This window comes from Lonchura striata, chromosome 18, assembly GCF_046129695.1.
Source record: "Lonchura striata isolate bLonStr1 chromosome 18, bLonStr1.mat, whole genome shotgun sequence".
NCBI classification, from domain to species: Eukaryota; Metazoa; Chordata; class Aves; order Passeriformes; family Estrildidae; genus Lonchura; species Lonchura striata.
The window spans coordinates 7162929-7220697 of record NC_134620.1 but is presented as its reverse complement, the minus strand read 5'-3'; the positions used below and the strand labels follow the sequence as shown (position 1 = coordinate 7220697).

Sequence of the window (57769 nt, the reverse complement as noted above, 5' to 3'; positions counted from 1 at the left end):
TAAAATCTATGGGGAGTTACACTGACTACAAAAGCCACCATCACACAGTGCTAGAAACAAACAGGTTTGTTCCACCACTGTGAATTCTTGTCATATTTCAAAACAAGGTTGGGGTGATGGCCATCTGAGTTTACACAGCCCTCCAGCACAAGATTCTGTTACTTAGTTTTCACAGCAGATACACCTTTTACACATCTCTAGATTATTTTGAAAAATTCAAACAAAAGGGAGGCTTTGTTCTGAGAGAAGGACAAAATCAAAACCTTCCCATTCTAAAGGAAAAGGGGATCTCTCACCAACCCTAGAGAAGTATGGAGGTCATCTTCATGTGCAAGCTGTTGCAGACACGAAGAAGGAGCAAAGCGAAGGATTTCTCGCTGCCTATCCCCAAACACCAAGTGATTAACTTAGGACATTTATAGCAGTGTTTGGTGCAAGTGAAAGAGTAGTTTTGGTTGAATGTCTGAATTCTCTGATCTCTGAATTCTGAATTCCCTTCTCCCCCTTGTTTCCCTGTTCATGCACAGACAACTTTACCAAAAGGTAAATTTTCACAGGAAGTTACAGGAAGAAAACTCAACAAACAAACAACTACCAATTTCTTCCCCATCCCTCAAAATTTCACATACACACAAAAAAAAAAAATTAAAAAAAAAAAAGAGGGGGGGAAAGGAAAAAAAAAAAAAAAGAAAAAAGAAAAAAAAGAAAGAAAAAAAGAAAGAAAAAAAAGGAAAAAATAAAGGAAAAAAAAAAGGAAAAAAAAAAGGAAACATCCCCCCCCCCCCACCCCCCCCAGGGATAATTTAATTAGAGGCAGGAGAATCAGGATAATACTTATAATACTTATATCAGGAGTAGCGAAGCCGAACTCTTTTCCACTTGCACCCTGTATTACAGAAGACAGTGGGGTAAGGGGTCTTTAAAGCCTGGACTAGCTGAATGAATGGGTCTCGGCACTACAGCGGGTGGGGCAAAGCCCCAGCCTGCCCTCCCCCTCCGGCGGCGGAGCGGCTCCCCGGGCCGGGGGGAGGCTCTCCCGGGCTCCGCTCCGCGCCCGCTGCCCCGACGGCGCGGCGAGCCCCGTGCGGCCGGCGAGCGGCACGGGCAGCGCCAGGGGCGCTGCCGCCGGCAGAAAGAAAGGGTTTCGGTGCCGGGGGCTCCCTTTCGGTGCTCGGCAAAGGCCAGTGCACCGCAGCCGGCTGAGCCCGACAGCTGCTCCCGGGTGAAACCGGTCCCCGCAATCGGATTGCTTGGGGGTTCCGAGGGCCTCATGAGAGGATCCTGCTGACAGTCGGTCCCGCCGCTTTATTCGCAGGCTCTGATCAAAAGGAAGGCTTCAAGCCTGAGGATCTTTCCCCACCGTGACACAGGGAGGCAGAGGGCGGCCCCCCTTCCGTCGGGGAAGGTGTGCTAGAAGCCACTGCCTTACCCTGTGTGAAAGGCTGACGCGAAAAGCCACCTCCGCCAGTCCCAGCAAAGACGGGGAGGACAGGCTCAGAGCGGGGGCAAAGGGACACTGGCTAAAACCACTTCTCGACATAGACGTCTTGAATTTTTTTTATTAACTTGGGGGCACACAATAAACATCATTTGAGGGGGGACGACACAGCAGGAGCAAGTATTCTTTAGGCTACTCAGTCACACATTTCCAATTATCTCTGCCCAAAACACCTCTGCCCGAAATGCAAGAACATCTTTCCCTGGCTCTTCTCTATTCAATTTAAACCCACGGATGCACATAAATGCCCTAGAGACAGCCCGCTGCTGCCCCGACCGTGCCGGGGGCGAGCTGCCGCACTGTGTTCTGCCGCATTTTCCACAAAGAAGTGAGTGAGAGTCTCGCACCTGCAGTCGGTCATTCCCGGCGGCAAAAGCAGCGGGCGGAGAAGGGCTGCGAGGCGTGGGGAACCCGTGTCACCCCGCAGGCTCGAGCAGGGGCCACAACACCCCGGACCAAAGAGGGGCTGGCTCCCAGCAGAACACCCAGCCTCCCTCAGCCGGGCGGTAGCGGCCGTGCCCAGGCTCCCATCCGCTCCTGGTCACCCCACAGCCCTGGACCGCGGATAGGGACAGGCAAAAAGTCCCTACCTTCGAGGGACAAGGTGCCCGTCGCCATTTGAACCTGCTCCGAGCAGCCCATGGCAGAGAGGCAGCGGGTGGTCTTCCCCCCTCTGTGGGAGAAGGATATTGGGGAGGGCAGGGGTTCACCTGGGCAGCCCTGGGCTGTAACTCTGTCTTCCTGCTGGCTTCTTGGCCACCTGCCCCAGAACCCAGAGCATTGCTCACAGACAAGGTGAAGAAAACCTATAATTTTCTCTTCCAGATGGGACGAAGAAGCACTAGCGCGTTTTTGGGATCACTCGGTTCTGCAGCTACAAACTGAGTACTGCTCATCAGTACCTTAAGCATAGCTCTGCCTATTAATTCCAGACGATCCCTGGACTTCAGTTAACATTTTATGAGGATGGAATTTTATTTTAGGTTAAATACTAAGGAATTCTTTCAGTATAAACCATAGTGTCTCAGACTGAACAACAACCACTTTTCCTTCGGTTTCTTAAGGCGCCAGATATAAGATAATATGATCTAGTGTCAAGGTGGTTTTCTGACAAGAACTATCTAGACTGGGCAAATTTCCTATGCAGAAGAGCTCAGAAAGCAGGTTGGAAGGGGAAGCAACATTCGGCATTTATTATCTTCCCTTCAAAGCATCTTTTAATGTAGCATCCCACTCAGGAGCAGCCGCCTCGCGCAGCATGTCCTCCCCGGTGGGGCCAGTGCCCTGGCACGCAGCCGGCGCAACCTCCGCTGCCGGAGCTCCGCCGCGGGGTCCCAGCCAGGAGCGTGCTGTGGGCAGAGCAGGAGCCGCCCCGGCGGCAGGTTCGTGCTGAGGATGCTGAACCACCTCCCCTGGCCAGCTCCCATTGTACGTTCGCTCCACGCCTGCGCCCTGCCCCACGCAGCCCCCGCCCTGCACCGCCGGGCTCGGAAACCCTCGCTCTCCCTCACTGACACGCATATTCACTTTGTTCTGATATTCCCCACATTCGGGACCCCACCTCCCCGTCCCTGCAGAACAAGAGTTGCGGGGTTCACTCGCTCCCCGGCTCGGCTTTCGGGTGTCGCTGGGGAAGAAGCCGAAAAACGCTGCTAATGTCAAATTTCCAGTCTTGGGAGGGCTCTCAGGCTTTTCTCTGCCACCCACTCCTGCTCTCCCGGAGGGCGGTGTCCCTTCAACTCCATCTGCCGCTTCCAAAAAAATCACAAGTACCTCTACCTTTCTGAGTAGGGAGGAGGGAAGCTGTGCCCTCCCAATTGCGAATTTACCCCTTAAAGACCGAATCTGTTTCCTCTGGTCGGATCGCCCCGCCCTGCCCTCTGCCGAGCAGCGTCCCTCCTGTTCTCTGGCGCCCGGCTTTAGCCCTGGGAATGGCAGTTTTCCTAAGGGGCGTCACGAAGACTTCTACCACCAGAGCCGAGACCGAGGGGCAGCGAGGCTGCTGGGATTTCTTAAGAAAGATCTCAGTTAATTGCTCACAATAAACAGCCGCCCATATCATGAGGGAAAACAATGCACATTGAGAGAGACAAATATTTTAACATTTTAAACTATTTTGCCCTTGAGACTGAAGTCTTCAAGCTCGACTGAGAGCCAATCTCACCGTGGGCTTGTATTGCTGAGGAAACGCAGCACAACATAAACGTGTTTTGCTGTGCAGCTTTATAGAAAATTGCCTTCAGCTTGACAGTAATCATCTGCACATCCGCACCTAGCAAAGGCAGAGGTAATGTGTTCAAAAGTATAATATTTGCAAGAGAGAGCAGATGGTGCTCCCTTGGGTGCAATTTCAGGAGAAGCCTTGCATTCTGCACTTCTCGAGGTCTGTTTTACCCGCACAGGTTTAATGCTATAAGAGCTCTATATATTTTTTTCTTTGGCAATGGAGTCACAAACACACTCAACACTAGCCCAGCGTAAGATGTTGCTGGCACGCGTCACAACCCTTCCCGCTTTGAACAAGCAGGGAAGATACAAGCGGAGTAGACAGGTGATTAAACAAGTGCGTATGTGATTACTTTCCCGCATCACATTCCGTGTGCCCGCCGAAGGCAGTTACCGAGCTAGATGGGTTTGTACTAGGACAGGAACTGCTGAGAATGCATTACGGCGTGTTTCTCTCGCAGTGTCAGCAGCCGGACAGGGCCGGAAGCCCTCTCACAAGCCATATAAAAGCACGGTAAGAACACCCCTAAGCACGAAGGCCTCCGGGCGTCCTTGATGCGGGATAAGCAATCAGGGCCCCCGTGAGCCTGTCAGCTCCCTCTCCCGGGCAGGTACTGACTGCGTCACCTGTGTATTTTCTCGGCACAAGAAGGCACGATTCGGTTTTGCAGCCTTTTGGGCTCTTGAGCTACTGGGCTTTAAATTTGCCGCCTGGCCAGAGGAAGCCGGGTGAAGGCAGCGGAGGAATCGCCCTCTCCGCCGACCCATCGGACACAGGCGCTGCCCAAAGCAGCCCCGTTCCTGGGCGTCGGCCCTGCGGCCAGCATTGCCGCGCCCGGCCGCGGAGGAGCGCTTCCACGGGAGACGCGCCGCGCCCAGGCTCTGCCCGCAGCCGGGGGCTCCGGCGGGGCCGGCGCACACCGTGGGACCTCCCCGCTCCCTCCACGCCCCGCTGCGGCGGGCGAGGCTGAATAAAGAGACGCCGATCGTGCCCAGCAGAGAGGAGAGGGATGGGGGTAGAGTGAGCCGTGAGAACAATTTCGCTAAGAGAATGAGGGTCTCCTGCCAGCACCCAAGGATCACCGTTAGCAGCGGCTGGCATGCAAATTACTGGTACCCGGAATCCCTGAAGGTTCCTGTGCGAGAGCATCTTTCCGCTAGACATGAAAGAATATCGGCAGGCGGCGGATGCTGAGAAACCCAAATTGCACCGCCAGCCAGACATGCAGGGAAAAAAAAAAAAAAAATCACGTTCTTTTGGCACGTGAACAAAGCCCTCGGCAATAACTGCGCTGGTAGGAAGGGGAGCTGGACCCGCCGCTTGCTGTCCCCACTCAGGACGGCTGGTGGGGCGCGATGTGGGTGATCCACGAAGCCAGTGGGAGCTCCATCCCCGCAGGATGGCTGGGAGAAATCTCGCAGCGGCTCGCAAACCGATACCGTGTCGGTAAGAGATGGCAGCTCGGCTTTCATCCTCATGCCAAAGGGAATCCTCGGCGGATGGCACAGGATCTACTCCAGGGGAAGCGGTCCAGCAAGAGCCGAGGAAAGCCAGGTAAGCTACGTTAGGGATAAGAGGTGTTCCTGTAACTACCACTGACGTGCAGCCTATTATAGTTAGGAACAGATCGTCTTGTTTTAGCTTTTACTATCGAGATCTTGCGAAATGCAATGCGTTTTTTAGTACATGACAGGACAAGGAGAGCTCCCTTTTTAACGATCCTTTTGTGCGTTTTCTTTCCCCACCGAGCAGAAACCGGTATTTAATTTTACAATACAGATAATTGCCTTAAATGTACACTGTAAGCAAACAGACTTCATCCTTGGCCGCACTTCAACAATCCTAAAGAAAAACAGTAAACAGAAACGCCTGAAGCACCGCTTCAGAGCTTATGCTAATGTTTTAAACTTCCCTTCTAATAACCGAGCAGTACATGACTTGGCAGAGCACACCTAAGGAGGCAGGGCCGCACGGGCGGTCTTGCAGCAGCTGATCGCCTTAGCAGTGTAACGCGGGGGAAGCGGATGTTATTTGTTTCCCCCCGAAGAGTATAAATCTGCGGCGATCAAAGCTGCGCTGCTGAAACCCTGCCGGGCTGCCAAAGGCACACGGCTCGCAGGCAGGCAGCGCCGGGGAGCGGCGCGGAAGGCGGAGGAGCAGCGCTGACTAGCGGCCGCGGCTCCCGGCTCCAGCACCGAGAGAACGAACGCGCCCGCCCCTTTCACCTCAGAACGGCCCTGCTCGCATCCACCCCACGCAAGTTATTATACAGCTCATCCACAGGGTTGTCCCCTAGGCAGGACAGAGTAGCCACCAGCATTTAAGCGCACAGAAGAGAAGCTCTCGTGTGGGGGCTGTCTGCGGGCACCGCCAAGCCACGCAGCCGCGGGAAGGCGGCTGAAGTCAGCCCGACCCTTCCAGGCTGCGGCAGCCGGGCACGCACAGACGGGGCTGGGAGAGCGGCAGCAGAAGAAAAATAACATCGGGCACCTACTGCGTCTTAAGTTCAGCTGTGGTTTGAGTCGCACTTAGATTCACCCCACCTACTTTGATTTTCTGCACAGCACACACTTGTACTAATAATGAGTACTCTTAGAGAATGAAGCCGAGGTGGATAAATACATAACCATCATGAAGACCAAGCAAAGAGCCACAGATCTGAGGCAAAGCTCAACAGTCCTCCACACAGCCAAAGCTAGCAGCCACACATTATTTTTACAATTTAAAAAAAGCACATTGAAAGTCATCACACAGCTTTACAGCTTGTACACATTCTGATTAATTTGTAATGTATTTTGTAAGGGTTTGGGACCCTTGAGATGTCATACAGCTTCTAACACTTCTTGTCCTAATGAAGCAGGACACCATTTTCCCAAAGGACAGGAAACAGATGAATCCCTCACAGAACAGCAGCTTGAATCAGTATCAGAGCTATCACAGGATTTCACTGTGAACTTTATGCTAATTTAGAATTAGCACAATACCAAATATAGTAAAGAGGTTTTCATAATCAGTTAAATTTGATGCAATTTAAATAGAAAGAAGCATTGAACAGTGCAGCTGCTGAAGTCTACTTTTCAAGGTGCTCACTATATTCCCTCCTTGCTCACACACACCCAAAATAAACCAGTACTGTCCTCAGAGAAATTGGTTGACCATGTCTCAATCCATTTCCACGCATTACTGCAATTACAGCAAGTTTGATTCAGGAAACAGATGAGAAGAACCTAATGCTGGGTTTCCCTCTTTTGCACAGAAAATAAAAATAAATTCTTATATGTAAATACCGCACACCCTATAAAAGAATTTATAAACATGGGAGCACTAAGGTGGTGCTTCCCTGGAAGGAAGAGGTATGAAATACTTATACCTTTAGGTTCCTAAGGTTTTTCAAAATGCTTAAAGTTCATTAATGTTTGTGACCTGCATGCATTTTAAACCCTAAGGTAATGTTCAAATTGCCTTGTGTTTCCCATGTAACTACAGGTCGGTAAGGCTGAATGTTTTATTCTTCCTTGAGGAAGAAAACCATCCCCTGTGCTTCCTACCCCACAGGATAGAACCAAGCACAGTGAAGAGGAAAACACTTCCTTAGCTTCAAATATTCCTGTTTAACTTATTTTCTTGCTTCTTTAAAAAGCTAAATGATACAACCACAAGTGCTGTCTTGTAACCCCAAACACATGAATTCCTGAAAGGCAGCTGATGAAACAGCCACGTTATGAAGCAATTAATTATCAAAGATAATTGATTGGTGGCCCAGGATTGGATTACAGGAGATGTTTTTAAAGATAAAATTGCAAAACCAAAAGGGCACAGATGCAAACTCAAAACTAGGAAAGAGGGGCAATAGCATTAGACACCCTACAAACACAAATCTCTGATAGGCTCTCTGACAGTTCTCAGCTGCCAGCAGGGAATTTGGCAAAGAGCTAGCAAGGATGCCAAGGGAGTCAGACACCAGCAGGATGCTGCTGCTGAAGAAGACACTGCTACAGTTCAGCCTTTGTCTAGGCCAGGTGTGAAATGTGGTGCATCTGCAGTGCCAGCTACTGCTTCAGTGCTGGGGAAGGCAGGCAGAAGACAAGAGAAGATATAGCAAAACTAACAGGCTTAGAAATACTGCTGAGTGAGAGTCATTGTTACAGGCTTGCTTTGTATTTTTTTCCTCTTTAAAATGATATGATAATTTAACCTAATAAGAACAGATATACCCAATTAGTATTCCTAAACACAATAAATTAAATTATGATTATACCATTTAAATATAATCACTGGTTTATATTTAGCCTCAAGATTCAGAATGAAGAATCAGTAAGCAACACAGCCCTTCCAGAACACTGGAAGAACTAAACCCAGGTTTCATTCATCCTGACTAAAAAGTCAAAATGTGTGGCAAGTGTTCATATGCAGGGCAGTTGTACAGAGCTTTAAAGAATTTCCAGAAACAGAGTAAAAATGTCTGTAGGCACACACCTCCAAAATTAACATATCTAAGAAACTCTGTCATTTCATATTGAACTAGATATAGATATATGTGTAAAATGCACTATTGACAGATTTCAAAGACTGACTAGCAACTATTCCCGCTGAGAACAATTACAAATACAGAGCCTTCTAATTCATTCCCCAAAAGCCTTTCTGGTTTCTTAAAGGAGGAGTACAAAGTAACATTGGTGCAGCTTTTCAGAGTTCTTGTAGTAAAAAAAGTGAGAAACAGGTAAGCAACTGTCAGTTATTTGAAAGAATTATTTCCTGCTAGCATCAGAAGTCAAAACCGATAGGTTTCATTTAACTTTTCAAGGTTAAATACATTTTATACCGCCTATCAAAATTCTCTGTATCACTTTAAAATAAAGAAAAATAAATAAAACAGAATTCCCAATTTTTATAGCTACATTTCATGTTTTACCCTAGAGCCCCAAGAGCTTTAGGCAGATAATAAATTCATATGGAAAACAAACACCACCATACAGCAATACAGAAACAGATTCTCCAAGTGTCTAATCCTTACTCATGGGGGCAAGACTAAAAGTTGAATTATGAGCAGACAAAGTAAATAAAAATACCTGATTCACACTCTGAAATCTCAGTGCTTGCACATGACCACAAGCCATCATTTTTCACAGCTATAATTATTGTACTTGCTACATTAACATGACTTTTGTAGCCAGAATTCAGCATGCTAGGAGTACCAGTAGTTCTTGGAGTACTGTATTACATCTTTCCAAAGTAACATGTATTTCAACCAGCCTTATTTGAGAGTCCTTCAGGCAACCACTTACAGTGATAAAAATTGGGGAAAATATCCCAACTAAACAAAATGCCCCCAACTATTGTGACATATTCCCAAGCGAAATATAAGGGCTAAGTCACTTATGCACTTTGGTCAGAATCAGAAGTGGAAGAAACAGTACACAGGGATATTGTTGAACATGTCTTTAAATAAGGCATTCAAGGGTATATTTGTGTGTGGCAGCTTGGTTTAGGAACAAAAGGTGCAAATATTTTTCAGAACAGAACATAATAAACTAAGCAATAAAGGCTAAAAGTTTTTTCACACCCTCACCAAATGAATTTGGTTCAAATCCAGAACAGAAAGTCAAAGGTCCAGTGAAATCCCACTCAAGCATAATAAATAAGACTGAAAACCACCTTTGCCAAGGACAGAAACATCCAGGCACATACAATCATTGGGTGGGGATTTTACCTGGCACACAGACCAAGATGAGCCCCACAGCTCTACCCCTTCTCAGCCAGTTTAGTATTCCACAGGTGCACAAACACTAAGCCCATATGGTGTAGGCACAAAGCCTTTTAGCTCTTAGTGAACTTAGAGAACTCATTGCCAAAACTATTTCTTCCTCCTGTCAAGTGCCATCACATTTTTTGTGCTTATGTGTAGACCGTTCAAAAGAAAAGCTCTCCTTAAAAAGGGAAAATCTTGTTTATGCAGGTTTGGTTTGTTTTTAAATAATTATCCTTTTATAACTATAACCTCAATACCAATTAGTCAGGAGTATCAGTGAACCTGAAATATTAATCACCGGAAAGTTTACTTCTAATACAAAACAGCAAAAGCCAGTCTATTTAATCTCCAAAATGCCTGCAATCCTTACATTGCCTTGCAATCCCAAATACATACATGCAAGTAAAATTACTAAAAAAATGTTCTTACCTTTTCCTTTGAAGAAAAATAGCAAGGTACACCAGAAATGCTGTCACAGAAGTTCCTTGTTCCATAGGGCTTGGACAGATCTTCCCTAGCAGGATATCCTTAAATAAAGCCTGGAGCCAGCCTGGGCTGGACTCCTGCATGAAGTGCACAGAGCAGCCCGGTGGATTTGTAAAGCTGAACTCAAGTGCCTACTGCACCCTCTCAACATAACACCAACACTGCAGCTCCTGACTGGAGCTGTAAGAGCAGCAAATCAGTTTCCTGCTTCTTTGACTGATTGACTAATGAGCACAGTAATCAGTAAACTATTTACACATGGAAACAAGAACACCTGAATGTTCTGACTTTTCTCGCTCATTCAGTGAGCTTTTCAATTTGATACAGAATCACAAATACATGGTATTTTGAATTTTAATCAATATTTCCAGTAACACTGTGTAAAAAATGCGAAGAATTAATTTATTTTCAGAGAGGAACACAGAAATTCTTAACTTGTTCAGTGAAGATTCCTTGCTAACACTCCAGTGCATACCACTCTGTCAGAAATCCATGACCAAACCATTGTCTCAGATTTTTTTTGCTCTTCTGGATTCACACATAAAAAAGCCCACATAGGTGTATGCCTCACTATTTATTCACTTGGATTGTCATATTGATCTTGTAGAGTGACACAGAAGCCAAATTTAACCGTTCCTTTACACCATAAGAAACTCTGTAGAATTCTAATATTAATTAAGCAAGCAGCAGTTTTCTGCACCTGTTCATAGAGCAGAGCAGCCTTACCAATGGACAATCAGCTGTACCATCACTACTAGAACAACTGAATTTCTTGGACAAAGTACAACTATTAAAATTTTGTCTTCTTACTCCAACATACACTATATTTTCAAGTCTTCTAATACAATACAGAATTAAACTCTCGTAAGACATTGGATGCAATTTTCAAATGGATACTTTTTTAACTCAAAGACTGAATAGCTGAGTAAGTCATTCAAAAAACACCATATTTCAGAACAATTGTTCCATTTCTACTCAATCCATCTCCTCATCAATAACATTCTTTCACTAGGATGTAGAAATCAGTTTCTAAATATTTAATTACAGCTGGAAAAAGATTACAAAATACAAAGATTTATTGTACTTGAGACTAGAGAAAAGTATTACTTTCATTTTTTCATTTTCTTTGAATTCGAGAAAAAGTAACAAGCAAACAAATGACAACAAAACCTAACAGATGTATGAACTAGTTTCACCAATAAAGCTTGGAAATTCAGAAAGGACTTCACCAAATAAATGTCAGTGGCTGAACCTGGCAGAAGCCATTCCCCACAGAAGTGCTGCATTCCTAGAATGAACTAATGCCCTTCAGTAACACAGAAAATCAGTTACTTAGGCAAGGCAGGACTTAGAAGAAACCAAGGATTAGCATCTCCAAACATTGGAGTCAAACGAAGCATTTTGGATCCCGTGTCAATTCAGAGCTCATCATGTTTTGCAGGGTCCAGACTGGGTTTGATGAAGACTCCCTCCATGGCTTTCCAATAGTTGTGGTGGTTGGCAGCAGGCATGCCATGAACTTCCCGCTGGCCTCTAATGGGGTGGCCGTACTGCTCCCCCGTGATGGACAGGAACACCTCAGTCCCCACGTGCTTGAAGCGCACGGCATCCTCCCGCTCCCAGTAAGTCCCACTGCACTGCACAATCCAGAAATCCAGGTCATCTCCTTCGCCATCATCCCCAAAGGCACTTACTTCCTGTTAGAGACACAAGCTTCCTGAAGTGAAAGTGTAAGCAAACACCTCCAGGACACACAGACATCAACCACAGACTCAGCAGAGATCAAAGACAAGGATGGGGAAAGAAATGCTGTTGTTTTGCTTTGTCAACAATTACCTAAGCCAGAAGCAGTAAGGTTCTACCAGACAATCTGAACACAAAGTGCCAACAAACTCCAACCTGTTCTCTGAGCAAAAAGTACTGGAAAAACTCTAAATAAATCAAAACCCCACAATGACAGTTGAATATTCTTACCTTAATGACAAGATACAAAGTGTCTACACTGAAAAATGAAACCCAGACGAAGGTTTCAGAGTAAAATTTCCCTTAAAGAATTCTTTTGAAATGTTATTTTTCCATCACTTTTAATCATCAGATTATCAAGATACCCTACACAGAGCTGAACCTTATTGCTTCAGCCACTTTACTCATGGTGGAAGAAAAATTATTCCACAAAGAGTCACATCGTCCAAGTTTCAATGTAACAACCTATCTACACAGCCTGATGGAAGACTGACATGACTAATAACAAAAATCTTCCAACAACTGCATTATTTACAATAGATCTTCCATCCTGGAGAGGTATTTGTTCTGGGGCTGAATTATGGTTAGAAATTACACTCTTTTAGATAGGTACAAAACTGTATTTAAGTATGATTACAAGAGCAGTTCAGTTTTCCTGTGGAAGGAGGACAGAAAAATACGAACAGTGTAACGAAATAGAGATAGCAAGAAGACAAATGAGATTAACAGACTGGATCACCAAGGAACATGGACATAGGAATGCCTAATGTTATAACACATGACTAGTTGCCTGGCTCTAGAGCAATCTTCACAATGTTGAGAGAGGTACTCAATCACCTGCATCTAAAAAACATCCGACATTTCAGAACAGCCTTCCCAGCAGCAACAGTGCAGAAAAAGAAAAAAAAGCAGATTTGTTAAAAGTACTGTGAAATACCAATGCTGGCACATACTGTACTGCCTCTGTCAAGAACTGAAATACATCATTTTAAGATGCAGAAAAACCTATACTTGAATCTGGATATGCACAGACATACTGCTGCTGGTAGCTGGTACTCAAGTCTGAGTCTCCAAAAACCCAAGTAACTGGAGAGACTATTGTCAATAGCATGCACTACTTGTACAAAAGCTTAAGATTTAAACCAACTCACTTGGTTATTGGAGAGTGGTGATGGGAAGTGATGAGTGTGCAGATTTTTCCCAGTGTTAACGTGGGTAAGTCGTATGGCTTGCCCACATTTCACAGGTGTCCCACGCTGGCAACTGTTGTCACTCTTCCCACGGATCCGCCAGTAGCTGTTGGCATCATCTGAAGCTTCAACTCCTGTCACTGACTGCTGCCCACTTCCTGTTTGAATAGAATTAAATGACACAAGACTTATCCCGCCTCCCCAGTTCAAAAAGACACGAGAAAACTACAGAAGTTTGCTTCAATGTTGTCATGCCTTCATGTTTACGAGTGCTTAATTCTCACAGTCCATTTACTGACTGCAAAAGGAACGCAGGTACCAAATCATCTTTCAGATGGATGCAGTGAAACACAGCATGTGTTAGCAGATGCAAACTGTCAAAGTTCATGGTGAACGCAAGAAAAAAATCCTATCCATGACAGGTACTATTCACACCATCCCACCTTTATCAAAAATACTATCAAGGTCTTCATGTTCCCCAACAGACCAGCACCCTCGTTGTCAGAACAGACACTGGAAGGTACTGCTGAAGGCCTTGACACTGAGCAGGGGACGAGGGCAAAGCAGCCCTGTCACATCCCGACTCCAGGGCCCAGAAAGCAGCTGACACATCTTCCTATCCCACAGGCCTCAGCATCCCTCTGTCTCTGTCGTGTCTCCAGCCCAGCCCTAAACCCCAACCGCGGCCTGCCACTTCCCTCTGCACCAAGGATATCAACCTCGGGAAAACCCAACTTCCTCCACCTTCCCCACAACCCTCACTGCCTGCCCACCCCCGCCATTTCCCTGTCAGGCACCACCTGTCCCCCCCGCTTCCTCGGCCCCTCACAGCCCGTGCCCCGCCATTTTCCAGCTCCGCGGCCAGGCCCTGCTCACCGGAGCCGTACTTGACCTCGTGCGAGTGGAGCCGTACGCTGTGGCGGGTGTTGAGCAGCTTCAGCACCGAGCCGCAAGTCACGGCGCCCGGCGCCGGCTCCCTGCCATGGCACAGCCCGGGCAGCAGCGCCAGGAGCAGCAGCGCCAGGAGCAGCAGCGGGAAGAGGCGGCGGCCACCCCGCATCGCGGCGCACCCGGCCGGCCCCGCCGGCCCCTCAGCCCCGCCGCCACCGCCGCCCTCAGAGCGGCGCTTCCGCTCCCCCGCGCGGGCCCAGCGACCGCCCTGCCCACCGCCGCGCTCAGCCAATCCCCGCCCGCCGCCCGCCCCGCCGCGCGCTCTCATTGGGCTATAGCGAACCGGCAAGGCGGGAACTAGCCAATCAGAGAGCGCGGCGTGGCGCCCCCCCCCCTCCCTCCCTCGGGTGAGGACGCGAAGGAGAACTGCGGGCGCTGCTCCCTCACGGGGCTGTGCTGAGCCTTCGGCCCCGGGCCCCGAGCGGCGCCACCCCCGGCGAGGTGCCAGCCCCGGCGAGGTGCCACCCCCGGCGAGGCGCCACCCCCGGCGAGGTGCCACCCCCGGCGAGGTGTCACCCCCGGAGAGGCGCCACCCCCGGAGAGGTGCCACCCCCGGAGAGGTGCCAGCCCCGGCGAGGTGCCACCCCCGGCGAGGTGTCACCCCCGGCGAGGTGCCACCCCCGGCGAGGTGCCACCCCCGGAGAGGTGTCACCCACGGAGAGGTGTCACCCACGGAGAGGTGTCGCCTCCGGCGAGGTGTCACCCCCGTAGAGGTGTCACCCACGGAGAGGTGTCACCCACGGAGAGGTGTCGCCTCCGGCTGCTGGGCACCCCCGGGACAGCGCTGGCACCACTCTGCAGTTTGCCCTTGCTGAGAACGTAGGAGGAGAGGCCAGGTCTGTCACTGCCACTGTCTGTCACTCGTCTAACGTGGTCTGGGCTGTATGAAAAATTACAGCCAGGTCAGGCTGAGGGGTTGTTAAAGGGCCTAGACGGAAAAGGCGCTGTGGGTAGGACCGTTCAGTTATTATCAGAGGAAGGACAAATGTCCTCACAGCGAGAGCAGTGTCAGAGACAGACCGGCTCAGAGTCACAGCCAGGTACGGGCAGTGTTTAGATCCAGCCTCGGGGAGCCGCAGTTGCACTGTCAGGTCAATCAGCCCCTGCTGTTCCATTCAGGCCACTTCTAGCTCAGAGCTGGCAGGCGGCACATTTAGGTCTGCTCCTCCCTGCAGTTCTGCCTCTTAGAATGGAGTAAATATCTAGCCGTTTGGGGGATTTACAGAGAAAAGTAACACAGTGTTGGAAAACAAAGGGAATTCATGTTTGTGAAGTGACTTGGACGATAATGCATTGCAGCTCCAGTAATTTCTGGATTATATTAGAGCTTCTAATTATAGGACATAATATAGTTTCTAATTATAGGGCATAAACACTACACAAAGAAGAACTAGCAATGGTTGCTGTTACATTAAGCTGTAGCAATAACATAACATCTTTGCTTTTGCATCCCAGAATTCACCTTCTGTGCTTCAATCTCTTGCAAAATTCTTATAACTAAGAAATTATTAAGCTCTATTCTGCAGAAAAAACCTGCATAAATTAACATACATACTGTCCTTTATTGCATAGTTTTGCAAACTGAAGAAATACCCCCCAAAAAAACCTCAATAAGAGGTGGCCATTGACAAAGGACACTTGAACTCCTACACAGTTCTTTTACCTCTGAAACTGCTCAGTGGTTTGACCCGTGTACCACATCCCAGCCTTGCGTGAGTCCCATGCAAAACTGTGAGTAATTCAAAGGAATTCAAAAAAGCAAAAGATTTTGATCTTAGTGACAAGGAAACAGGTAGAAGGGCTCCCACCTCGTGACTTACATCTTTGTAATAATGGCATTTTGTCCTTGCAACAGCAAAAAACTAAAACACTGGACTTGATATTACAAGATGATTTAGAAAGCACATTAGTGTTGCTGGGTAGTGCAAACATCATAAGATGCTCAGCTGACTCTCTCTTCCACAAGTGTTAAAGCTGCAAGGTTTTTTCCTGCCCATGTGATACCACTCAATCAAATGGTTAGTTTTTTGTGCTGGCTTTGGCCTGTTTTCCATAGATATACCTACATTTGAGAAAAATCTCTGACTTAGATGCCAGGCCAGCATTACAACAAGCCCAAGTCTTAAACACAGGTCACATATATGCGTATGCACACACAGAGTGTGCTTTCCTCAGGACTTAAAACTCAATTCCTAGTGCTGGAGGTATAAAGCTTTACTCACAGAGAAGCAAAAACTCCCCCACTGATAGTCAAATACCATATTTTTACATCATTCTAAGCAGCCTTACTGTTCTAAGAGAACAACAATCAGTTTCCTGATGTCAGTTTGCAGGAGATGCTTGGCACTGCCAGGGCAGCCCTGATCCTGGGCGGTGGCAGGTTGGGTCTGGGAGCCATCCTGAGCCATTTGGAATTTTGGGAGGGGCAGCCCACTCGGGGTCACAGGCGCCTGGGTGGGGTGCAGGCCCCTGGACACGAATGCTGGCCCTTTTCTGTGGGAAACAAAACTCTCCACCCCAGTTTTGCTTCTGTTTTTATAACTGGGGCAAAACCAGATGTCTGTGGTTGCCATTTTAGCCGTGGAAAATCAATCATATGGGGCTTTAGCTGGCACCTGTCTGTCTTTATGGGAGGTCGCTCAGTCTCAGTGCATTTAGTGCCGTTTACATGGTGCTCCCTACAATGCTTTTCAGTCCCACTTTAGACACATAATTGGGTTAGAACGGTTGCCAACAAAGAACCCATCAATGCCTAACACCCACGGCAATTAACAACCATCTCATTGCCACAGGGCCCTCTATTGTTTCTGGTGGATTGTTGTAAACTCCCGGTAAAATTGCGTCAGGAATTATATGGCTTCACCTTGGTAATGGGGACATCAGCTTTTTTTTGGTAGGAATCTCTTTATGATTCTTGTAAATGTACAGAAACAAAGTAATTCAACAGTGCTGTAAAAGGGGAGGATGTAAAATGTAACCACATCTGTAGCCTTCATCTACTCAAAACACACACGCGCACACACACACCTGCCCCATCCTTATGCATTTTGGAAACTCCTACCATTTCCACTTAGGTGCAGCTGTAGGTTTAACCTGGCCCTCCCTGAGAAAATGATTGAGCAGTGCCAAATGCTTTTAACATGCAGGAATTAAAAATCTGTGGTACAAGAAAATTTCAGAGGGTGTATGCTTACCCAAAGCAACAGATTATAGAAAAATGATATAGTTTTTATATTAGCCTATGTTTAAGATTCTTTAAACTTTCTGTTTGCATGACTGGAGCAGTTATTGACAACTAAGGTAGCAGAGCTGATAACTCCTGGGCATGGTCTATATCCCAAAACACACTGGTGCATCTTTTGGTATAGACAGCCCTTGATTTATGGAGATTATGCAGCAAAACCTGGGCTCTTTCCCAGACCAACACAAACCTTAGGCAAAACAGACAGGGACAGTTCTGAAACCATTAGTACCTGATACAGAAACAAGCCCACATGAGCTCTTGCATTGACTTTTCTCTGCATCTGGTCCCTTCTCTGATGTCAATTAAGGTGAACTGTACTGACCTCAACAGAGTAGCTGAAGACAATAAGGTCTGCAAAGATTGCGTGCTTTTCTTCTGTCTCCTTCTTTCACTTCACATTGTGGAACAGCTGGTTATAAACCTCACTTCAGATGAAACATTTGTCTCTACTGCCATGCCTTACAACAGAGCTCTTCCAACTGTGACCCCTAAGCCTCATACAAACAGTGAACAGGAGTAATAATGATAAAATATGTCACCCAGGGAGAAATCCAAGTGATAAAAAATTTATAGAATTCCATTTTCTTATCACTGAGCCTAAATTGCTTAAGGATTAGATAATCAAAATAATTTACTCAGATTTTTGCATTCAGTAGATATAAACATAATGTAAGAATAAGCAGAGTAAGTAAAAAAGCAGAAGACATTTGACAAAAAGAGTATTAACATACACATACTTTTGTATTTAAATTGAAGATTTTTTCATCTGGGGGAGAAGAGTTGATTAATTGCTGTCTTCTATTTCTGGTCTTTGAGGTAGAGAGGATTGGGAAGTTCTGCAGAGTCCTGGTGATCTGTGTCTGTCACTGTCACCATCTCTCAGCCACTCTCCTGCCTGATGCTGATCCTTCAAGAGCAAGGGATCTCCCCTCAGAACCCCAGAGGAATTAATCTGCATTTCTATTTGATCAACTGAGATTTTTCACATGTTTTCAGTGGTGCTGGGAGGCAACAACACTCACTGTAAGTGATCTGCCAGATAAACTTTCCTGTGTAGTTACACTGTTGAGGTGTTACCAATGTTCGCATTAATTCTTTTCCCCTTAACATAAGGACCTGCCTCTGGTATCTTTGTTTTAATGACTCCTGATCAACATTTGCAATAATCAGGTTCAGGCCTAACTCTGCTTTTGTTTAGACAGTGTAAGTTGAAGCTGAGGAAGTTATTTAGAACTTGTAGGCATGGATTGGAATTGTTGTTTTGATGATTAGCTTCTATTTTAGAATAAAAATGTAAAAATGCCATGTACGTTACATCAGGCAGCTTTTAAAATAATTTAGTTCTTCATGGGATGCTAAATTTCCCAAGCCCTTTCCTAACTTCCTCCCTTCCAAGTTGTGAATCCTCCCTATCCCTACCCCTTTCTCCAGAGAGTTGTGTCTGTCTTGTTGCCCTCGACACCCCGTTTGTTACTTTGTATTATTCCCTCCCCATTTTCCCTGATAGTCTCGCAAGCTATTTACCCCACCTTACACTCCTCCTTTACCTTATCCTCATTAGTTCACTTTCCTACATCCCTACTCCTGAGCTGCTGTATAAAAACTTCTGTTCACCCCCCTCGGCCCCAGTCTTGTCTGGGAGCCCAGGAATAATAAATCCATCTTGTTCCACCCCAAGAGCCGTGCCATCGCTGTGTGTCGCTGCCGGAGCTGCCGATAACTGGGATTGCAGCACTCGCAGGGCACAGCCGCGCCCCCGCCGCAGCCACCCAGCACGCCTCACGCTGCAACAATGGGATTGGAAAAACCTCTAGACATCTGTTTCAGTGGCAGGTAAATATTAATGTAATTCTGAAAATTCCGCAGAACACCTATGCATCTTTTATAATAACTTTCAGAGATGTCAAACTGAATTCCTGATGCAATCAAACAGTTCATGGAATCAGATAGTCTAGGTTTAGTTATTAATGTACACAGTTAAACTGTACCTATTTTGGACCCAACATTTAATTGCCTAGGAGAAATATTCCCCACCTCAACTCTTTTTTGACCAGGTCTCTTTGTATATTTTAATAGACCTCGACATCAGGCAAAGAGGTATCTGGAAAAGGAATGTGCAGGCTTAACATCATCTCAACCCCAGTCAGAAATCACAGATGCTGTAGTTTAGTTCATATTCAATTTTTTTTTTTTTTACCACACATTAGACATGGAAGGAAATGCAGCAGAGAGAAAATAACCCTCTGAAAAAAGGGAGAGTGGATTAAACTTCACCATCCATGAGCCACAGTGTCACCAAGGACCAGAGGCCTGCTAGATGCATCAGGAGGGATTTGAGTTTGGTGTTTTTACCAGTCCTCCATAATTTAATGCCGAGTGTCAAGTTAATAAGAAGGTCACAATGGCAAATTTTGCCTTTCAGGCACTTTGCAAGGACCACACACCTTGCCAGGCATTATTTTGTGCTGGTATAAATTCAGGTATTTCAGACATGGGTGAAGGAAGGTGACAGGTACTGCCTGGCTGTGTCACATGGTAACCAGGGAAGACTTTCGCTCTTAGCAGAGTGAAATCCCCCAGAGTTTGGGGGTTTCAACCCTTTCTAGTGCAGATGGAGGAAGCTGTTCCATGGATGAAAAACTGTAGATTAAGCATTTCTATAGAAGCCACTGAATTTCAAAGATTTACAAAACCTCTGAGGCTGGGACAGAGAACAAAATGTTTCCATCTTTTCATTTTAAAAATGGATTTTATTTTGTCTAATTTCAATGCCTTTTACAGTTTACACTTTCAACAAAATTTCATTCAAGGAAAAGACAAACAAAATCCTACTGTGCTACCATTGTAATCCCACATGAACTAACTAACTGCAGCCAAGGGAACAAGAAAAAGAAAACACATTTTTTATGTCAACATGTAAACAGACGCCTTTTTGGAAGCAGTAATTGTTGGAAAAACCTTTGTGAAATACAGAAAACCTCAACATTTCTACTGATTAACTCAAAGTTCAGGGAAAAGAAATTCAAGCTCAAAAGCAGTGAAGCACTTGAGGATGGTGAAGGCTCCTGCTGGCTTTTGTAGCTGAGGTAGGGCTGTGTTTTGTTTTAGTTAAGCTGGAAGATGCAGCTTCTCCTTAGTCCATGTCCTGGCTTATGCAGCTCCACCAGAAATCCTGGCCAATGTGCTTGTCTTCACTGCAGAGGAAAGACTGTCCAGAGGAAGTCTGCTTTGTCTTTCAGCTCCAGGTTGAATTTTTAAGGGCCTTTCACCTCTGGGCTCTGTGAGGCTCAGCTGCTAGGGTGATCCTGGCAGCCAGCTGTGAGTGCAGGGGGCAGAGGGAGCACTGCTGCTAAAGGGATGTGGCACAGGGGCAAGGTTCGCTTGCTGGGGAGTATTTGCTTCCAGTGGCAGAAAGGACGGCTGGATAAACAGGTATGAAATCAGAAAAGAAAAGCTTCCAGGAAGTGCATTAAATATTTAAGAAGGATGTTACCGTTAATAGCATTAAATGCATACTAAGGTTAAGAAGGCTGAGAAGCCAAGCTTTGTCTAAGATTCTTATGTTGTGCCTCTCACCTGTGCAGAGTCAGGGAGCACTGGCAGTTCTAGAAAGAGGCAAAAAACCCCAGAGTTTGCATTGGCAAAGAGAAGAGGTGCTTATTTTATGATTCATGACATTACTTCAGAATTGTGCTGACTTGAGCTGTTACAGTAACAGCACTCATCAGTAAGTGAAGCCTCTTGGGGAATGTGGGCAGGCTGTGACGTTCATCTCCCAGAAGGGGAAGCAAGTAGCAGGTGCACAAATATCTCCTCTGAAATGCCAAGGGCACTAGAAATCTTTACAGAACATCAAAAAGTTTTCTGTAACAGAGCCACACAACTATCAAATGACAGAAAAGCTCACAGGAATTGCCTGAATGAAGATTTAGCAAGTTGTCTACAGCATTTTAGCATGATGGGTTTTGAATTTCATTTCATATATTTTTTTTTCTAAGAGAAAATGTCACTGAAGAGGCAGAAGGCTGTCTTCCAGCTCTCACAATAATTTTCAGTAGTCATTGCTCATTTACATGAGCAGGGAAGAACAAGAAACAAAAAGAAAGTGACAACAGGTGTCCCCCTCTTGATGCAGCAGAAGTTTCCCATGCTCCCAGTGCTGCCCATTTTGGACCCTATAGGGAGAGCACAGCCTAGGAACCAAATTCTACCATGAACAATATTGCTACCACTCATTCTGATTTTATTCTTTCTCCTTCAAATTATCAAAATAAACTTAAATATTGTCATCCAAAACTTATCATCTGCCCCTCAAATTGCCCTCAGAGTAATGGAAACAAAGTTTTGTAGCAGTTTGCTACGTGGACTGGAATTGATGAGAGCCTACAGATCAACAGGACTGCAACCTACCTCAACTCAGTGATTCCAAATTCCTTGTAGGGAGACAGACCTGGAAAACCACTACTCCCACAGATGTTCATTCCCCCACACAGATGTTTCAAAGTTCAGGTGTGAAAAGGGTGCAATTTCCTCTGCTGAAGTGTGCTTCTGTCTCCAAACTGATGGTCCTTGCTTTGCTGAAGACAGTCAGTCTCTGGCTGTGCCTACAAGTCATGTCCTTGACTTTGGGGCATGGGCATGCTGGCTGTCTTTTAGGAATTGAACTCTGCTGAAAAATGAGACACCTGTAGGCACTGGTTTCTTTATACACAAATTAAGCAGCAGGATTGTCAGTCCATTCCCACAGAAACGACCCTTAAACCCTTTTCCAACCCATTTCACTCCAGCTGCTCTTCCAAGAAGCCAGTGCTTGGCTTGTCAGCTGTTTCTGCACTTACCTCCATGCTGGCACAGGTTCAGAGGTGGAAATCACCATCATCCATGGAAGAGTCCTAGTCCCAGTGTGATCCCTGCTTCCTGGAACAAGTTACAGCAAACACCAAGACAGCTACCCTGGATCCATGGACATGTTACCATGGCACTTTCTGAGCTGCCATTCTCCCTACCTCAAACATGAGTTTGTTGTTTTGGGATAACACTACAGACCAAGAAAGGGGTCATTCTGCTTTGATAGAACTTCATCCTCTTCCACAGGTGAAAAATGCAGGCTAACAGTATCTTCCACTCTCCATTTCAAGCTGAGTACTTAGCACTTTCGCTTTCATTCTGGTAGATCCAGAACAGCTTTTCTGCAGTAAGAAAAAGCAGTTCAGTGCCGGGACAAATAAGATTTTACATGCCGCCTGATGGAGAACTGGCTGACATCCAGCATGTTAAAGCTGCCCTTTGTGAAACTCTCATCTGTTCTCCCTGCCCTTCTCTAGCCCAGCACCAAGAGCCATGGGACCTGGCCAGGGTCTGCTGCCCTGCGACTCTGGAGTCAGGCTGAGTGTACACTGCCAGCAAACCAAGGTGGGGGAAAACAAGCAAGTGGTTACTGTGACGGCCACTGATTGCAGGATTATATATCCGTGGCATCGTTGGGATCATCAGTTTTGCGCAGAAGCCAGCATAGAGCACGCACTGAATTGCTCGTCGCACGCTCAGCCCAGGCGGGTCTCACCTGGGGAATGCGGAGCAGAGACCGCCCAGAGACAGGCGCGGGTCCCGCGGGGCGGGCCGTGCCGTGCCGTGCCGGGCCGCGCGGCGCTGCGGGCCGCCGCCGCCAGGGGCCGCCGCTGGGGCTCCCCGGTGCTGGCCGCGCTCGGAGGCGCCGGCGGGGCCGCCCCGTGCTCGCCTCGCCGCGGCATCTCCCGCCGGGGCCGCGGGCAGGGGGATGCGCGGCCGGGCGGCGCGGGCACAGCTCCGCCGCCGGGGCCAGCGTCCCCCCAGGGGCAGCGGCGGCCGCGGCCGCCCACACCTGGCGGCGGCCCTGGGAGCCGGATCGGGCCGAAGCGGAGGTACGCGCCGCCCCGGGCGCGGGAGGGGGGCTGGCCGCAGCGGGAAGGCAGGGCCGGGCCGCCGGAGGCCGCTGCGTCCCGGTTCTCCCCGGGGACACGGCCCGCGCCCCTTCTGGCCGCGCCCGATGGAGCCGGGGATAGGTGGCCGCAAAGACGTCACGGCGGCAGGGTTGCCTCAGGTGATCGCACCCGTGCCATTTCACCGGGCACCGCGGACGAGGGTGTGCCCGGGAATGGAATTTGACCCTCTGACGCACTCTGGATCGATTAAATCATTCCACCGAGTCCCTGAGCTTTCGCTCCTCATCGCCAGAGGTACAAAGTGCCCGCAAGGTTTGCCCCCCCAAGGGAGGGTACGGCTGGTGCTCTCCGGCAGGAGTTGGCAGGGATGGTGTAAGCCCGCCGGCCACACGCAAATCCTACCGCTGTGCAAACTGCGAGACAGCGGCGGGCTGAGCTGGAGCAGGAGGAGTTAGTCAGGGGCTGAGTCACGATTAGGTTTGCCCGCGGTAAGCCTGGCTTTTCCTGTTTGCCTGTGATCTACCGGCTGCCGGGTGTTCCGATTTAACCTCCTTTTACTTTTTTTTTTTTTTTTTTTTTTTTTTTTTTTTTTTTTTTTTTTTTTTTTTGCCAGGGATGACATCTAAGGATGCTTCAGGTAAAGCTAATAGTAACTGGAGATGACTTCGGCTATTGCCCTCGGAGAAACCAAGGCATCGTCGACTGTTTCCTGGCTGGTGCGGTATCTAATGTGTCCCTTCTAGTCAACGGAAGTGCTGCAGCAGATGCAGCCAAGCTAGCAAGGAGGTAAGCTACTCTCTTTACCTCCTTTGTGGACATCCTCCAGAGAAAACCAAGCCTGGGAAATTTAGTATTTTGTAGCCCCAGAATAAAGACTGTATCATAGCTCAGGCTGGTATGAGAAAACTGTATTCAGACACATTTACTATGACTCTTCATAGTAAAATTAGTGATCTGCTAACTAATATCAGTAATGGTCTTTCTCTAGTATTGGCCACTGCACCTTTCCCCCCCCCCCCAGGATAGGAAGCCATTTCCACTATTTGACTAGTAGAACTTGGGTTTCTCAGACTTTCTCCTTCCACACTTCTAAAAATGCATAATCAGAAGGAAAGTGCACATTATATACTCAGACCAGTCTGCTACCCCTAAAAGTATATGAGCATAAAAACAGAAGTCTTTAAAGCTCATTTAATCGATCCATTTCACCTAGGTTGAACACAAGGTCAGCCAGACTCATTGCAGAATTAGGCAAAGGTGTGATTCTGCAAAGGCTTATTTATAAAACTTAGCAGTGGAAAACCTGACTTTTTCTCCACCCTGTAAACCTTTTTATAAAAGCACATCAATATTTCTATTAATTCTAGGCTTGATAAACATATCTGTAAAAATGCATACATAAAGAAAGGGACAATACCTTGTACCTACCACCTTCACTTCTTCACTAACTTCAGAGGCTGCTGGCACAGTTAGCTCTGCAGTGGATCAAATGCTATGTGTCAGTCTCATAGTCTAGTCCAGCAAATCCTTTAATAGGAAGCATTATTTGTGTTTAGGAGGTAAAACTCAGCTAATCCTTCAGCTCTGGTGTGGGCAGGTGCTTGGAAGCAGAAATATGTCCTGAAAGAGAGAACATCAGGGTTGAGAAACAATGTAGGAAAGCAGAAAATGAAAGGAGCTGTATTGCTATTAAATAAACTGAGACCTTATGCTTCAAATGCAGCTGCTGTGGGGAAGAGTTTTGTGGGAGTCCTGCTGACCTTGTTCTCACTGAGCATCCATCCTCAATTTGCTGTGATTTTAGGGGTACTTGCAAATTGCTTGTAGCTTCTTTGGAGCAGGGTGGTGGAAGATTGCCATGTTAGTGGCAATCTGGTCTGTAAAAAGGTTAGAGATTCCCCACAAACATCAAGGGAGGAACTGTCAGGGAATGAGAAGGGGGAGAGGCATGACACCAGCAAGGTCCTAAAATCCTATTAGTAAATGAAACATAAAGCACAGAGATAAAACCAGCACATCCCTCAGACACAGAGGCACTGTGAAACCCTTTAAGCCCCAGTGGTCTGGTAATATTGTCAGCTATTTTAGCCATGGTCTTTAGCAGGCTTTTAAAATAGAATCCACCTGGCCTCATTTCTATTGCCAGGAAGTAGGCCATGTAATCAGGGGTTTAAAAAGCATCTTTGAATCCAGGTCATGACACTGGTGCTGGCAGCTGATATGGGTGTGAAAAGCCAGGTTAGAGGGCAGGGGACCACAGAGGCTGCAGCCTGCTGCTACAATTAGATTATTTGATTTTGGCAGGGTGGGGGGGTGGGGAATGGGCATGGGGGAAATGTAATTTTGAATTGTCAGTGTGAATGAAATTGATTTAAATCTGTTTCTGAGCATATAAGCAGGGTGACTTTGGGAACATCTGCCAGCTCTGAAGATCAACAGTACAGGTTCTACAGTTCCTCATTTGTGTAACTGCAGGTATATTCAGCTCTACCCAGCCATGGCAGGAGCATTAGTAGGTGTGGAGAAGAGGTTTCCTCACTGTAATGGAAACCCAGCTTCAGCTGCTGTTAATTGGCACCTGTGTGTGTAAACAAACCCCTGTGTCACCCCTGAGATGTTTGTTCATGTTACAAAGGCTGATGCAAACTCTTTCTACACAGATGACAAATAGGTCAGACTTGCTAGAAATGTCATTGAGTCCTCCTCATCCTGCAGTGCAGAAATGGGAAAGTATCACTTGCTTGACTGCTTGTCAATATTATTCCATCTTTCCCCTTCTTGGTGACATCTCCCATCCCACCATAAATATTGAGGCTTTTTATTTTATGGGATGAAAGTCTGCCTGTTGTTTTTTTTTTCTCCTCATGTTTGTCTTCCCTTATTCAGCCTTGACCAGTGGCATAAGCAGGAAGAGTGGATCTACCCCCAGCTGAGAGAAGAGGCTTAAAGCAAGTAGCTTGTCCTTTCCTGAGGCACATTCCAGTGCTGTGGAATTTGGTCTTTCACACACATGGTGCCAGGATTGTCAGAGTGATGGACTGCTTTTATGACTTCTTGATAAACTATTGCATGATTGCTTGTAACTGCAAATCTTAAGCTCTCACTCCTCACCTGGTTTTAAGCTAATTGGACACAGGCAGAGCTAATTAATAAGTAGACAACTTTTCCTTCCTAAGGCACCTCATGCTGCCCTACAATGTTAGGGCTTTGCATCCTTCAGAAAGGAACACAGTTCCTCTGAAATTTCTTTCTTCCTTTCATTTTCACAATAATTCTGTGGTTTCTGGGTATACCATCTGTTGCCCCAAGCCTTGATTAAAAGCCTTGGTAGACATGTGATGATAGTCAGCAGATCTTTGTATCAGCTCTAACACAAGCCAACTGCAGAACAGCAGAACTAAGCAGTAAAAAATACACCTTCCTTTACATTCAGGCTCAGCACCTTGGGCTTTCCACTGTCACAACTGGGCTGAAAGAAGGGGCACACTCATTTCTGGCAACAGAGAAGTTTCAGCAGAGGCCTGATTCATCACCAAATGACAAACCTATTGATACCATCTGCCAGAGCAGAACATAACCAGAGCAGCAGGTGGGAGAACAGACTGCCATTGTGGGTTGAGGGTTTTTTCAGTAACTCAAAACTTTCCTCTTTATGGGGCCTTGACTGACTGTGATTTCCTGCTTATCCATATAATATAATCTCAATTTTCTACTTAACAGGCCCTGCCTTGAAGTCAGCCAGACTTCCTGGTGATTATTCCAGAGCCTTTCCCAGAAACTGGAAGGCTTGTTTTGTAACCTGAAATGAAGACACGCCTTAATTTTTCCTTAGAAGTATGGAGATAGAAATAGAGATACCTAACAGTTTGCTGCTGTATTCCCCTCCCCTTTACATCAAACAGTTCAGGTGTCACTGAGCCTTAGGACCTGTTTTCATTTGTGTCCAAATAGCTTATGAAGATTGACATATTTGAGAACAACAATCTCAGTCTTCCTGGGTGTTTTTTTAAAATTTAGTACTGAACATCAGCTAAAGCCCCCAGAACGTCTGGGTACATGTAACAGAAGAATCTAACAAAGCCACATTTAATCACTCCATGTTTTCAGTTCCTTTCCCATCAGGACTAATTGCAAATTGTGTGTGTAAATTGTGACTTAATTCTGACCCTCCCAGTTAACATCTGACTCATCTAGAAATCCCTCATGCTTTCTCATCAACCCTTGTATGTGACTGTTAATCACACAACAGACAGTTCCTCTGCTGAACTGTCTGGATAGGGGTGGGACCCAGTCTGAAGCCTTACACTAGAATCCCAGATCATATTGACTTCACTGGCAACAGCCCATTTTACTGATGTAAGGCTACAGTCACAGGAGCTGCACTTGATACAAAGATGTAATTACAACAGAAACTCAGGTCCCTAAGCTATGTTACAGCATCAGCTCTCAACACTGCAAAGGCTTTAGAGCATTTCTGGCAGAAGAAAAAGTTTCTAGCAGTAATAGAGCAAAAAAAATATGCTATTTGATGACAGATATTACTGAATGGTGAAAGCGTGTGTGAGGAGCACAAATGCCAACATGAGGAAACTAAGAAGTGCACGTTTTTACTCAAAGCCTTGCTTTGTCTGGCTTCAGACACTTGGGTGTTCACTGGAGTGGGATGTTCAGATACAGATATTTACATGAGGCTCTGACTTGGGTCACACTTGGGCTGAAACCTGATGATCAGCAGTTTCCTGAGTGATACAATAGGTTGTTGAAGGTGGGATCTGTTTGCCCATTAAGGGAAAGGGGTAAAGTGCCATGCTTATGTGGTGCCAGAGCATCCAGCCTTCAGCAAGGCAGTTGGAACAGTGCTTGGCAAATCTCATCATTCTTACAGCCATTGCAACTGTCCTGTGGCATGGGCAGGCAGGACCCAGGACACTGTCACTCACACCAACCACAGAGTGACTCAGTGCAGTTCCCATCTCCAGGGTCAGTGCACAGGGATTGCAGCTGCACATTGCCTCAGCAGAGACATTTATTCAGAGCACTCATGTGGCAAAACAAGCAACTACTTGAAAAGGAAGCAGTTTAAGCAGTTTAACTGATTGTATTTCCTCTCTGATAACTGGACTAGGCCTGCTGACTCAGAAATCTTTCCATGGTGAATTCCTTTTAGCACATGCTGTAAGGATAGTTCCTCCTGCACAAGCCTCTCCTTTTTAACCCCCCACCTCTACAGGGAATGCTGAGAAGAGAGCCACAGAGGTAACAGGCAACTTTCAGTGCAAACAGCTCACTAGGGCATTGACCTCAGTGGCCTGAACCTCTTCTCCACAAGTTCCCAAGCAGCTCAGTCTAATATTGCTCCTGCTGTAGGAGCACTTACCTGTAGCCAATGTCCTGTGACTATCAGGAGTGAAGTGAACCCCTGTGCTAAGTCTTGCTTCATCTCTGCATTCCCTGGGGCACTGGGACAGACTTGCAAACACAGAGGGGCCTCTCCAAATAGACTGGTAGGGTCATTGCGATTTAAAAGAGTCACCAAAAAGGATTTAGGAACACCGAGTAGATTCTTCACATCATTTTGTTTTTGCAATGGTAGCTGTGTGCAGAAACTAACCTGTTGCCTGAAGCCCAATACCAACCTTTTTTTTTTTTTTTTTTTTTTTTTAATCTTGTGTGAGCAATTAGCAGTTAATGATCAGCAGTGACCAGCAGGGCCCACCCTGTCCCATCTGGAAATGGCTTGGGCAGAGCTGCTGGTCTCTGCTTCAGTATTTCAGCCATCAAAATGGCTATTTTACAGTCTTTTGAAAGATGTGGGCAACTGCAAAGTGTATTTCTGTAGCAGAAACAATCATACGTGTTCTGAAACGTGGGCCCTCTCAGGTTACTCCTGCACCTTGACTTTTCTCCCTGTGAGCTTGCAGTAGCACTCTGCTGTGCCTACTGATCTGCCCTTCTCCCTCTATCCTTACAGCCTTCCCGGCATGCCTTCTTCTGTGCACCTCCCACACGAGTGTTTCTGAACAAGTTTCTCATGTGCAGCTTTTTGAGTTTTGCTTTCAGTGCCTCTATCCCAGAGCCATTAAACACACGCAGTTCCTCTCCAGACACCTCAGCATGCTCAGTCTGTCAAACCAGGACTGACTCCACGATAAAACTATTAAGATATTCAGCTGGTGTTAGGCAAAGCTCTGAAACACGCTCTAATGTTACAGTCAGAGTCTCCTCTTACCCGAGGACAAGGCCAGCTCTCTCTGCACTTCCACATTCTGCACATTCCCCAGCTCTGGGGCTGGGTTTGGCTCTGGCCAGGGGCTGCTCTCAAGTTTCTCAGTGCAGCCCTTGGCTCCTTGGTGTCCCACACCTGTCAGAGGGACTTGCCTTCTCCTGGAAATAGCCCCTCTCACAGCATTTGAGGCACTGCACAATGGAGGCAGTTCATTTGATGCTCCTGGGAGACAACACTGAGAGGCTCAGCTGTTCATTTCTTGCCCTCCCACAACACATGAGAAAGAGAGTACTCAACAGAAAAAGTCCATCTGCTGATTCATGGTAACACAGGAATCCTTTTTTTCTTGCAAACAGCAGTGGGCTGTGGTACAAATAATACTCCAGCTGAGGCAGTAAGAACTTCCCAGAGACAAGAATCTGGGGTGGACTTCTAAAAGAAAACCAAAATAAAACCGCAGGCTTCCCCTCTGCCTTTGGGGTTGTGCAGGGTGCCCAGCTGGCCACAGGATGGAGGGGAAGCCCTCCTGCCACAGCAGCCCTTCTGCACTGTAGCTGCCTCCTGTGCTGCCTGTCACCCCCAGTGACACAATTTCACTTCTTGTATTAGCCAGGAGTTGCTGTGCACATGTGCTCAGACCCCTGCTATGATGAACATTTATCATCAGTGAAACAATGGGGCCCTGCTGCACAGAAAGCACCAGATCAGAGAGGCCAAAGAGGACCTTTTTCTCCACAAGCTGTTCTGCTCCATTAAACAAACATTCAAGCTCCTTAATCACACAAAGGACTAATTTTGTTGCATACAATCTGACTCCTAACATTTATGTCTTGAGAAGTAGTATCTAGCAACTGACTGCACCATCTACCTGGATCACAAGACATGGGAAGAGCCAGGAAAAATGATTTTTCAGTCCTTCAAGGGACAAAATGAGCTAAATGACTCTGTCCAGTCATGGTCCAGTCCCATCCACAGTCCTGTCTCCAGTGAGCTGGTGCTTCACCAGTCAGCTTCAGATATTAGACAAGGGGAAGATCTCGGTTTTGCACCCTTTGCCTCAATGGAGATTGTTTTTGTTTTCCTTGTGGTACACGGGCTGTACCAGGGACACACCACACCCACTTTTAATAGCTCCATGCAGAAGTTCCAAGGATTTAAAACATCACAGACTTGCCTTGAAATTCACTCTGCACCATGACTCAGACTGGGCAGCACAGATGGAACATTGCAGTTCTGTCATCCACTCACTGGGTCAGCCAGAGGCCACGGGTTGTCTTGGAAAAAGTTTCAAAGCATCATTTTGGCTACTGATTCTGAGGATTTCCAGAAATGCTAATGAGACCAGCACAAATCCAAGCATGCACAAGTCCTGTTCTCATCATAGGGGAATCCACAGCACAGACCAAGAAGGAAACGCCAGCACTCTGCTAAGCCCTGAGGGGAGCTCTGCAGCCACACCAGCTCCGTAGTTTTTTTTTTTTTTTTTTGTTTTTTTTTTTTTTTTAAGAATGTTACAGCAACTTAAAATGTGCAACTGGGTAATCAATTATACCCCTTGAACTCCTTAGCAAGGCTCTACACTTCACTGAGGGCCTCCTTGCACTAATCCTTCTTTGGCTGTGCTAGGGAGATGCTGCTCTGTACAGCTCATCCTTGCCACTCACTGAGTGATTGTTGCAGTAGACAGAAACCTGGCCACTGCAGGCAATTCCAGCTGCAGCTCCTTGTATTTCCACCTGTAGCCTGTGCTGTTGCCATAACAGCTTCCTTAGCACTGTTTATATATAAATTACTGGATTCTACTTAAGGGCAGCTTTAGGAGACTTCAAGTAAAACTCGAATGTCTCATAAATATACCATCTTTAACAGGGTGAACAGCTCAAGGGGATACCTAGCAAGGGCTAAGGGAGCACTTTAGAAAAAGCTGCAAGATCTGGATTTTTCAGTTGGTTATCAGTGACTGCAGTTCCTGGAGTGCAGTCACAGCATTTAGCCCAAGATACCTTGTGCAGTGAGCCAGGATGGGGGCAGGGTTTGGGGGCACTCACAGGCTGGCCCTGGGTAGAGTGCTCAGGGTTGTTACCTGCAGATGTCCTGCTCTTGTTGGGGTCACTCTGTCATCCTTTCTGGCAGAGATACAAAGATGTACTCCGGTGAGCACTGCAACACCTCCAAGATCAGTGTGGTTCTTACTGTTTAATCTCCCCCTCTTTGACCACAGTGAGGGAGGTGCAAAGCTTGGCTGACATTTCACTCTCTTACAGATATAATATCCCAATAGGCCTGCATGCCAACCTCTCTGAGGGCTCTCCTGTATGTGAGGTGCTCAAGACAAACTCTTCTCTGCTCAACCAAGATGGATTCTTCCATGGAAAAATGGGATTCAGAACAGCTCTATCAAAAGGTCTCCTGAATATGTCAGAGGTAGGAGAAGGCCACATGCAGCTGTACAACTTGCCTTTCTGATGCAAATCAGCCTGCATTTATCCCAGCACATAACAGCTGAGGACCTTTCCCAGATCTCAGCTGTGAGTAGGCTTAGGGATGAACTCTGCCTGTGCAGCCTGAGCTGGCTTTTAGGTCCTGGGCCTCATTCTGCCAAAGGCTCTGCAGCCTCTGGGAATCCATTCCTCCCTGATTCAGTGCCTGTATACACTGTTAACTATCTGAGGAGGTAGAGGGGGCATTGGAACAGGTATTTACAAAGAACCTAGAGATCAGTAAAGAGCAAATGACAGAAAAGTCCTAAGTAGGTACCAGGCTTTTGATCAGCTTATGAGAAGTTTTGGTTCTCTAAGGAGATGACTGGTTACACCCCATGACCAAGGTTGAACATGTTCAGGTGATCAAAACTGCATCCATTTTAAACAGAAATGGGTGTTCAAATATCCTGTGTAGGTAGAGCATCCCCATCAGCACCATCCCCATAAGCAGAACCACAAAGAGCCCCGTGCCCAAGGGAGGCTCTGGGTAGCCCAGCAGTGCTGCACATCCCTGTACAACCACAGCACCTGCTGCTCCCCTGAGCTAGGTCCTGACTCCTGCCCAGTGAGGTCCCAGCAGCCCCATCACTCCCCTGCTCTCAGCCTCTGCCAGGTCTTGCTCTGACCCTTTTCTGCTTCACAGGTGAAGCAGGAGCTAAAGGCCCAGGTGGAGCTGTTCCATGAGCTGACAGGTCACCTACCTCCTCACATGGATGGGCACCAGCATGTCCATGTTCTCCCAGGTAAGAAGGAAATCTCCTTCCCAGCACCAAGCAGGTAAGAGACAGCTCAGAGGGGACTCTCCCTGCCACAGCTCCCTGTATGGGCAATAAGCCCCACCACAAGACACCACAGGCAGTTGCAGTTTGAATGTTCCCACCTGACCCCACAGTCCTGCCCAGACCCAAACTCTGCTTGGAGGCCTGGGCCTTCCCATAGCAGCACCAGGGCATTAAGGACACAAATGGCCAAGGTTACACCTCTTCCTCCAAGGACCAATAATTCTCCTCAGCATCCTAATTCCATGTTCTCACCCACACTGAAGGAGGCAGACCAAAGCCAGCAGCAGGCTGGCCAGTTTAAACTGGAATGATGGAGCTTGACAATAGCTGGTGACTCTTTCAGATACTACAAGAACTCCATCCTGTCCACTGTGTTCTCACCCCAGTCCTCTCCTGCAGGTCTCAGCTTTAGAGATGAGCAAGGATCTTTTGTCCTTGTTTTGCAAATAAAGTCATTGTGGCACACAGATGGAAAATAGAGTGAGAAAAGAATCCAAGTTTTCCCACTCCAGTACTAACTGCCTCCAGATAACATTGCTCTGGCTGTACAAGGACTTGAGGAAGAATTTTTTCCTGACAGTGCAGCCACCTGTGGTGCACTCTTAACACCAGAGTCATTCACTTAGACTAAAGGCTGCTGGAAGGAAGGATGACAAGGCACCTACAGCAGAAGTTTAGGGAGAAATGTTCCAGTATAAAAGGTAACTCCCATGCAGATGGATTTCAGCAGAAGATAAATCAAATGAAATTTTATTTTCTTCAACACAGAAAGGAAAGAAGCCTCTGTGCTAACAGCTTGCAGGGGACACGAGAAGCTGGTTGTCCAACTCCTGACTGCAGTCTCTGGTTTTACTTGCAGAGGTCAGACATGTATTTGCAGAGGTGTTAGAGGAATATGGGATTAAGTACACACGTGTCCCCATAGAGCCAGGCCTCCATAACTGTGACTGGATTCCACCATCCCTGATGGACTTTTACCTGGGAGTAGAAGAAGATTCTTTTAACACAGTGGATGTGTTTACAAAGCATGGAATAAGGTAAGACAGGTATTACTCATCCTTTTTTGTAGTAAAACATTAAGATTGTATCAGTGTCTGATAGTATCTTTCAAAAATGGAACACCATCTTTCTCTTTTCTCTTTCGATCTAGAGAAAGGTTCAGGAGGAGCACGAAAGTGCCAGGAGCACAGTGGCTTAGGAAGTTTTGTTTGAATAGAGATGAGTCACTTTCCATTTGAAAAGGAATGTTCTTTTCAGGGTATGCTTTTCAGCCTTTCTAGTAAAGCTGCATCAGCCTGGCATCTGGAATGCCAGGAGAAATGCTGCATCAATGCTGGAATTTTAAAAGTATTATCTAAGGAAAGCTTTCAAGAAATAATTTTTCATCTTCCTGTCCTAGTAAAGGGTTTTAAGCAGCAGGAATGAGACTAACAGGAATGAGACTAATTAGAAGCAGGTATTTGTTAAGGGGAAGCAATAAGCTCTGAGAGCTGGTAGTACCATAGCTGTAAGCAAACAGCCTTGTCAGTGTCCTGCATCTCAGGGGCCAAACCCTGAAAGCTCATCCCTTCCCCCAGTAAAATCCTTCTCTTAAAAGCTTAGACAATGTTTTATGGGTTAAAGGCCTTTCACTAGAGACCCTTGCAGTCACCTGTTCTTTGGGGCTGATGCCATTACTTCCTCAGTCCACTGGAAACATTATCTTCTGGGATTTTTTTTTTGTTTTGTTTGTATCAGTGGTTCTGAACACCAGCAGCAGGCTGGTATTTCTCCCTTCCCAATAAGAGCTGAGCTGGGCTCTTCTGTGATTATTCAGTTAAAGAGTCCAGCCTTGATTTCTTCTGAAAACATTTTCATTCTGCCCTCACATGCAGTGGCTCAGCTCTCCTGGACTCGTCCAGGTCACACTTAAAACTGACACTTGCAGCCAGACTTGAACAAAGAATTGTGTGAAGCTAAGAAACTGCTTGTTTGTGGTGTTCTTTAGGAGTAGCATTTTGTCCAGTTATAATTATGGGACTCTTTAATATATTCTGGCAGAAGGCTTCTTTAGCTGGGTGGTTGCCATTTTATTTCAGTCACTTTTGTTTCTGTTATTCAGGCTTAATTTATTTTGATAGTGTGGCATTTCTCAGTTTAGCACTGCTTTTTCCTTTTGGGACAATAAAATGCACCTGTAAGCTCACAAATGCCCAACACCCGTTGTGCTGTCACACAGTGCTGGGGCTGTGCTGGGCCTTCCTGTCCCTGCAGAACTGCTGCTTGAAGTAGGATCCTGCTTTTAATCAGGAAAAGTTCTGGTTTTACTTTTGTTTACAGTTAAAAGTTTTTTAAAACTCCTCCTAATTTTCTATCTTAAATTTTAGGTAAATTTTGATTCCTAATCCACTGGATGTAACACAATTCTCTACCTGCCTCTTTAGCATTAACAGCAGTGTTCCCTCCTCTGGCTGCAGGTGGCCAGACATTTACATAGGCCTGAGCACCATGGGCAGGAACATGTCTGTCAGCAGCATCCGCAGCGCCATCGACAGCGCCGTGCTGCAGCTCAGGGCCAAGGCAGCGCAGAGCGGCACGGTGACCATCGAGCTGATGGTGCACCCGGGCTACCCCAGCGTCCCACCCGTCGGTGGCTGTGGGGAAGGACCAGATGATTTCTCACAGTCCTGGGAACGCCTCCATGAACTCCAGACGTTAATGAAGCCAGAGCTGCAGAGCCATTACAAAAGCAGGAATATTCAGCTGTGCTCATTCAAAGATCTTTAAATAAATGAGCAGGCATTCATGCATCCATTCTCTGAAGACACTGATGTCCAGAGAAGCCAGATCACTGTTACCAGTGTCACAGGCTCTGCTACAGCTCACAGGAGCTGTGAACAGCCTGGGAATGGACACCACCACCCTGTGAGCAGCTCCAGGCAGTACCCCAGAGCCCCAGCTGCCAGTTTTAAGGCCACAACATCTGCTCAAAATGTGCCAAACTCCTGTGACACCTCCTCCACAGTGCTCCAGTGCAGCACACACTCCCAGGGCTCAGTTCCTGCCAGCAAAGGAGCAGCACAGGCACAGACTTGGCTGTGAGACACTGCAGCACAGCACCCGGAGGGGCCTGATCATTTCTCCTTTCAGACTTGATAGCAAAACAAGAACCCTGCTGGGGAGCGGATGCTGCTTTGAAGCACCCACTCAGTCTAGGCCACCCACAGGAGACCCGGACCTTCAGCATTTGGTTCTCTGAAACCAGCCAGTCCCTGCCCCTCCACTCGTACCTGCTCACCGGCAGTGAGGGCTGCAGGGACGCGTCAACCTCAGAGCCTTCCTCTGGTCGGAGCAGTCGGGTCACACGTGGCCCCGTGGGGTCTGCAGCCACCTCAGCCGGCAGGAATTGTCTCTGCCTGTTTACGTTGCCTCTTGGTGTTAAGCCCCGCCTAGGAAAGTAACATCAGCTGTAGCCCTTTAAGGAGAGGCCTCTTATTTTTGGGATGACTTTGCAGGAGCAGCAACTGTTGATCCATCTGCTATTTCAGTAACTGCTGTGTATGAGAGCAGCAGCAGCTGGTCCTGCACCGCCCACTGCCCCTCAGGACAACCATGAGCATGGCTGCGAGTGGAGAATGTCCCTGTATTTGTCCCTTTTATTCCTGTCACCAGAGCATTCGAACTCCAACAAGCCCCAGTAGTGCTGATAGGTTCTTAACTGCAGCCCTGTCATTCCTGTAAGGACTTTCACATGGGGAAAAAATATTGTAGATTGTTTATACTCAATTCTCTGCACAAGAGTGATCTATTTAACATAATTGGTTTTGTTAACAATATTTTTTAATATAAAATCATCATTATTCTTTTAAATAAAAAATAAACTCAGACCTTTTCTATTGCAAGGCTCCAGGAGGCTTTCAGGTTTAATTACACCTCGTGAGTGAATTAAGCCCACTCACCTGTCTGCTCTCACACCGCTGGAGGGGCCTCCCTCTCTATCATTAATGGGAACTGTCCGACCTTTCCTATAACACATAAGAAGTTTTTGTCCTGTACAAGTAGGAAAGCCATCGAGGATGCTGTAGAAGGTATTTCCCCCGATTCTTTCCTATATTATAGAAAACGCCTTAGCTGTCTGCCGGGGCCGGGTGAGAGCAGGGCAGGCGTTTCCCTGCGGTGCCCCGGCCCCGAAGCCGCTCCCGGCGCTGCTGCCGGGGGGCGCCGGGACGGAGCCGCGCCCCGAGCGCTCGCACCGGGCAGCGCCGCCCCGTGCCCGCCGGGCCGCACTGCAGCCGCTGCCGGAGCGCGGTCCGCCGGTACGGAACCGTCACCGAGCCTCACGGACACCTTTAAACCTTACTGTGAACGTTTAAACTGCTCCGTGTTCCAAGCGCTGGATTGGCTCTGATCGCACCCGAGATCATCAGGACGTTACACACCTGTGGAACTTTGCATGCATTTCCTCGCAGCTGAGCACTGAAGACCTGAGGGCAGCTTTTACCCAAGCACTGTACTGTGAAAAATGGATTTTGTAAATTCATTATTTTTAAATGAAGAGCATTAAATCCCAAATTTACGTTTAATTAAAAAAAATTAATAATGAACTACTAAAAGACTACTCAATAGGGAATTTTCAATTGCATAAAATATAGGGAGATAAGAAAATTTCTGAGTCCAAGTTGAAATTACAACACTACTACAATCCCAGTTAATTCCCAGACCTCTGTGAAAATAAAACCATGCCACAAAGCCTTTGAGAGCAATTTTTATTAGGGTAGCAGAATGGACTTGCAGAAAGCCTATACCAGTACTCCTGGGTGTAGTTTCACCAGTGCGCTGCTTTCATTGTGGATGTTCAACTGCACGTTTAAAATTCAGCATGGCTTAGGGAACCAGAGAGAACAAGAGCTTGATTTCCTGAGTTATCATAGGACTTCGTACTTGGATTTCTCCTCCTCAGCCTTCAGCCACACAGGTGCCGGATCCCTTTGTTCAGAGGCTGCCCCAGACACGCGCCAGCACTTTGTTTACACGTCTCACAGTTTAGCAATTGGACTATGAAGAACACACCAAGAGAACTGATAGCGAGATCTGTCTTCGTGTGACCTCGGCAGCTGGATGGGAGCGGCTGTGCGGCCCAGCCGGAGCTCCTGCGGCGGCGCAGCCCGTCCGTCCCGTCCCGCCGCGTCCCATCACAGCCAGGCAGGCAGGCAGGCGCAGTCTTTGACCTGAGAGGCTGTACAACCACAGAGTAACTACTGAGTAGCGACGAGGGCAGCAAACTAGTGCTACAGTTTCGTTTCAAATAAAATTCAGAGAATGGTAAGTTTCCATGCCGACAGACATGATCAAAGGTACAGTGACTCAGGTGATGCAGAAGTTACACACTTCAGTTTGACAGATAATTTGGCATTATTTTATTATGAATCTGAGTGAGTGTAAATGAAACAAAATCAGTACCAACTTTCTGCAAATGAAGACACAAAGATGTGAAAATTTGGTAATAGTGCTCTCACAAGCCTGAAAACACTTAGGAAATGCAAGTTTCCGTAAATAAGGTGAATGTGGTTTAACTTTATTTACCTGCCAAAGAATCTGTCTAAGAACACTTAAACATAAAATTTCTTAGCTCCCTAACTCATAAAAAAATTTACTTTCAACAGAGGTGAGGTACTGGGCTGTCATTGTTTACACTAAATTGGAAATGAAAGCCACAGGAGAGGGATGAATAAGGAAATAGCAAATACACAAGACATTAAAACCAAGAGAGATCTACTGCTTGACACACTAGTTCTGAAAGGTTGCAAAGGCAGAGGCTGTATTAAAACTGAATTTAGGAGTACAGGCAACCACCTAGGTGTCAGGGTTTTTTCAGCTCAGCTTCCCGCACATTGAAATGATATGTGCTCACAGATACTGATGGATTTCTGGAAATAATCCATTCACTCAGTAGCAGACCCCAGCTGCAGAAGGGGAGACAGCAGGTTGACTGTGTGGCAGTTTGATAAAGAGTGGAGCTAGGATCATGCTCCAGGCTGAGGAGGAAAGGCAGCAGAAGCAGCAGACACACAGCAAAGGCTGCTCAGCTCTGAACAGAAAGGGTTCCCTTTCCTTTCCTTCAGCAGGCGCAGGAGTGCCCCGGGGTGGCTCAGCCCCATGGGGCTGGTGAAGCTGCCCTGACACTGAACACTCACTAAAGGCCCTGCCCTGTGTGCTGAACACAGCAGCAGCAGCAGCCCAGCACTCTGTCACACCTTATTGCTCAGGCCTGGCCTCGCAGCGGTGCTGGGGCTGAGAACAGCTCCCACAAACACAGATGCTCCTGACGCATTCTGAGGGAAAACGTTCAGAGAGGACAGCAGTGCTGTCAGATTTAGTTATTGAATTCAAAATTAACGTTTCCAAAATAATGATTTTAAACTCAAAAGACAGTTTGTCACTTTGGTACCTCTTGGTCCCCGATTTCTGGAACTCTCCTGGATTGGTTGCAATGTTGTTCTGTGCATGTTTCCCACTACTCTGCATAGGTATTAAAGATAGAAGTGAAGGAAGTTTGCAATCACATTCTACTACTTGTTTGCTACAGATTTTTTCCAAAATTTTCCAAGAGAAGAACATAAGCCATATTCTAATTCAATGATGCACACAAAAACTTTGGTTTCCCCATTTAATAGACATTGGCCAGATTTACATCAGACCCAGACATTATTTCTGATTGGTTTTGTGGGTTGGATTTTGTTTATTATGTTACAAACTGAAGTTCAGGGGAACTTGCAACAAGTCCCACAAAGCACAGTGCAACATTTAGAAAGAAAAGTAAATGAAACTGCCAAACACTCAATCATTTTCTGCCGGAACTGGGATATTTTTCCTAAGACATCACTTTGAGGAGGGGGTTAAAATTCAATGAATGAACTCAAGATAGTGGGAACTGCAAGGAAAAATAAGAAATGACAGCCACAACCTTTTCAATTTAAGGGCAGAATATAAGTCTAAGATATTTTTGATAAATTCTGACAAGAAAAAGAAAACAGCATACTTTAAAGTATATTGAAGCAGTGATTTTTAAACAAAGAAAGCAGAACTAGAACATCTTAAATTTTAATCCTTTCTTTACAGGTTACCTAGCCCACTTTTGATTAAGAAAACTGTAGAAAGTTAGTAACAGCCACAAGTTCACACCGAAAGGTGGCACTTGTCAATTTTCCATAGAGTCCTGCTTTACGGGGTGTCTCAAATGCACTGCTCCGATCTTCTATCATAGGTTGCTGACAGCACTTGTGCCAGATTTTAGTCCACTGGTCGCTTTTCACCATATTTCTTTGTAAACTCTTCAGCGTTCTTACAGAATTTTTTACGGTCCTTAGAGTATTCTTCAGCTAGGTCAGCCCGGAGGGGGTGCTCGGGCTGTGGATCATTCACCAGTGCTATGAGGGACTGGATTACTGTCAAAAGAAGTATAAATACCGTCAGACACTTAGATGGTTAATTTTTCAAAATCAAAATGTAAGCAAAATTCCCCTGTAAGGAAAGAGCTTTAACTGCATTTAAATACATCCCATAAATCTCAGGCCTTTTCAAGTGCAGGGCGTGAGTAAGCTGCAGTGATATGCCAAGATTTAGCTCAATGACCTTGAATGAACACCAGAAAATCGTATTTGTAAACAAAATCAACATGAATAGAGACTAAAGTGCACTACAAATTATCTCCCATGCAATTGGCAGCCCATCTAAAATCCTCTCCTATGGCTGAGAATGAATCAAAGCTCTCAGGCAGGTTCACTGAAGGAATTTGGTAAAGATGGAATTTGCACCATGAAGCATTTCCCAACACCTGTCACAGGGATGCAGCTGTGACTGGCCCTCTTCTGGAAACCCTTTTTTCCAGCTTTATTTCCCTGTAAGTCTTACTTTTCCTATGAACAGCAGGAATGTCTTTCCTTTACTCTCAACTTCCCAAGGAAGTGGAGATGTACTGGGCAAACAATGGGGCGAGAGTGGCAAGGTGCTCACAGCAATGCCACCAATGTCCTCGTCACTTTCCAAAGAAAAGACATTCTTCAGGAAATGGAAGTGCACCTGACATTTACACAGCAAACCTCACAGCCCACAGTGCCATTTACTGCTACATTTTTCTCTGGGCAGGAATGCAAGCTCATACAATGATGGTCACTACAGCAGATGTTGGAACACCAGAATGACTTTGTTTGGGGCATTGATCTCAGTCTTTTCCACCCATGAACAAACCTCAAAACAAATACTCAAAGCAATGCTCAAATCTGACATTTATCTCTAAACTGCTAAACAGGAGCATTTCTTACCACAAATCCAAGTTTAAACTGCAACAAACTATCTAAGGAATGCAGAATTGATACCATCTTCCTGCACAGTAACTCACCAGTCCTGGCCTTACAAGTGCCATCACATTGATGAAAACAGCAGAAACCAGCAGAAACACTGAGTTGGCAATCCCTTCTCACCGAGCAAAGCTTGCAAAAACACTACAGAGAAAATGTGTCTTCAATAACCTTAGTAACAGTAAAAAGCCAGGAAAAAATAGGCCTGGCAGAACAGGAGCTGCCTCATTAACTACAGAGTTTTGAAAACTATCCTGCCATTAACAGTTGTTTTTAATATTAAGTATAAATTAACAAAAAGTGCAGCAGTAAGATGCACATTTAGTATGCAAAAGGTAAGTTAGTGATTTGTGATGAACTTAATCACTTCACTTCTCTGACACCTGCGTGAACAAAACCAATCACTTTGATGCTGTACTGATGATGTCACATTATTTCACTGAGAAAAGCTGGGATTGATTTTTCAGTGAAGAAGAAATCTGAAGGAAAAGGAGTAGACATTTAAGCAGGGTTTTAGTAGCATTGTCACAGGTTCATACAATCATGTAGTAGCAACAGCTGTTGACACTAAAACAACTTGAAGAAAGAGTTAAGACAAACAAAAAACCGCAACACAGCAGACCATGAGAGATTTGCAATATTTTGATAGCCAGGATTGGTTCAGAATTCTGATTTTAGCACAGCTTTTATTCACTCTCTCAGATAAAAGTTTCCCTACTTCTCAGGGAGACACTGACTATTTTCTGCATGCAAACAAGTGTTTCAGTAGTTCCAGCTAATGACAGCTTGTTTTTCAGGCTGGGTAGAGACAGGTAAGCCCTTTAGTAAACTAGGAAAGGCTGACAGCACCAAGACAGCTGCTCAGGTGTGGAACAGAACAGAAACCTTCCACATGTTCTTTCCATCTCCTCTCTCCTGAGGGTCTTTGTCCTGTACAATCAGGGACAAATCTACAGCAAACCTAAGATCTTTGCTGTCCTATTTCACCGGTTCTTTCTGCTGCCACCTCCATTTTCACCAACATTCAACTGTTTCATCTCTTCTAAAACAACTACAATTTTCCTGTTTTGTCCTTGAGAAGGACTTTCTTTAGTATGCAGGGATAAACAGAAAAAAGATATCTTAAGTACAGAATTGTTTCCTATCAGGAAAACAGATCACGTGAAAATAACCTTTAAGAAGAGCCTGGAGGGGAGAAGTATTTTTTTTGTGGAACAAGATACTTCACTGTCACTGAAGCTCTAGCACTACCCTAAACTGCTACTCATTTGAATTAATACTCTTAAAAAATAAGCATTTTTTGCAAGGATGTTTGCTTTCTATATGTACAATAACAAAAGCTTAATACTCAACTAATCATTACCTGCCAGATAACACAAAGTTCTAACCCCAACAATTCATGCAAGCAACAACAGGAAAAAGCCTTACTTATGTTACACTTAGGTCTGCCACAGAACCTGACAAAACTTTTTTCTTTATAATATTATACATTCTTATCAAAGACACTCTACACAGCAAGCCTGACAGCAATGATCTGTTAAGACCTACAAGTTAATCTGTAATATTATCTCGGATTTTGTTTACAACTCGCATGATATTTCAAGCCATATGTTCAAATCAATGAACCACATGGCAGATTATAAAATATACAAAGCTTTGAGGTTTTAGACCCTTTCTTTCAAACATCCAGGAATTTACTGAACACCTTTGGATTCAAAAGTTACTGTGTAAAAAGAAACACAGAATAAACCCCACATAAACTACCAGCAAAATTTTAAAGTATGCTGAGGACACTTCCTTAATAAACTCCTTAGTCATCAAGAGTTTTGTGGTTTCCTGGAGGTGGAAATGCCACTTCAGTGCCAGTACCTCCCATTCCAATAACAAAATGAGATTCCACAAATTGTACTCTGTGCTCAACACCCGCAATTCACGACCCAAACCTTACAATGAATATACCCTCGGAGCACTGGGAAACTGACAAGTCAAACACTCTGCAAAGTTTCTCAATACCCAGATCCTTCTCCACACAGAGTCCTACCTTGGTCAGTTTTGGTTGCTGGCTTCCAGTTTTCAGCACTAATTACTGGCAGACAAACCTGCCCCTTTTCATCAATGTTAGGATGATAGATCTTTGTTTTAAATGTGATCTTAGGAGGTTTGAATGGATATTCTGCTGGGAAGTTGATTTCAATTCTGAAGGCTCCTTTATCATATGGAGGATTGTCCTGCAACAAGAAGGCAGAGTGTCAACAATGCTAACGGACACAAGTGAAAGCAGCATAGGACAGACTTGGATTTCAGTGATCTCTTGAATGACCTCTTTGAAAGGCATTTTCTACCAACTACTGCCAGATTTATGTGTCAGGAGACATCAAAACCCATGTGAGAGGCAATACAGCCTGCACGTTTGCTTCCACCCTGGATAAAGCAGGTTGCCATTGCCCTACATTTCTACAAGAAAGCATTCAGCTCCATTTACATCCAACCCAAGGCCTTCTCTAGTAAGTAATTTTATTCCCAGCTTTGTGTTTCAAAAACATAGTAAAACCTTTCCAAGACACAAACAGCAAGCCTGATAAAGGAAGTGGCTTTCTGAACAGTTATTCTGTGTGTCTCACAACATGGTGGCATGAACAGCAAAGCAATTTGGTTTGTCAGATCTCCCTAAATGTTTCGAGAATGATTTTGTGCTGACTACACAAAAATCTGCTGAGCATTCATTGGCACTAAAGATAGATATTCACTGTGTTTGCTGATGAGAACATTCTGAATTTGTATGCAGTTTTAGCACCCACTCTTATCAGATCAGTTTTGAAGGAGCAGGATGAGAGAACTGTGAAGTGAGCAAAGCAGTCCTTCATGCTGAAACAGAAAAAACAATGCCCAGAATTTCATTTAGAAAAACCTGTTAGACTATTGACACTGATACATAGGAGAGGCAGAACAAAGTAAACCACTCCTACATTTAAAGCCTATGAAAATACTATTCTGCACTGAAAACAGTAACTATAGAATTAAGCTTTCCCAAACACTCTGAGAACAAGAATCAAAGGATGAGAGCCTCCAATTGGTGTAAAGTATAATCACACACATTATTAGCAACGAGACCCTTCCCTGCAATCAATTCCAGTCCATAATTTATCACTTGGGGGTGGGGAGTGTTCTATTAAAATATTTGTCAACAGAAAACACTTAATTTTAGGCTTATCCATGTGAATAATTTGGTTGTGTAAGAAATACAGCAGTTTCTGCCAGAGGAGAGGCAATTACAGCAGTGGTGGTGGTGGTGGTGACAACTTAGGCAGTCACTGCCCTCTACCCCCAGAGCTCAATTGCTCTTGCCTCTATCATGTGCTGTTATTTGTGAGGATGTTCAGTGAACTGACACGAGAAGTGACCTGCCTTAAAAACATCAATTTTCTTCACTGTGCCTCTTATATGAACAAGGAACCTGGGTACATAGTCTTGTTTTGATGTTGAAATCAAACAAATAGTGTACCTTGGTCACCCACAGGACACAAACTACTTCATTCTACAATTTAGAACAGGAAAAGAAGTTGACCAGGTATCTTCAATTTGCTTCTCAATTGAGTGAGCACCCTTAAAAACTAACATTTCTTCTGAAGAACAAAATATGTTACAAAGAAGAGCTTTTTTTTAAAGGTGAGCTTTACTGCTCACCTTTACATTATCTTTCACAGTAATTCTGTATGAACACTATTAAAAATAACTATTATCTTTCACACCTTCATTAAGCAGCTGACCAAGAAATGCCCAGTTATAGCATTTAATAATCAGTAATTGGTTAGTCCTACTGAAGTATGTATATAAACCCTAAACAAGAACATTTGCTAAAATGGAAACAGCATGTGAAGCAAAAACACAGAGAAAAGTTCAACTTTCAATGAGCTCATGTACTGCATTTATGAACCATCAACTCTGGTACCAAAAATATCTAATGAGACAGTAACACTAAAACATCTATAGCATCACCTCAGAATAAAAACTTACACTACTCTTTGAACACAAACAACCAATTTGAAATTACTATAGGAAGTATAATTTCTTAACAAAATTCTCCTTTAACTATACCAGCAGTGAATTTGAGGCTGTTTCTCCTGTAACAGGACATATTACAAAGCAAAAGGCAGGTCTGGAGCACAGTTCACTGCACCAACATTTAAACATTTGTGACGCTGCAAAGCTTTGCAAAACAAACACCACTCGCATCCTCTGTCGAGCAGAAACTGTTAAAAACAGCTGCTGTACAGCACACACTCCTCATCTTAACTGGAGTAAACAAGTATTTTGTTTGTTTTGTTTTATTACTCATATTTACCAACCGTACGCTGCTTCAAAGTATTTTCAAAGCACTAAACTGTTACACATGAACCACAAAGTGACTGATTAAAGCGAGTTGTTCCTCAGCTCTGTCACATTTCAGTGTCAGATGCCACTTGCTGTGCTTGCAGTAGCGTCAGCCACTCCAAGGAGTCACTTGCAGGCAGGTATTAAACAGCAAACTTGATGTATTCCACAGCATTTAAAGAGCAAACACCCAGCCATTACCTCAGCCTGTGCCATGTGAGCTCCAGAGCAGCCTCTGACTAACGAGGCAGAGGCACTGCCACAGAGATGCCTCAAAGTCTTACTCATATAATAAAAAGTCAGACTTACACTGGCTGGGGAGGCTTTTTGGCACCACCCAGAAAACCACAACTGCTGCCCCCATGGCCCATCCCCAGCTGCTGCAGACTAAAAATAGCTCTTAGAACCAGCCAGCCATTCCCCACTGCTATGGGCCACAGCTGTGGGAAATACAAGAGGTGAAAATCCGAGTGACTTTCAACCAAGAAACCAACACATCACATTTCCTGCTTTCCCCTTAGTAACAAATCCCTCTCTATTTGACTAATAAAATGGTTATCTACTTCAGTCAAGCATTCCCTAAGAAGACTGTAGTGCTTTTAAAAAAATTAAGTGAAATAAGTTTATTTTGGCACTAACTAATGCCTAAATAGAGATACTACTTTCTTTTAAAGAGCCCACTTCAGAAAATCCAATTGAATTTTTCCCAATACTCAGTTTTATCCTAGTAATAAACCCAGTAAATGAAAAAAAGTACATATCAAGGAGTAAAAGTATTCCCTATTGCCTTTCTTTATCCTATGATCAAGTAGATATTGTACTTTAGGCTTAATGTAAAACCAAACTTCACTGCTTCCCCTTCCAACACCTCTCCCAGCAGCCCAGTGTCAGCCCAGGCCTACAATAAGGAATTCTTTCATGGTCACCAGCAGCACTACTGAGCTCTGGATTTATGAGATACAAATGATCCTCATTTTATTTTAAAGCTCATAAGGAGTAGTCTATACTCACAGGAACAATAAGCCCTTGCCAGGTCAATAAATTAGCTTCATCAACCTGGATATTACGGAAGTTTTTCATTCCACATTTGCGGATTTCTTCAAGCTCCTGAAAAGCAAAGCAAAGTGTTAAGCATAAGTTAATAACTGTATTAAGCAATATGCTCACATTTATTTTTTCAAAATGTTTAAAGGTCAATGTGGTTTTCTTTAATTAGTGGTGTGGCAACCCACACAAATAAGAAATAAAATTTTGCACCTGTAGAAAGTAAAGTTCTGAGACAAGATACTAAAACCCTTATTTTCTGATATATGAGGAAAATGCAAAAATGTCTTGTTATTAACATCATTATAGACATAATGAAGCAGAAGTATTAAAAAACTACATTTTAAAATGTTTTTCTATCTGAAATGTAAATCAGTGCCTTTGGTAACAGACTATTGACAATACTGTGAGGTGCAGAAATAAAATGCAACTTAGGACTTGTGTGAAGGAGAACAGTGATTTGGAAGAACTATTTCATAATAGTTTTAAACAGGGATAAAACCAATGAACAGGCCAATTATTTCAACTGAAAATGAGCAAAAATGAATAAGCATGAACAGCTTAAATTGATCCAAACCCAGAAAAATATCAATCAAACCTTGTTTAAAGCAGTAACTTGAAAAGATTCAGCTTTCTATTTAGTATCTCAAAGCTCACAGTACACACTAGGATCCCTCTCTTTAAAGCAGTATCAGTCTTGAGCAAGGTTATCTTTCTGCACCAGTAAAACTATTTTCAATCAGTTCATGAACCAGATATCACTAAAATAAGAATTTCAGCATTTTTATATTTAAAATTACATATAAGCCCTACTGTAGGAACTGTTTCCTGGAGTATTTCATAAGACCTAAAAAGAAGCACCTCAAAAATTCCACTTTTATTTCCTCCACAACAATTACAGTCTTTTATGGTTGAACTCTGCCATTTTATCTTTAAAGAGAATTTAATGAAATATGAATTCAAAAATCATCCACAGTAAAACATAAAAGTTTCTCAGTGCTTTCAAAATTGCAGCACATGCCTGGTGGCTGCATAGGTTAGGAGAAATGTTGCTTATACAGCAGCACTGGGGTTGCTCTGACAGTGCTCAGTTCTGCACTGGGTGCAGGTGTCTTGCAAAATTAGACTGGATATAATTATGATAAACCCACCAACTACAAGCAAAGGCACTACACAATGGAAAACAAAAAAGATCAGTTTTCCTGCTACAAGTGCTGTACTGTCCATGGTTTGTTTTCTAAAATAGCTCCACGCTCCTCCTGCATCAAACCTTTCTGCACTTGACTGGCAGATTTAATACCTGCAGTAACCTCTTGCATAAATTCAGCATCATGATAAAATTCAAGCCCAAAGGGAAAACGAGAATTCCAAATGCACAAGAAACAAAAATCACGACAGCCACATATCAGCAAATGAACATTTATATTCCTACCCACTGCACCTACTAAAGCAAGAGCATACTCTGAACACAGAAGTTTAACCTTGGAGGCTTGGATACTGAATTGATGCCTAACACTATCTTCATGACACTAACACTGGCTTTTTAGTCTAGACCCACTGATTAATCCCCAAATTCCACTGCTGCTCAATTCATGCAATGTCACAGACAGTTTGGGTGTTTTTTTTAAAGAGCTAAGAGGATTATCCCATTTCCTTAGAGCAGGAAAACACCCCCCCCCCCACCCCCCCCCCAAATAATCCCATGAAGCATATTTATAGGGATAGAGAGTAAACCAAAATATTCAAAAGAAAATAACATCTATGATTGCAGCTCTAAGAGGCACTTTACCATCATTCAGAGTGCAAATCCCCACAGTGCCTTACTTTGAGTGCTCCTGCACAAAGCAGCAGCTCAGGCAGAGCTGGGCAGATCCTGCACTGACTGCCCTGACAGGGCCAGGAGCTTGCTCTGAACTGAGTTTTGCTGCTCACTCCCATCACATACAGAACGGTGGAGCCCTGGCAAACCAGTGCTCCACAGCATGTAAAAGGAATAAATTCCATTCCACACTAGATGTAACACATCAAACACTGGGGACAAAATAAGCTAATTAAGCGGTAGGTATTTAAGCATGAATAAACGTGCATCATCACAAGTGCCTTCACTCTAAAAGAAGGCAAGAAAAATGGGTTTTGACTATTTGCTAGTTACTATAGTAAAAACATTATGCATATGACAGAAATCTCCCCCATTATGCCCCATGGGACTGCAGCTTCCATGCAGGAACTTTTGTCCCAGGTTCAGACAACAGCACTGTACTGCTGCTGGCCCAGAGAACAATTGTCCAGATACAAAAAAAAGGAAGGAATATGACTCTGTAATTCAGGTATGTTATTAAACTAATATACCAAATTAGAAAAACATAGCTTCACATTGCTGGAACCTACATTTTATAGTTAGATTCAGCTTAAAAAACTGGATGTTAAAAATAGAAATTTAAAGATCCCATACATAGATAATTATAAAATTGTAAAACTTTGTATACCAGCAGTGAAAAGTTAAAATAAACAGGCAAATTGTTTCCCACTTTTTCTCAAGCCCACTATATGAGAGAGGGAATGAAACACTACAGAGCCACTGAAGAACTAGACAAAAATGATTCGGGCCATTTTCCTCCTTGAAATGCCATGTGAGGCCTTTGCAGGAAAGCACTTTTCCAAAATCAAAGCCGTGGAAATGACCGGAGCGTGTGAGGCCCGTAGCGTGCCCGGCTCCTGCGGGAGGAACCCGGAGTGCAGAGGGCAGGGACAGCCCAGCCCCTGCAGGGCACGCACCCCAACTCCGGGCTCTGATTGAAACTTCTACTAGGAATTACTTTTCCTATACTAGGAGTGTTTCAGAGATGGATGTGTGTCACTCCAAATGAATCGGCCCCGCGGTGGAGTCCTTTACAACCAGCTTTTCCCCCATTACTGTCCCCACCACGGCAGTGGGACGCTGCACAAGCCGCGCTTTCCGGAGTGGTAAGAGCTTCACCATTCCAATTTAAGGGTGTGAGGGGAGGTTGTTTTGGTTTTTTCCTTCTGGCAACTGCCAAAACCCATAATAAGGATCTAACTGCCTCAGGGCTAGGGAGGCAGACGCTGCAGTGTGAAAGTACTGTTAACAAAGTGAATGAGCTACTAAATACTTCCCAGCAGCACAGATTAAAAGCTAACAATACCTTTAACATGGACTTGAGCAACTCCAAAGGGACAAAAATTACTCTATGAGGTAAAAAGATACAGTCCAGATATTTATTTCAAAGTAATATTTACGAGTCTAGGCAGACAGTAAATAGATTAATTCCTTTTCTTGTCCTCCACCCCTTAATTTTGTCAAGTAACATAATTAAAGGAGCACAGAAGCATAACTAAAGGTTAGATGACTGCAGTAAGAATTTAGATCAATCTTCATTCCCCACTCCTTTATCAACCTTGCATGTGACCTTGGTGCATTGGTTTATCCACTTGGAAAACTGAAATGTCTTAGTTCATGAGGCTCTCTTGAGAGACGATGTTTGTAATTTGGAAACATTCAGACAAAGTGCTATACACAGCACATGAAGTGGAGAAAACACAGTTTCAGAGGTGGTACCTCATCTTCAAGCATATAATGCTGAAGGTAGTCATAAAAGTACACACTACTTCTCATATATAATCACTAAAGGTTTAAAATTGTCATTTTCAATACTGTATAATCATTTGGGCTGTTCAAATCAAAAATTAAGTGTTTTAAAGTAGAAAGAAAAGCAGCAAGCACCAGCTTAAAATGTAGCTAAATCTTTTAAAAAACCTGTAACTGTTTTGTCCACACATCTTTCAAGTTCTGGGACTTCTCTGAAAACCCAAGCCAGATAGGAAAATGCAATGAAGGCAAATCCGTGTAAGAGTGCAGTTCCAGAATACAGAAATAAGTATAGGAGCTCATACCTACTTCAGGGTTCCGCATCAAGCCCAGAATACTATTAAATTCACAAATAAAACAGCCTCCTGCAATAACCCTAAATCATTATTACAACTTATATTTATCTGTTTATGAATACATTCTCTAAAAAATGCCCGTAAGTCAGGCTCCAAAACACTGAACAGGAACTGGCCAGTTTCACTTTCTGGATTTACAGTACAGAGAAGTCTTAATAAAACACCTTAAAATCTGATTCTACCACACAAAAGAAAAATCCATCTCAAATCCAACCAAAAACAGAAATAGAATTTAGTTCTTTTAAGAATCAGCAGTAAGTTTCCTTTGCAACATTACAACCCTGTATACTCACATCTTATTGACTGAGCAATTTACTTTTTGGCAAAGTATTTTAATTTAATTAAATATCCTTTTGTCAATTCTCAGTTTCAAAAAGGGAAAATGCATCATATTTTCACTTCTGCCTGAGGACAATCATATGTTGCTCAAAACCATGTTTGCATTGTTACTAAGATCTGAAGTTTGGATCAATTCAGAATTATTTTTCAAGTATCAGAGTTGTTTAAAACCCCTTTGTTTGAAAGCACTACAGTGTTTACAGGACCACAGCATCCTGGAAATTGCAGGCCACCTACCTGGGTGTGATCCCATGTTTGTGTTTTATCATGGAGGAGCTCAACAGTTGCATAAATGTTTGACTATGCAACTATGGAAGCAGAGTAAAAACAATAAAATTAAAATAATTGTCAACACATCTCACTTCCTATGCGAAGTGTTATTTACTCTTTAAATCCATTTTCATTTCCTATTGCTAAAGATACTTTTGAACATCTAAAAACCAGGAAACAAAAGCGTGGATCTTACAGGCCCCTGAGCTCCATCCCAGGCAGTCACCATGGAAGGGCCCACCCAGCTGCACACCTGGGGCAGCACAGCCTTCCCCAGGAGCACCCAGACACCCTGAGGGAGGTGCAGCTCAGCACCAGGCACTGCTACTCCTGCAGGTACTGCGAGTGTCCAGCACCAGAGCAGCCTTCCCTCTGCATCCCCCCGCAGCACTCGGCCACAGATCCAGCACGAGGAGCAGCTGCTTTAACCTTAGCAGGGGGCAGCTGTGCAGAGCCTTTCCTGCAAGTCTCCAAGAGATGCGTGTTCCCCATCATACAGCCTGGAGACAATCTACCTTCTATAAGAAAGGGCCATAAAGCCCAGCACCCCCTTCAAAGAGAAGCCTTAGATCCTCTCCTAAATAGAATCACTCCATATTTGTATGTTCTAACCTTGAGAGACTGTCCACAACATCACATCCTTGACAAAGACTGCTTCATTCCCACCGTTCACATTTCACAAGGAGTCAGGATTCAACGACTGGGGCTCTTTGAAGGGGTGTAATGGTGGCTCAGGGATCAAACCTGCACCTCAGATGTCACTGGAATCTGAGTCACTAGCTACGTTTATTTCACGCTTTTGCTACGCTAAGTGCACTCCTGGAAGGGCACACCTCCACCGAGCTGCTGTGAAGCAGGGGAGAAGACTTTGGTTAGGTGGCACTACTTGATGGGATAAAGCCCAGCAAAAAGGGGCCATAAACAAGGGCTTTGGCCTAGGGAAGGTGATTTGCTCAAACACACTCTCAGATGACAAGCCAGTCTTGCCGTCTTTATGACTTGAATTCATGTTTAAAATTGAATGGCACAAACACATTGGCAAAATTTGTAACGCTTGTTTCACACAGAGGTTTGTGGAGTGAAGAGGCAAATGGCTTCCCTCACTGGAAAAGGGCATCCATTCCCACCTGCACAGTGGACACAACTCCAAGTTTTCTAAAGGCAGACAGTGAGTTATCCTGGATCTACTGCATCCAGTCTCTTTGAGCCATAGTGATTAATACAAATAACTATGATGCATGACTTGAGTCCAGAAAAAACGCAGTACTTCAAAATGTTGGCAAGACCTTAAGGAAACAGGAACTGCTTAATTTTATATAACTTTTAAAGGTTTATGGTTTAGTCTCATTTATCAAAGACAAGCTTGATTATTTAGCTCAAAGAAAAGACAGTTAATGCTTGTCCCCAATTATTTTAAAGATAATTGACTGACACAGTGAAAACCCTACTTCCTTTAGTTACAATCACTTATCCTTCCAAGACCCTGCCAAAGACACCCCAAAGACTCTTCCCAATTGCAAAACTTCAACAATGAAAGACTTTAAATCAAAATGGACCCGTGAATCTGGGACTTTAACAGTGCTATGAGGTTGATACACACGTGAGCCTGGACCTTCACATCATGCTGCAGCAATGCCGATGACATCACCCCTACGAGAGCTCTACTTTGTTCCTGCCGAGATGAATGGCAAGCAGAGCCCTTTGGGCTGCCTCCCCTCCCCAGAGCAGGCAGGGAGCTGCTGATTTAACAGCTCTGCAAGCTGGGGGACACAGCAGCCCACGGCTCCTGGACTGCAGAAAACACACACAAACGTGAACAACCACAGACATCAGGCAACAGAAACAAAAGTGAAAATATAAGAGGGAAGTTATCAATGCCTCCTTCATTCCCACACCACTCCCTCCGAGAAACAACTGCCACGCCAATTTTCTAGAAAATAAAGTCATTAGCAAAACTCCTTTTTAGTGTATTTCAGTGAAAGACTGAGGTGCTAACTAATGTTTCAGAAGTATAGTAAAAATGAGGAGGGGGGGCTAAAAAGCAAGAGGCACCGAAGATATTAAGAAAAATTTTTCTTGCCTTTCAGATTTTTATTTTCTATTTTAAATTAATGAAAAAAAAGACTATTCCTACCAGAGTAGTAGTGATGTGTTTTTGAATAATTAATATATTATTTCAAAACAGGCAACAAAAAAATTGCCTTACAAAACCAGTAAACAACCATTTAATTTTACATCTGAAACTAAGGCAAACCTTATTTGAGTATAAAGCAACAAACATGGTCATTATGATACTAAAACCTTGAGAAAATATAGAGCTATCAAAAATGAAATAGAAAATGAATTCCATGTCACCAGGATCCTTAAGGACAATTAAAGGTTTATGCCTACTGATTTTTAATATATATGAATGACACTGCATACAATCCATCTACTATTTAATTGCTCCATAGAATATTTAAACCAACAAAATGAGTCTTATAGAAGCACTGCTGAGCTATTGGTTTCCTACAAAATACCCAGGTTATAATGGTCATTCATATATCTGCACCATCAAGGAAATGCAACTTCAGGACAGGCCATGAACATGTCCTGGTGAAATCCCAGCCCTACTGGGGGTCCACGTCCTTGAAGCCAGCTGTAAAACTGGTATTAAAGGATTAAGTTTAACAGAATCACCCAAGTATCTGTTAATTCCCAGTGCAGGGTTATTCTGTACCACACAGGGGAAGTTTTTAAAATAAGGCTGAAACAGTCCTCAATAGTCATGGGGTCTTTCCCCTCCATTTCCCAGGACTGGCCTGCAAAGTCCATTGATTTCCTCACAGGCACTTTGCATGCATATTTGGGTTCTGCCACAGCATTTTACAGATGAACAAATTTTATGCCACTATGTAGTGTGTCCTAGGCAAACCTTGCTGCTTACAGTTTATAATGTTAATTGGCAATTATATACAGCACATAAAATAAATTTGTGTTTTGGGGACAATGGTTACTATTTTCCTCCTAAGAAGTAGCTTCCTCCTCAAAGAAAATAACGAGAAACATAATCCCGAGCGGTATTTAACCATAAACTATAGGTGCTCTTGGTTAAAGCCCAGCTGGGGCCCAGTTTCCATTTCCAAGTATCATCCACGGTTCAGAACAAATAAGAGTGAAGACAAAAACATTACCACGTCCGCAGCGAATGAAGAAACTTCTGAACCCAGGTCCATGTTTCTGTGCGATAAACCTCTTACTCATACAAGGAAGAGGTTACTCTCCGAAACAACGAAATTATTTCATCCCGGGCGCCTGGGGACGGTTCCTCACCGGGGCGAGCGCGGGGGAGCGGCGAACCTTCCCCCGCAGGGAGGGAGGGAGGAGAGGGCGCTTCCCCGCGAGCCCTCCCCCGGCAGGGCCGCCGAGCCCTCCCGCCGCCCCGGGGATGCCCCGGCCCCGGGCGGCGGCGTTTCCTTCCCCCCGTCCCTTCCTCTTTGCTTAGTCACCCTGGAGCCCCCCGAGCGAGGGGCTCGGGGCGGCCCGTGGCGCTCGCCCGGCGCCGCCGCCCAGCCCCGGGCGGCGGCCGGGACCGCGGGGCGCAGCCGGGGCGCGGGGCGGCGGCGCCGGGGGGGCGGCGCGGCCCCTCACGGCCGCGGCCCGACTGCCGGCTGCTCCCGCTCCGGCCGCTCGGGCGCGGGGCGCCGCCGAGGGCCGCGGAGGAGGCCGCCCCGCCGGGGCGCGGCGGGGGAGGCGGCCCCGCGCCGCCGGAGGGGGCCGGGGCGGAGGGGCGGCCGCGGGAGCCGGGGCCGCCCGCCCGGCGGCCCTGCCCGGCGCTGTTACCTTCATCAGCCTCCTGCTGGCCGCCATCTTGGCTCTGCTGCTGCGCCCCACAATGCATCGCGGCGCGGGCCGCCCGCTAAACCCTGCGCTTCCTGGGGCGGGCCGGGGCGGGCCGGGGCGGGCTCGGCCCGGCTCGGCCCGGCTCGGCCCGGCTCGGCCCGGCTCGGCCCGGCTCGGCTCGGCCCGGCCCGGCCCGGCTCGGCCCGGCCCGGCTCGGCTCGGCCCGGCCCGGCCCGGCTCGGCTCGGCTCGGCCCGGCCCGGCTCGGCTCGGCCCGGCTCGGCTCGGCTCGGCTCGGCTCGGACCCCGCCGCCCCGAGGTCTCGGTGGTGCCTTGTCAGTCGCCAGTCACTGATTTAAAAGTGTTGACTGTGCATCCCCCAAATTCAGTACCGCCTTCCTCGGAGGGGAAGAGACAGCCACCTGTAGTGACAGGCTTTCTCAAACAAGCCCACCTCCTCTTCAGAGCCCTTCATAAGCTTTAGTTCTTAGTTTCTTCAAGCACTCTGAAGGGAGGGGGAAGGGCGCTTTTCGAGGAGGCGGCAGGGCACGGAGCGCCCTGCGCTCCGCTCTCCTCTCAGCCCGCTGCCGGCGCCCTGCCGCGGGCTCTGCGGGAGCGCGGAGAGCAGAACACCCGCGGTCACCTGCAGCCCGGCCTGCCGTCTGCCCTGTGCGTTTTAGCCCCTGAGTGGAGCTTCTGCTGTAGCTGCTCCCCAGCTCTGATCCTGGTGTGCTCACGTATCCGAGACACAGCGCTGGCAGATTTAAGTTACTACGTGGACGTGGGACGTAAGTTACTACATCACATCTAAAATGCCACCAGCCATCCGTGTTCAGGTACCTGACTTGCTTCCTGAAACCTTCTCCGTTGTACTCAGGAATTACTCCAGGACTGCTGGATGTGTGGCCTCACTTCCCCTTTCCCCCACCCTCGTGTAGGTTCATGTCCTCACTTCATCTAACACTTGTTCTGCAGAACAAGTCACCAACAAAGTTCTAAGCTCAAAAATAAACTTTACATGCTCATACAACCTGAAAAAGGAAATGTTGTGGCTATTACAACGGGCGTTCAAAAACTTGTAAAAATGCAACAGAAGTTTTTAATTATGAAGCACAGGATTATAATCTTAAAATTAGTTCTTGAATGAGCTATTTGCTAATCAATCAATATCAATTATTGCTACAAAAGTCAATCAAAATTTGTTAATGAAATAAGCTATACTGCACACATAGGAAGCACTTTAATCCTCACCTACTTCATATGCATATTATTAAATAGTTTGTAAATTGTTATTAAACATATTTGATGATCATGATAACTTTATTCTGTTGGTTACGTAAAGATTTTTGCATTCATTTTACTCCAGGAAAATGGACTCAGAGGAAGCTAAAAGAGGCAGACTCTCGTGGGGAAGTAGTGGAGAGATGCAAAGAGAGCCTGTGCTGACGGGGTGAAGTTACACATGTGCCAGGCAGGGACAGGCTGTGAGAAACCAGAAGCTGCAGAGGCTCTCTGAGGATTCTTGATGTGCTGCTGAAGTGGGATGCTGGTGATGAAGATTTAAAAATGCTGACATCTGATAAAAGTACTAGATCAGATTCTATGATTGTGAAATGTAGAGGTATCTAAATCTTATACCATGATAACTTGGAAGAAGAGTTCTTACAACTGATTATCCAGATGTCTACAAATATGAAAAACAAGCTGCTCCAGATAGTGTCTTGATTTCTTTATTTGCTAAAACTCTATTTATATTTTCAGCTCATCTTTATTTGACTGCACAGTTTTCCAAGACTACCATATGTCTTTGCATGTTCTCTAAAGATTTTTCCCCAAAATGGAATTATTCTGTCCCTCTTCTATACCTGCATTGAGACACAGAGCCATTAAACACCAGAGAGTATTAGAAGCACCACAGGGAATTCTGAAATTACTATCTGTAATTTTAATCCATGAATTTACAGCTTGTAAGAGAGTGTCAGAAGTACCTGGGATAATTATAAGATAATCCACATTTCCTTTAACAAGACAAAAATACCACCCCCAATATAACTCACAACAGCCCAGCCAGCTCTTAGTTGGTGTTGAGTGTAGCTGTCCTCACAAATTGACACTTAATGTTGAAATAATTTATTACAGCAGTGTTTGAGAAGTTTACACAGAGCTGGGCACATCTCACACACCTGCTGCCAGTGCCCTGGATTCTTCCAGTGCCTGGGCTAGGCTGGATCCAGAGCAGATCTGATGGTGCCAACACTCCTGTGCATCTTGTGCATGACCAAGGACTGCAGTCCTGGATCTCACCTGGGTGCCACTTCCTAAGTCAGGACACGCTGTTGTACAGTCCTGGAGAAGCAGCAGGAATTTATTTTCAGACAGAATATAATCAATTATACCTCATACTCTTCTGTCAGCAGCAAAATCCAGACCATTTGTTACATAGTTTGGAAGATGGTTCTGCATTTTTAAACTTGCCTTTTGGTGTGGTTTCTAGGTTGCATCCATTATTTTACTTGACACTTAAGAGTGTCCAGAATGCAGGTTTTACTGTTTATTCTGTAACATCTTCAAAAGATTGGACACTATACTTATTCCTGCCCTCTGCCAAATATAACTTTCTATCACATTTCCACTTTTTAAAGCAGCATAACTGTTCCACTTCTAAAAAATAAAATGTGCAAACAGACTTTGTGAACAAGTGAGCCACAAGAACCTGAATGTTGAAAACTTTAGAAAAAATTCTCCTAGCTACTTTACTGTTATGAAATGGCCATCTGAAAGAAAAAAAAAACCCTCATGAAAACTGAAGGGAAGAGGAAAGAATAAGAATAATTTGATTGCTGTAAGAAACCTTGGTACCCCCACATTGTGCCTTACGAGTGGGAGACATCACTACACCAAAAACAGCACAACAGAGCCAGGGAAGGTAAAGAGAAGGGCAGAGCTGGTGATCAGGAGAGTGCAACAGTGATGTACTAAGAGAGATTAAAGTGGCTGAGGCTCTTCCACCTGCAGGGGAAGAGGCTGAGAAAATATGTTAAAGGCTTATGAAATCATAAAGGCAGGGGCTGAGATGAATATGAGGCTGTTATTTGTCAGACTGGAATGAAGGTACACACACAGAG

At 45.3% G+C, this 57769-nt stretch overlaps 3 protein-coding genes and 2 long non-coding RNA genes across 6 annotated transcripts; 3 read left to right on the top strand and 2 right to left on the bottom strand.

The window, feature by feature from the left end:
* Positions 1–4586: 4586 nt before the first annotated feature.
* LOC116184181 (uncharacterized) lies at positions 4587–11881 on the top strand. Its single transcript, XR_004148930.2, has 2 exons — positions 4587–5279; positions 11402–11881. It is a non-coding gene; the product is annotated as an uncharacterized LOC116184181 (long non-coding RNA).
* Positions 10297–13996, bottom strand: SDF2L1 (stromal cell derived factor 2 like 1). Its single transcript, XM_021549845.3, has 3 exons — positions 13770–13996; positions 12855–13051; positions 10297–11657 (listed from the first exon to the last, which is right to left on the bottom strand). Exons 1-3 carry the CDS (start codon positions 13951–13953, stop codon positions 11379–11381), a joined length of 660 nt encoding a protein of 219 aa, XP_021405520.1. The 5' UTR covers positions 13954–13996; the 3' UTR covers positions 10297–11378.
* Positions 13997–22882: 8886 nt separating this feature from the next.
* On the top strand, positions 22883–36381 carry YDJC (YdjC chitooligosaccharide deacetylase homolog). 2 transcript variants are annotated; one of them, XM_021549906.3, is made up of 6 exons: positions 22883–22988; positions 23623–23795; positions 31500–31659; positions 32362–32461; positions 33360–33537; positions 34957–36381. In XM_021549906.3, the coding sequence occupies exons 2-6, from the start codon at positions 23638–23640 to the stop codon at positions 35264–35266; spliced, it is 906 nt and encodes a 301-aa protein (XP_021405581.1). In that variant the 5' UTR covers positions 22883–22988; positions 23623–23637; the 3' UTR covers positions 35267–36381. The 2 variants fall into 2 exon arrangements, with proteins under 2 accessions (XP_021405581.1, XP_021405583.1); XM_021549908.3 differs by lacking the exon at positions 22883–22988 and adding an exon at positions 23182–23497.
* Positions 36382–37231: 850 nt separating this feature from the next.
* Positions 37232–54715, bottom strand: UBE2L3 (ubiquitin conjugating enzyme E2 L3). The gene is made up of 4 exons (XM_021549909.2): positions 54646–54715; positions 46219–46314; positions 42878–43064; positions 37232–39924 (listed from the first exon to the last, which is right to left on the bottom strand). Exons 1-4 carry the CDS (start codon positions 54670–54672, stop codon positions 39770–39772), a joined length of 465 nt encoding a protein of 154 aa, XP_021405584.1. The 5' UTR covers positions 54673–54715; the 3' UTR covers positions 37232–39769.
* Positions 54716–54908: 193 nt separating this feature from the next.
* Positions 54909–57447, top strand: LOC110481299 (uncharacterized). The gene is made up of 2 exons (XR_002467236.2): positions 54909–55432; positions 56011–57447. It is a non-coding gene; the product is annotated as an uncharacterized LOC110481299 (long non-coding RNA).
* The last annotated feature ends 322 nt before the right edge of the window (positions 57448–57769 follow it).

Coding starts and splice junctions, on each gene's coding strand:
- SDF2L1 (XM_021549845.3), bottom strand. CDS start 13,953: ATGCGGGGTGGCCGCCGCCTCTTCCCGCTGCTGCTCCTGGCGCTGCTG. Junction 13,052..13,769: donor CGAGGTCAAGTACGGCTCCG/GTGAGCAGGGCC, acceptor CTATTCAAACAG/GAAGTGGGCAGCAGTCAGTG. Junction 11,658..12,854: donor CACCACTCTCCAATAACCAA/GTGAGTTGGTTT, acceptor TGTCTCTAACAG/GAAGTAAGTGCCTTTGGGGA.
- YDJC (XM_021549906.3), top strand. CDS start 23,638: ATGCTTCAGGTAAAGCTAATAGTAACTGGAGATGACTTCGGCTATTGC. Junction 23,796..31,499: donor GCAGCCAAGCTAGCAAGGAG/GTAAGCTACTCT, acceptor ACTCTCTTACAG/ATATAATATCCCAATAGGCC. Junction 32,462..33,359: donor GCATGTCCATGTTCTCCCAG/GTAAGAAGGAAA, acceptor TTTTACTTGCAG/AGGTCAGACATGTATTTGCA.
- UBE2L3 (XM_021549909.2), bottom strand. CDS start 54,672: ATGGCGGCCAGCAGGAGGCTGATGAAG. Junction 46,315..54,645: donor CCAGCAGGAGGCTGATGAAG/GTAACAGCGCCG, acceptor TTTGCTTTTCAG/GAGCTTGAAGAAATCCGCAA. Junction 43,065..46,218: donor GGCAAGGGCTTATTGTTCCT/GTGAGTATAGAC, acceptor TTCTTGTTGCAG/GACAATCCTCCATATGATAA.